The sequence below is a fragment of the Amblyomma maculatum genome, chromosome 3 (genome assembly GCF_055883805.1).
Source record: "Amblyomma maculatum isolate TAMU_Amacu chromosome 3, ASM5588380v1, whole genome shotgun sequence".
In the NCBI taxonomy this organism is placed as follows: domain Eukaryota; kingdom Metazoa; phylum Arthropoda; class Arachnida; order Ixodida; family Ixodidae; genus Amblyomma; species Amblyomma maculatum.
Window position 1 is genome coordinate 107330942 of NC_139346.1, and position 60948 is coordinate 107391889.

The window sequence follows — 60948 nt, forward strand, 5'->3', positions numbered from 1 at the left end:
TGTTAGTGCGCGTTGAAGAACCTCAGGTGGTCGAAATTTCCAGAGCCCTCTACTACTGCGATCCTCACAGCATGCGTCTCTCTAGGATGTTAAACTGCACGAACAAGTAAACGTATATTTGTCTTTTACTAACATTCATAATTTAATTATTGGTCACAGCACTTCAGCGCACGTCACTTATATTCAAGAGAACTACCAAATGCGTGCCGAGATATATACTTGGCGCTGTTGCCCCTGCGATCGACCCTCTCGCTCTACCGACTACCACCTGCGGCAGCACATCCCAATCAATGAGGTTATATACGACACCTGCATATAACCTCTTTTATCCGAAGTAGGCCATCATGTGGTGGGTTTTCTTTTCTCTTCTTTGCAACCAACCAGCAATGGAACCGAGTAGCTGGTATATATTTCATTTGAATAATATTTCAGATCATTAATTTACTTTACCTGGAAGGTAGCTGTAGGCCGCCGGAATTGGTGGCAAATCGCTCTCACCACCGCCAACCAACAACCTTGTCTGATATCGATTCTTTGCTGGCTCTGATTGGCTAAGTTGATTCGCTGGGCACTCCCGTGTGGCCTCATGAGGATAATTCAAATTCCGTCCGGTATTTAGTTCACCAGCGAAAAGTTAAAGTGATGGACCCGATAACTGAACAATGAGCGACCGTGACATCCTATAGTGTTTTGCACTACAAACAAAAACCCCGAACAGCTGATTGAAACCTGTCGCGTTCGAGCCAATGTTTCCGGGTTCAGTAACCGAATGTCTTAATACCTTAGCCACAGGTACAGGTGGTCTGGTTAGTTATCACCAGTATTAAGTATTCGGCATTTTGCGGGATGGCTCGCAGACGATGCTACTAGCAGGTACAAACTCGTGACTTCCGAGATCAAGCGCACCATTACAACGCAACTAACTGCAATGATTAAACCCCGCCATTTGACGCAGCTGCTCCTAGATAGCACCACATGTACAACTGAAAGCGAAGCTCTACAGGCCCATATTCAAAGAAAGTTTGTATGTGGTTAAGTAGTCGGTGAAACAACAGTAATTAAACAGAATTAAAAAAAAGGAGGAAATTGCCGTGCTTTCGCACTATAATTTGTTTACAGCGTCCCAGCCACTTTCTATGAAAGACGTCAAATGAACGAAATGGCATTTATGCAAGCGACACAGTGAGAGCCCTCTGAAAGCCTCCCGGGATGGGTCTCTTCTTGTAAAGAATGACTTCAGGCATTGCTTGCGCGCATATCGACTGCTGTATTATGCAAACCCAATACTGCATTGCAAACGTATTTATTATTCGTATGTCAGGAACATTATATAATCTTGAAACTGTCTCTGTGTTACGATATTGTCTTTTGTACATCTCATGGTTCCCGTCTAATTGCCGAAAGCCATTCGGTGTCAACAGAACAGCTGTGAATCCACTGCGCCCATGCTCAATTTCTCGTACAGCGAGCCCGATGTGTCGTCAAGCATTGTGAAATAGAATTTTCAACACAAAAAAAACTGAAGAGCGATTCGTCTTTGCCAGGCCTCTAGCCGTCTTGTCACGATTCTTTATTATGCAGTCTATTAAATGAAGTGAAACTTGTGCAGCACATAAACCGCCGATGCACACACAAGCGTCACTGTTGCACACATCCAGAGGACTCAGACAAACGCACGAACGTCCCATGGTCGAACAGAGCTTTCTAGTTATAACGTGCAAAAATTGTACCCGCAATACGGGAATCTGCTTTTGTACATGCTTTTTGATGGAATGAATTCTTCCTCCGGGCATAATTCTGCTCAAATGTAGGGACAATGAGACTATGCTACCAGTTTTCATTGAAAATTTAGACATGACGCAAGGCTTACAAGAAGACAAAAAGTTTCCCCAGCAGCATCCGATGGCTGGAAAAATATGCACTCCGTGTTCATACTTACTTGGGGCCTTATGCAAAACAAAAAGAAAGAAGCAGCTATTAGCAACGCGATCTCAGATCTGATCATTAGCTAGTGTTTGCACTTTTAAATGCACTGTTACGGTGAATCATATGTGGTGATATGTGTACTAAGAGGGAAAAGCAGGTCCGTTTTTCTGAAGGCAGATAGCCAAGCGATATAAACTATGCGACACCAAGTAAGAATGCTAGAGAATTCGAGTTTTCAGCTGCACTTCCTTTCTTCACCTCTATCCGTTTTGTGCTGCATTCGTCAGGACATCACCCGACACTCACTGGAGGTTAAGGTTGGAGTACAAATGTTCAGGTTGGACAAGGATACCTTTTTTTGGAATTTCAATCATATGCATGGGGATCTGTCATTAAGCCTTCATGGTAACATATCCAGTATGATATAACCACAGCCTCCATCACTTAAGGAACTTCAGCAGCGATAGCGGTGGGCTTCCCGTGAGAAGAAAATCTAAAGTCGGGGCAATAAAGAGTAAATTTAAAATTATGCATCCGCGGCATACAATCTTAAGCTTCCGCCTGCGCTGGATGAAGACCTTTCAACAAGCAGTTCGATGAATGTGAGCCTGATAATTCATTCTACAGTGAAAAGTAAGACAACGCAGCAGAAAAGCATATTCAGCTTCAGGTCCTCTATTTATACACTGCCGAACAAACGAAGAAAGGCAGCAGCCTACAGTTGAACTACGCAGAAAGGTACATCTTCTAGAGGTGTCTTAGCTGTGAGGCAGGTATCAAACACGTATTAGGTTGCGATAGCACTTTCTTTTTGCTCGCGTTGATTTCTTTTATAGTTATCACAGAACATAACTAGAGTTGTGTGCGCATAGCTCAAGCTTTATGCCTAAACATCTGTAATCTGTAGACATGCAAGGCGATTAGTTTAAAGGAACCTCAACACGACGTTTACGTCATTCGAGAGAGCTAACAGGTCAGTCTGGCTTGGTTAGTCACACCTTGCATGCAAAGCAGGATAAAAATGTGAGAGAGAAAGGCGTAGATATTCTCGCCTGTAGGCTAGATATTACGCATAATAAACTGTAACACAGTGGAGCCCTCTTCGCACTCACTTTTTTTTAATCCACCGTTCAAACCACAATGCTTAGAGTGGTATTTCCCTGAAGAGCGTTAGTAAATTTCTACTTACACATGACCAGCTCAAAAGACGTCTATCGCTAAAGTAAGTTCATATAGGCGACAAACCTCTCTCACGGTGAAACCCTGTCAAGACGAACACCCTGATCCCTATATAAAAAAAGTCAATTGTATATAGTGCGACTTTAGGATTCCCAAAGACAAGTGTATTATGAGGGCGAATAATGGAGGCTTGCACAATTATTCCAATCATGTCGAGGAATTCAACGTGCGCTTACATTGCACAGATAACGGGAGCCATTTTTGCCCACTTTAATCGAAAGACGGCCGCCACGAACGAGATTGCCATCGTCGTAGTCTGGCTTGGTAGCTGAGCACGCCACCGGTATACAGTCGCAGGTTGTGATAGAATGTATTTTGGCATCACAAATAATTGTTTCAATTTTGCCTCCTGGTAAAACGACGCCGTTGTGCATGCCTTATCTGATACCGCGAAGTGAATTCATGCAGTTAGCTTTGCTAAAGTTAACCCCGTGAAGCGGAAACGAATTGCTGAATAAAAATAAAACGTAATTCGTTTTCAAAATGGAGGTACCATAGAATGTTTGCCCTCGAGGCAGGACAAAAAGAAGGGAGGATATCCACCTGACAGGGCCCTAAGAGGAAGCGGCGGTGGCTACAAAGCACTTTCATAATCAAAGACTACAACAATTGTATAACATTAAATTTGAACTAATTGTTTAAAAGGAAAATACAGTTCTGAGTTCACACGTACAATTTGGAGAGATGTCTCTAGTTAGGCTAAGCAACTGGCAAAAAATACCTTGTGAACCCCTTGAAAAGTGGCGCTTTGTTTTAAAAAGAAAAAAAATATGAAATATGAGTAATTCAGTTAGAAAAAACTAGTAACCATAAATTTAGTTTTGAGGTTGATTATGCAAATATGATAAAGGTTTTGGGGCTACTACTCACATTCCGTGCGGACACAACGGAGGATAGTCGCATTATGTATGTGAGTGACCCTCAGGGTAAGTCAAATATCATACTCTGTGTACGTACTCGATTGGGAAAACATGTCCCAAAGCAATATTAAAGTGTACGATTAGCAAGGCTAGGTAGGAAGCTGAAAAGAAACAATTATCAACCCATTGAAATGGGTTTTGAAAAGCCGATGTAAAGACATTTTTGTTTTCTGAATACATTATACTCGTCTACAAATATTTAGGATATGCGCATAACCTACTATTAATATTAACCTCTTTTGAATTCTAAAGTTTCGTCTCCTTCGCATACTGAAGATTCTGTATCGGCAATGTTCACCGTGAATACTGTTACCGAAATATTCGTGATTTTAATGGTTTTTAATGGTTATAATCTCAGGAAAATGAAAAAGAAGGACCATCAGTTTGACTTCGATTGGCAAAATTATACAATGAGCGTGTAAGGTACCACTAAAGATATTCTCAAATCTCCAGTTGTGCGACGTCCCACTACGCTATAAGCCAGGCCAGAAGCTGCAGAAGGGGAACGTGACGCAATGCACTTGTAGCTATGTGCGCTGAGTGTGATAGGTTTAGTTTTAGGCAAGCTTGTGTTTTGTAGCGAGCAGAGAAGAAGAGTGCGTGCATTCTAAGAATTCTCAAAAATAATGTTAGCTCAGAACGACAACTACTGAGCGGCACAAAGGGTGAGCAAACACGGAAAGAGAAAATGTTCTTCATTGTCTCCATTTAAAAACAGAATTAGTCATTTTTCAAGCTTTAGTCCAAGATCATTCTTCTAAATGCCTTTATACAAATTCATTGCTGCTTAGCTGATGCCTTGCTGTGCGGAATTTAGTTTCTTTATGAAGTATTGTGCGTCACGCAGATAAATGCTTACTTTGTGTTGTAGATTGATCCTTTTGTTTGCCGCCGGCTGCAAAGTGGAGAACACTTCTTGAAGTTTTCATTCTATGTTTGCATTAAACAGCTTGGTTTGTGAACAGATAGTATTAACCATTTCCACACATCCTTATAAATCGTGCACGAGCACGTTTGTCCAGGGTAGAATGTTTTTGTTTTTTGTTTTTTTGTTTTTTGCAATTATAATGACTGCACAATCAGAGCCACTAACGCAGATCACACCTTCGAACGCTTCTAGTTTTTTCTATTCATTGTAAAAAAACGCACCCGACCTAATCGCTATATCAAGTTAAGTACACAATGAGAGCACAGAGAAATTTCGAAAGCAAAACTTTGTTAGCACTGCAACATTAGATAACTTCCATCAACGTGCATATAACACAACCTTACAGCACTGAATACCTAGCTCACAAAAATATTGCCAAGGACTCACTGGTTGGTTCATTGTGGTAATCGTAACCACTCAGTGCTACCGCAGGCCAAATATTAAAAGGAGGTTTCGAAGCCCTTTTGAACACTAGATCATTCGCATCAATAAGCTCATAACAGCGGCTCGCAAAGTTCTGTAGTTGCCTCATGAAGGGTTTGTGCGCACAATCTCGAGTGAGCAAACATCGATTATGGGCTGAATTCAAGCTTTGTGGAAAAATTGGCCGTTCTTCAGTATTCAGCCTCGTTTCTTCGGAAGATGTTGTGAAGTGCGAGCATCTGCAGTCGTTGCTCGCCATGAATGAGTGTCGATAGTGCTGTAGGTGATCTATATCGCTCGGCGGGCTACGAATGTCGCATTTCTTGCTGCGAGAGCAATGCCGTTCACACAGTTCGCTGTGTACGTCTAGGTTTGAAAAATGACGGGCTTTTGCCGTCGTTATAATTTTGCTGTTTTTTGGTTCTCTTCTCAAGCCTAATTCTAATGTTGTACTTCATGTCTTATGATCCATGCATTAGACGCTAGCGGAAGACAAAGGTATTTCATAGCAGGGTGTATTCCTAAAATTGGATTTCAGGCGCTTCAGTTCCCTACAGATACGTCTAGAAATATGTCTGAAACTTTGGCAATATTTAATCTAGCACATTTTTGCAATCTGCTCACATCTTTTCGTAAACTCTCCAGAGAATAAATGTTCCTCGTGTAGTTTAGGATGCAAAGTGACCTCCCAAAATCACCTTTTTTTGCGTTCTGCCATACTTTCAACCTCAAAGCAATGCGTCACACCTGACTCGCATAATAAACAAAAATTAAACGATGTCCTCAAATTCAACGAAATAATCCCTCAAGACATGTCTAAATATACTGCACGCTCTGGTTAAAAAAGATAATTAACTAAATATTTCATTACCAGATTCAAGGCATGCGGTGGTCCAGATACAGCTCCACGGCTAGGAGGGTCTCCCTCTTTACCAACGGGTAAATATTCGCTTAATAGGCAGAACGCGAGAAATAGGCCTCCGTATATGCTTGTACGTCTACAAACATACGGAACTTGTGTTGTCTCCGTGTGTTACGTAGCGGCTACATCAGGCAAGCGAGAATGTTATAAAGCCGAAAACTTAGTTTTCGGGCGAACTCATGGCGCCTTTGAGAACGCAGTTTAACGGAAGCAACAGCCACGGCCGCTCGATGGAAGCGCACTAGGTGCGGCCTGCTACGTCGCCCGAAACCGGCGGGAGGCGCCTACTTCCAGTCGCCACCGCCGCGGCGCCACCGTTCGGGGACAGCCGCACGCGGAGAGCAGCGCCTGGCTGCGCTTTGAGGGAGGCGTCGGCGTGGTAGAAGCCTTTTATTTTAAGTATATAAGAGCTCCGCTTCACACAATTTGGCAACAAGAATTAGTATATACTGTCATGTCTAGTGCGACCATGTCAGCACTTAGCGCTTGCTCGGCAAGGGTGTATACTGGAGTGTATCCCGAAAAACATATAGTGACCGTGGTTCAAGGTCACTCGATTGGAGAGCTCGTATTACCGTTATGTTGCATTCGGATCCAGTTGTTCGTCACATTAAAATGTGACCCGGCTGTGAACAATTCGAGGCTGTTCAGCTGCCACGGTAGCCTAATGCATAACCACCTAATTAACAATGTCGCGAATTCCGTGTGTGATTTTCATACCATTTACTCATTCCTGCATACAGCTTTTATACACAAATTGATGTCAACCTGTTCTAAGCTGCCAGCGCTACCCAATAAAAAAATATCCTACTATGAGCGACCTCTGTGAAAATGCGACATGTAACTAACCTTTCTATCTCATTGTGACAAATTTTACGGTGGAAATATGGAGACGTTTATGAGATTAAATCCAGATGATAACCTGGGATCTTCGACTCAGTTGGAGCCCTTAAACTTTGTACGACAGAACGCTATCCGTCATGGCTTCCCGCCTTTTGCATGACCGGACAAAGTAAGCGCGCTTGATAGAGCCGGTCTGCCTCAAGGTGCTACGTATATGCGCCGAAAGATTTTATTACTATTTTTATTGGCTGCTCACAAACCCACACAGTTTTGCTGGTTCGTAATTTTCAGTGGAAGAACGCGCATCGAGTGTTGCTGTTGTGAAACTCTTAGCTTTCATCACAAGAATGTTCACGCGTCAGAGTGCAACTGCAGCCGAGATTCAGCGAGCAGCCGAGTACGCTTATTTAATAGCCACACAAAAAAGGCAGAAAATTACCAATTGCAGACTGAAAACCTTTCTTGAGAGAAGTTTATCCCATAGCCATAAACATCGCTCCACTGTTGACATTTCCAGCCCAGCTCGCTATCAGTGGGGGCAGCAACTTCACGATATCTTGCATAGCGCCTCAGCATGGGCACAATCATTGTTTTTATAGATTAGCTGCAGGTACTGTGTACCGTGAGAAAAAAATGATGAAACCAAAAGTTTACACAGCTTGCTACTTCGCCGGACCTCTTCAGACTTCATCATCCTGTTAATGAAGGTGCTCGTAAGCTGACAAAGCTTGATTACTTCCTTTGCGGGGTACATCAAGCCTCCATTGTCCTTGATTTTCATTAACCAGTAACTGGTCCAGTTGTCTCATATTTCCTGCAACAGGCTCTTGCTCGACTGACATGTCGCCTCAAAACCATTACTAAATATCGCATAAATTAAGCAACAACCTGGTAGCGATAAACAAAACTTGGGGTTCTTAAGTCTCCTTGAGGACTTCGTTAGAGTGCCCGCACTTTGCTACCTGCTTATTCACCGTATCCCGTAATTACTGCCTCTGTCGCATATCATTAGAATGCAGCCTTAAGCCACCGCATTATATGAAATAGCACCCTACACATAGCTATATAAAGCCCCTGTTTACCGAAGCCGTACGAACGTGCCCTATAGGAGTATAGTGTGCCTGACTTAGGATCTAAGGGTCCTGCTTTCAATAATTCCCATTTCACCCTTACATCTTATTGACTCCCTCTGGTTTGGCAGCTCCTGCCACATTGAACATGTCATGTGTTCTTATTGCGCCAAAGGTGTCTGGCCATATAACCAAATAAAGTGCCTCCTACCAGACAGGTTTTTTTCTGACTTTCCACCAACAGAGCGGGCGCCGGATTTTCTTCAAACGTGGCTTTTCATTTTATCGCATCGGCTCAAACAGTCTCACCAGTATAAACAAATGTTGTATGCACAGGTTCCTTTGCTTGCAAGGCCACCCAGAATAGCGTTACAAAATTTAGAACAAATTGCATGCTTATATAGAAAAAATCCCCTCGTAGCTTTTTCATATGTTTTCACAACATAACCTGCGAAAAAAGCTTCTGGTGCTACCTCATCGCGTTCATTTGGTTCACAACATATCGTTAAATGTCCTAGTTCACTGGCCTACTCCCTGATAACAAAATAGGTTAAACAACGTGACGGGAACACAGGAAAAGAGGACGACACAACTAGCGCGGTTGAGCCGTCTTCTGTTGTGTTCCCGTCACGTTGTTTGCACGGTTAACATATAATTGATCACCAACAAGTCCAATCTGCTGTCCCTTGTAGCAAATTCAATGGCAGCTGATAGGGCATTATGCGTCAGCATCTGAACTTTTTAACCTCAGCGCCGCTTTCATTCCAGAGGAAGCGAGTGCATTTCCACTCCTCGCTGCTGTCTTTGCCTGAAGCGAGCTCAGCAGATAAAATTGCAGGGTCTCTTAGATGTCTCTTAAGCGGAGGACGGTGAAAGCCTACTCTTCTCCTATCATTTGCCTCTCATCGTTTGCAACAGTTGGTCATTTCAAGTCGTCGTTTGATATATTGGTCGTTTCTCAGTCATGATGAGTCTGCCTGCGTAGTCATTGTAGCCCTTATCACACATAACTAAGCAGGTTACTCATTTAGAAACAGCAGTGGTCATTACATGTCGTCGTTTCATATATTGATCATTTCATAGTCATTAACAGTAATAATGAGTCATGCCTAGCTATTATAGTCATTGCCACACATCGCTAAGCACTTTTACTTATTTCTAACCAATTGCGGTCATTACATGTCGTAGTTTGATATACTGGTCATTACAAATCATTTTAGTCATTATTAACCATTATTAGTCCAGCATTAGTCATTACCTCTATCAATGTCCATTTATAACTTTTATTGATTACCTACCACCATCAATCATTTTCATTCTTAATCTCCCTCCTTGCACGTCCGCTTTTGCGACTGGCACAGCAGTGCACAGATGCGACGCACAGATAACAGGCACAGCTTCTGCGCATAGATTTTCGCTCCATGAGCCTAGAACTGTTTTCGCCTTAAAAAAACAAACGCATCCAGTCTCAACGTTAACGTGCTTGCACACGCGCACACAAAAAAGTTTGCGTTTACCACGCAGACGCAAGACGAACGCGCCCAGAAAGGAAGCAAACCGCGCGCTCAGAGCCGGCGACCCCGGCGGCGACGTGTCCCCGAACGGTGGCGCCCTCAGCAGATATAGCGGGCGCAACTGTAAACTCCCCAAGGACGCGCTTGCCCATTGACGGCGGCGCGACGCAGCAGGCCGCACCCAGTGCGCTTCCATCGAGCGGCCGTGCAACAGCAGCAACTTCTCCGTTATGTCAACTAAAATCGCAATGGCGGGATATCTCAACGGCGCTCAATTCAAAACGTGCAACGCAATGCTGATCGGTAACAATAATCATCAAAGCAACAGATCTGCTCTTATACGGCATTTATATAGATATCTGGGGGCCTCTGGCGTGACAACCAAAGAATGGTAAACAGCGTATGGGTGGCTTGGAGCAAAGTACAGTACATTACACTTGTTCCCGACAACTGACAGTACATTCGTCGTTACTGTTAACTTGAGATATCAATACAGGCCTCTTGGTGAGGAACTATGGTATCTTTTGTCGGCGATAAAAGTCTTCAAGAGGCTCGAAAACCATATTCGTTCAAGTATACTGTACCTTAATTATGGTATACTACATATCAATCTACGTGAGTCGAACTTCCGGCTCTGCAGATTTACACCAACAGCTAATAAAGACACTCTCAGTTTAACCATACACGCCTCTTGGAGATTCATTTCCGTGGAATGGGTACTTTGTGGACTAGAGCAGGAAATGGAGTTCGTTGTCTCACTCCTTCCGCCTCTAGTTAAGTTTTCCATTGCATACGATTCATGCTACATATTCAAAATGTTATCAAAGTACGACTCACTGAGTTTAAAAGCACAAATCTTCGCCATAGTTGTGAGGAACTGGTGAGTTCTTCCTTTCTGTTGGGAGCATTTCCGCTGCGCTCAATACATGCATGGTGAACCATCTGCGTTTCGATTTATCTCGTTTCGGTGCTGCGCTTACCACGAACAAGCAGGCGACCGCGCGAGACCAGGCGATTGCCCCCACCGCAGCAAAGCTAGGAAGGGAGCAAGAGGTTGCGCCTTTCGTGGGAGCAGATTACATAACAGGTGGGTAAAAGGTTTCGTGCGAAGGCTGTAGGAAAGAGCGCCCTCTCTACATGAGTACGGTTGGGATTCTGAACAGCACTCTAGAAGGCAGCTAAAGCTTACAGACGGTGCCGCAACATCATTTCAAAAGAAAAATATTGCAAACTATTTGTCCTGCCCCGCCGGGGTGGTGCAGTGGTAAGACGCCCGACTACTGTGCCGGAGTTCCCGGGATCGAATCCCGGCCTCGGCGGCTGGGTTTCGATGGAGGCGAAACGAAGTGGCGTCCGTGTGCTGTGCGATGTCAGCGCACGTTAAAGATCCCCAGGTGGTCGAAATTACTCCGTAGCCCTCCACTATGGCCCCCTTTTCTCTCTATCCACTTTCACTCCCATCTTCATCCCTTCCCTTACGGCGCGGTTCAGGTGTCCACAGAGCAAGTGTGACAGATACTGCGCCTTTCCCTTCCTATGAACCAACCAACCAACCAACTATTTGTCCATAAACCTCAGAAGTCCGACGGAAATTTTATGCCGCGTAGTAATAGGGCTTGAAGTGAGCAATGGCTTCTAAAGCGAAGTCCCTGTTTCAGCAGAGAAACCTGCTGTATTGTGAACGTATTAAGGCGAAAGCCTTTAATGGCTCATACTTGCAGCGCCCGTCGGTCCGTCCCTTGGAACGGTGCCAGCTGCAGCCTCTGGCGCACTCCTCCTCTCTCCCTAGCAACCACCTGCGCCGGTGGAAGGCGCAGCTGTGCATAGCAACCGCGTCGTCACGTGTCGGTGGGCGGGACGCGGGCGGGTGGAAGTCGCCGCCGGAAGCAGGTGCGGCGACGCTCCTTCGACAGACGTCTGAGTACAGTCGAGTGATTGAGACGCACGGCGCCGAAGCGGCCTAGTGACTGTGCGGCAAGGGGCGCGGAGAAGTGGGGACCGACGCCTGATTCCCCAAACACAGTTTGGCTGCCACTGTTTCCGGTTCAGACGTTTTGTCCAATCAGAAGTCTCGAGGCCAGGCAGGCAACATTTTTGGTATCGACGCAAACTCGGAATACGGGCCAGAGGCAGCCGCAGTAAAGCAGGAATAAGTGGCGTTTCAAACAAACGCTTTCGCCTCCATCACACTTCTGCTCTCCAAAGTGGCAAAAAAAAAAAATTTAATAGGTACTACAGCTCAGCAGCACTCACCGACAATGTAGATCATCAGGAGGAAGGTCAGCAGGAGCGTCGCGACCACAGCTATCACAGTGTTCTTGTTGAACCCAGGTGCCTTGGGGGTCTCTTTCACCTGGAGCCGCTTTCTGTATGGAAACAGTGCCAAGCATTTTAAGCATTCGCGGCTGCGCGCCGAGGTCAAACGAACCGTGACCAATACACCGGCGGCAACGCAGTGATATTACGAGGTCAACAAGCTCTGGCGTCATTCCCAACGTTCCCAGCGTAACAGCTAACGTTCCAGTCTGCGTCAAGCGCAATCTAGACCGTTATAGTTGGCGTAAGCTAAATCACCGCACACTTCGCTGCCGCTGATTCGTCAAGGAGAACAGTCATAATGCAAGAATCATTGGTGTAAATAGTCACAGCCATCAGTCTCTGTCCCCATGACTGCTACTCATGGCGTCAACATTACTTCGACCATGGCAGCAAGAACCGGCTGTTAAAGGGAAGAAAATATGGCCGTCAACGAGCCAGCGTTAAGAGCTCCGTTCTACAGAGACTCCAGCGTAGGCGTCCTCTGCATTGTGAATGAAAAATCAGGACTTTCCCTCTGGTAGATACTAATTGATAGGTGACCTGGTTGTTGACTATTTGATGTCACAAGTTTACATGACACCATGCTCGCAAGAGCTGCTGATTTGTGTAGCTAGTTTGAGTTGAGATAGAGACATGGCAGTCGAATCCCCCGTGATTATTGGTTTTCCGAGCAAGACTCGCTATCCGTAAATACCATGCAGGCTAGTGGCACCCCTTCTTTAGAGTGGGGCTACATATTCATGTTGACTGCTGCTTTTTCAGATATTTTTGCGGCTTAGGATGGTACTCCTATGAGTATGTGTGCGGTAGTAAACGTACAAATTATGGAGTTAATGATTTGGCGAGTATCGATGCGTCTGTACGCCAACGACGGTTCACAAGGGGAGTCGCATAGAGGAGGTGATGACGCTGTCGCTTCATACCCCTCAATCTAGAGCTGAAGCATACCTCCCGTTTTTTTTGCTGAAAGGACGACAGTAGTACGTTGCTTTGAAGACCTACGCAGGAAAAGAAAGAAGTCCATCTCCGAGCGGCTTTGGAATCATCGCCTCAAAAAATAGCAGTATTTCGTTATTCGAGCTCTCCGACAATTAGGCTATTTGTTCTTGGCATACGAAATACAAGATAACTGTCCAAAGGTTGAGGAGAAAAGTAGGAGTGAATGTTAGCATGTATTATGGTGATTAACATCCCGCAGGGTTCAGGGTCTGATACATGCTGTAGCTTGGAATGATACGGAAGTTTTGACCGCAACCGCATCAGGTGGTTTAGCCTTGGCATCGCACATTACATGGAAGCTTTGCATTTGCCGCTTGCATAGAAAAATGACCATCGCTGACTGGTGTGGGCTCTGGTCTCCTGGTTTAGTGATCGAGTATTAAGCAGCCACGTTAGAGTGTAAAAGGAAGCATTTGAAGGTCTAACGGCAAATATGCATGCTCATTTTTGCAAAACTATTGTGCTTGTTTTAAAACTAAAATTTAAAAAACGCTTAAACATTGCTTTTAGGAGTGTCGTGCGGCAGCGCGAAAGTATACCCTCTAGGTATACGGCTCCAGCCAACTCGGCCTTTTCATATTGTCGCAAACCATCCAAATCTTAATTTGTTGTTTTTTCGACGCGGATCAATTCTATATTCTTTGCTCATGCCCCTTGTCAAGAAACGCATCTTCATCAGTTTCTTTGTCGCGCAAGATGCGCCGAGATGTGTATCGAAGATTCCAGCCACTCGCATATGTTTCTGCAATGTTCCAGGTTGTGTTTCTTCACCGCCTTTAAATTGATGGTTGACGGGTGCGGGGGGCATTCTTAGTTCGACCCGCACGTTTGTTATTTTCGCCGCCACCGATTCTCTTAGGTCTTTTGCGGGCACGTCAGCCCAGTAGAGTTTCATTCAAGTGAAAAGCTAGTGTCTTCATTCGTGGCTACTCGGCTTATCACCAGTACATGGACAATGTATACCACAAACCACGCCACGAATCAGTGCCAGCCCATTTCACCAGTGAAAGGCCACATGTCATTGTCAGCCAGACTATACCCACTGCAGGGCAAAGGTGTCTCCAATATTTCTCCAGTTAATCCGCTTCTGAGCTAGCTGCATCCACTGGACCCCTGCGAACTTCCTAACCTCATAATTCCATCTGACTTTCTGGTGCCCCCTGCTATCTTTTTTCCCATTAGAATTCAATTTGTTACCTCTAGCGACCATCTCTTGTCCTCTCGTCGCAATTCATGTCCTCCTCATGCTCATTCCTTCTTTTGATTTCCACTATCATTAACTTTGTTGTTAGGAAGATAGTGAGAGACCGGAAAGCGTGGCGTGACATGGTCAATAGGGTCGCGAAGAGCCGGACACGACTGAACGAGTGAACTGAACTGATCATTAACATTCAATATCATTAACTCGAGTTATTTCTCTGACCAACTCTGCACATCTCTCAACGTTAATACTACCATTTTCCGTTACATAGCACCCTGCGTTGTACTCAAATTAAGTTGTCCTCAATCTAAATCAAGTTACGTTGTCCACAACCCTTTTCTTTGGCCTCTGCGTTTCAGCCCCGTAGATGACTACGGGCAAGATGCAACTGTTATATACTTTTGCTTTTGAGCGATTCCGTACGTTAAGTGTCGTATTCTACGAGTTCTTACCAAATTTGCTCCATGCGAAATTTATTCTCCCACTTATTTCTCTTTCATGATCCAGATCTGCGGTTACTACCTCCCCTAAGTAGATATAATCGCCGAACCACTTCCAATACTTCACTACCTATTGTAAACGGATATTCCTTGCCGAGGCTGTTGAGCATTACTTAGTCTTCTGCAAATAAATTCAGACCATTTTTTCTTGTTTGCTTGACTTTAGATATATTCGAATATTTTCACATACCGCTCATCATCACTCTGATTTCACAATGCCTGCATGACTGCCGAGGTTTAGACTGAGCAAATGCTTCATCGCAGTCAATCATTGAAATGTACCGGGGCTTGTTAAATTGCGAGACTTTTTCTATCCCCTAGCTGATGGTATGGATCTGATCATTAGTAGTGTACCCATTCAGAAACCCTGCTTGATCGTTTGGTTGATGAAGTGTAAAGTTGTCATGATTCTATTCACGATTAGCTTAGTAAATACCTTGTACGTTCCGGATGATAAGATAAAGTATGCTTGTTATTTCGTTCAGAACTCCTATGTAGGTCATTCTCCCGAGCGGTAGACATTAGGCTGTCGTATTTAAATAGAGACCGCTACTTTTCGGAAACAAATGTTTGTAAACATCACTTCTCTGCTTACCGGATGAAGAAAATTAGCGGACACCGAATCTAGCCGGAATTTTCAATCCCCTTCCCAGGAGATTATGGGCGAGTTGCGGAAAATCCTAGACCAGCGTCAAGGTTGGCGTGAACATGAAAGGCTTCTTGGCAAAACCGAGAACAATGTTTCTTTTGGGTCGAAATTCGTCCTGTCAGTCTAAGAACTAAACAATCGTCGCTATCTGGCCTCACAGTTGTTCGCGCAATAATGGGCAAGGCTATTAATTCTACTGCGTTCCTCCCTATTTGTGCGAAATATAAAGAGCTGGTAGTTTCACCGTTGTTCCCTACCCAGCATTATGTAGATGTTTCAGCAAATAAGCGAATGTAATCAGCAATGAAAACGTTTGATCTGCCTACGGAAATTTCATATTAGTACTTATAAATGCCTACATGTATAACATATATGTCTCATGTGAGAGGTATTAGCATCCGTAACGATTAAACAGTAGAGCTAGGCAGCCAGTAGTCAATCATTCTTATGCTTGCTGCAAATTGCTACGATTCGAGTGTGGGCTAGACGCGGAGGCATTACAAGTGAGTCCGAGAGCTTAGTCAAGTTTCTGACTTATCGATAAACGCAAGATTGTCGGCTTGGCCGAAGTAGCCAGATGCAACTTTAACCCAAACTTGTAGGTGCTGCAAATATTTTAGTTTTTGTGCAAAAAGTCCCTTCATCATTAAGCCTCATAAAATTTCGTCGTATTCCAAATGTTCACATCTCTTAATTTCCAGGAACAACCACCCCACAAAACTTTACTTGTACCAAGGGTGCGGATGTGGAGCCAGCCTTGTGAGCCTGCTTACCGCAAGACAAGCAGCGAATCCTTCTTTCCAAGCCTTCCGCCACCCTCCGCAGTTTTACCCGCCTGGTGCAAAAAGTGAGAAAATTGCGTACTATTTTTAGAACGGCATCGTTCTCCTCAACACACATTCTGTAATTAGAATCATTCGTTAATGACTGCGACATTGCAATTAGAATCATTGTACCGATTGGCAGCAAAGAACATACAGTAGGCAGGTTTTCATGGGACCCTCAAACGACAAAGATAGCATTGCATCTATGCAAAATTTGTTACAATGTCTACTCTGGTAACATTGCCATTGCGCCCGAAATCACTTCCTGATGAAAGGTTTCGGAAAGGCAGCATTTCCCTTCGAAGCCACAAACTGGGAGACTAGGTAATCAAAAGGTGATGATGTAGTTGCAACAGCGCCTTATCAAACGCTACTTCAGATGAAGGATGAAATATGCGTTCTCTGTGTCATTGGATTTTTCAACGACTTCATGACCAGTGTCACCTCCCCAGGTGCTAGACAATTCTTCAAACACCACGCTGTAAGCATGTTAGGCTCAAAATCTTCATCAGCGCACGAATTGCATTAGAAACCCAAAAGCGTCTATATGCACAAGAAGTTTTCTGATTCCCGCGGTTTTCATCCTTTTGATTCGTTCCTACAGTCATTAATGGCCGCAGTTTTGTCATATTTAAATTTGTAGCATCAGCAACATCAGCCAACTTATATCAAACAACGGGAGGACTCCCTTTACAGGTAGAATATCAGGGCATCATTCAATAGTAGGCTGCTTCTATTAATATTTGCGATCAACAGTTGCAAGGCATGATTTTGTTTTAATGTTTTGTGGCTTCCAGGCACAACAGTAAAAAGCTGCTCGTGCCGATTGATTGCTCACGCACTCTTGTTCGGTACCAGTGCATCTAGTTCCATTATTTCCGCCTCGGCGACAGTCAGCGTAGTAAATTGTTGTAATTATTTAGAGAACTCCTGTTGTGTTTATTGATCGTGATGTCCAGTTTCGCTACGTACCATCATAACTGCTCGAAATCCGCGTATGAGATATTATAAAATGCAAGACAAATGATTTCAATATATTCTGTATGCTCAGTACGAACGCCTAATAGTTAATAAAAATTAGCTGTGGTTTAGCTTGTGGTTAAACCTGGAGTTACGCGAGTTACCCGCATGGCTACGCTTAGGTTCGGCTTGAAAGTAAAGACATGGCTTTTTCATATACCAGTTTACTCTGTAGTTTCAGCTTTATTTATGTCATATGGGACGCTTTTCAAACCTAAAGTGCAATTAGGCGAACGCGTCTGTTTCGCGGTTGTCTGAAGCACTCCACGGCGCCAACTCTTTCCCTTTGTTTTCATTTTCACTTTATGTGATGACGCGATAGCGTAAGCTACAAGCCAAAATATAAGCCCCCACTTTAACCGAGCCGTATGAACGTGCCTGAGTGGCCTATGGATAACGTGAATATAAAGGTTCTGGCAGGCTAAATAGGATATCCCTCTCCCATATGAAAGGAGAGACCCTAATTGGCAGCTCCTGCCAAAAGTCCTGCCTATGTCCTGTTGGGGCTGGGCACCGAGCAGTTTCTTCCTCCGTTGTGCTGGGCCATGTCAGCTGCCAGCTACCTCCTCCCATGACCTCTTCTTCTTCATCTTCTTCTAGTGGTTGCTAGGCAACGGCTCAAGGTCAACGCGACTATGGCGAAGGTGCGACCACGACGAAAGTGCAATCACGACGAAGAGGCAAAGTGGCTGGTGTAGTGTAGCTCTTGCTAAAAAAACCTATATACATAATGTACTCTTCAAAACGATAAACAAACGATTATATTGCTCTTCATTGTTCATCAGTTGCAGAAATATCTTTCCTAATAAAACGGGCATCTGTTGCTCCGACTAAGACGCAGCATCATTTTGAAGGTACATAAGAAGGCGTAGTGAAAGTAGTGTAAAGGTGCAGTTTCCAACCAAGTAATAGCTATTAACTGCGACTCTTGCATTTGTTCATATACGATAGATAGCAACAAAAGCCATCAAATAAGATAAATGGTAACAAACGCCAACTTCTTCCTGAATATCGCTGCGGCTAAATAAACGATCCGCTGATATTGGACCACGGGCATCACCTTTATGCACCAGGCCAGTTACTTTACGGTATCTTGCGCAGCCATATACAGGTCACACTGTCGGCCCCTTGTCATTAACGGAACCATCACGAACAAGCTCGCGTGCATAAGTGTTCACTGCTACGACATCGATGATGACAACACATATAGAGCTGATTTCTTGCTCCTTTTTTGGCTTGTCTTTCATGCTGTAGCAGCAACGGTCGTTGAATTGCATACAGCATCTTGTATTTTGTCCGTAAAACCAACTGCGTGCTCATAAGTCATATATATTCATATTGTGGCTTACACTACAGTCAAAGGAGGCGACATGCGCTAAAATAAACAACCAAAACTCTTTTATACACAAACGTTCTTATCTACGCCTACCCCATTGAGTAGCTGTCTTTCGGGGATAGAAAGAAGCCATCAAGCCGTTTCGGGCTAGTAGAAAATGCACAGAAGATGACATGACTCTCTTGGAAAACTTGTGCACATGCACCCCCTCTCTCTGATTTGGCACTACGCCTCGAACGGTAAGCCGGCAGATCGACGCTAGTGCGACATCGTTATAGGATTGAGTGGATTCACAGCCTCAACATCAATGATCTTTTTAGTGCAATAAATGTCCTGTGAATGCAATATTTTATTTAATTTCGAAATAAAATTCGGAAGAGATTTGAGCTGTGCCTTTACGCGTGTAGAGTGGCTGCCCCTGGCCAGGCGGCAAGTGGCAGCCTAACCTAGAGGTAACTTGTCTGCCTCGGCATTGAAGTGTCGCGGAATTGATTCTAGTCTAAACTTTCCGATTACCTAAACTTCTCTTTCCATGGAATTCATATCTGCTCATAAACACTTGTATATATGAGACATGTCATGTAGTGTATAAACGCGTACACGTCCTAATGAACTCTATCACGGTGCGACCTCGTAATCAAGTGATGTTATAATCTAGTGATGTTATAATCCAATTTGTGCTTCCACTGCTTCACGCTTGACGTCGAACATTTTGGCCCAGTATGGGTATTTCCGCTAGGCTCATGGCGGTGGCGCCGCCTGGTTGTCCGCAGAACAGGTGGCTTCACTGTGTCGCGCCAATATTGAGGTAGGAGTCCACCTTGTTATCGGGCAATAAAATATCACAAGGCATGCATATGATAGTGTGGAGAAGAATTGCCGCAGACGCACTCACTGTCGGGTCTCCACATATATATTTTACAGGACCCGTTGAGCCAGGCGTGAACGGAACAGTGAACCACCAACATTTAGTCCTGCAGCCATGAAGAACGAACTGCGCGCGCTTGGCAGGCATGCTGAGACTGTCGTCTGATTTTTCGGCGGGACCAGCCCCCCTCCTCTCTAGCGATGAAGCCGTGAGCGAAAGGGAATGGTGAAAAGTGGACACTGTGTGCGAATCGTACGCGGCAAGAACTGGCCCGATCGGGAGTGGTTGCAGTGGCACACTTGGCGATTACGTCTGTATCAAGGTAGGCAGGTTTGAGATGAACGGATATCGTGTCCTACCTGCCGTTGATGCGCAGTAGAAAGTGCTTAGGATCACGCAAGAGCACTTGAAACGGACCATCATATGATGGCCGTAAGGGTAGACGTACGGCGCATTGGCAACCAAAGACGTGAGTGCACCGCTGAAGGTCGGTGGGGGGGGGGGGGGAGGGGACATGGATGCGACGAGATTACTGGCGCTGCCGTAGTGGCACGACAGTGCTCATAGCGCTACGTAGAGGGCAGGCGTAGACTGTGACGTCAGCAGGCGTGGGTTGCGAAGGCTTGAAGAACTCGCCATGGACACGAAGAGCAGTGCCAAATGTCAGCTCTGCCGCACATGTAGAAGAGTCACAGTGAAGTGCGGTACGGAGACCAAGCAGAACGAAGGGTAGGCGCTCAATACATATTGCAGGGAAAGCGGACGCCATAAGTAAAGCTTTCAACTGCCGGTGAAAACGTTCAATGATACCATTGCAGATCGGATGGTAAGAGGTCGTAATGTGATTGACGCCGAAGAGCCGAGATAGGTTGGCAAATAATGTTGAGTCAAATTTGCGACCGCAGTCACTCGCAGGGTTGGAAGGGACACCGTAGCACTTATACAGTGTGTGTGAGCGCTCGATCGAATCCGCAGTTATGTCCAGAAGGGGCATCGCTTCAGGCCATCTCGTGAGCCTGTCAATGCTGGCTAACAGGTAGTCGTGGTTCCCACAGGGAGGAAGGGGACCGACAATGTCGACGCGCAGGTGGCTGAAGCGGGTGTACGGAGACGGCAAGGATCCAAGATGTGTCACAGTGTGCCGGTGCACTTCGCTTACAGCTGAGGCACGTGCTCGACCAGCGGCGCACGTCGACGTTGATGAGAGGCCAGACAACGAGCCCTGACGAGGCGCTGAGTTGCGTGGATGCCAGGACTTCGACGTATCACAAACGCGTGGAACGGCGCAGTCAGAGAGTAAGACGTCCTCCAACACCAGAGAGGTGCCGCGCGTGCGAAGCCGTTGTAGCTCGGCATCGGCTCATTGAGCAGCAGCTATAGCCGTGAAGTCGATGATTGGCCGTCCATTGCCCATCTCATTTACTTCAGCACGAGAAAAAGCATTGGCAGCTATATTCTACTTGCCGCTGGCGTGACGAATGTCGCAAGTAGACTCGGAAATGTAGGCGAGCTGCCTGATCTCGCGAGGAGCGTGGGATGAACTACTGAATGCCAGCGCAGACGTCAGAGGTTTGTGGTCAGTCAGGATATGAAACGTGCGTCCTTCGAGAAAATAGCGGAAGTGCTTCACGGCTGAAAATATTACTAGCAGCTCTCGGATGAAGTTTTAGCAGCGCCCAAGATCGCAAGCTTTCTAGAAAAGGAGGCGATTGGCAGCCAAACACCAATGACGAACTGTTGCAAGACCGCGCCGAGAGCAGAGTCCGAAGCGTCAACCATGACGGACGTGGGTGCCTCACATTTGGAACGAACTAGGAGCCTGGCACCGGCAATGGCAGCTTTGATGCCGTTGAATGCGCGGTCGGTGGTATTGCTCCAAGCGACAAGAGCTGTCGACTTGCTGTGGCCCGAGAAAAGGTTGTAAAGAGCGCAGCGAGTAATAAAGCGCTGATAATAGTTGGCGAGGGCAAAAACTTCACGCAGTACGTGGCTGGAAGACGGTAGGCCGAGGAAACCGAGTGATGGTGGTGGCAGGGCAAGGTAACTGGCGGATGCCATGGGCGCTCACGCGATGGCCGAGAAAGTCCAACTCTGCAATGCCCAACTCGTTTTTCGGTCCATTGACCACAAGTCTAAAGCGGCTAAGCCTTGCGAAGACTTGACGCAGGGGGAGCTTGTGGGCCTCTGCCGTACGGCTGAAGACGAGAGGGTCATCAAGATAGGCAAAGAAGCACGTCAAACAGCGTAGGACGTGGTCAACAATGCGCTGGAAAGTCTGGGCCTATTACGAAGACTGAAAGACATCCTCAGATATTTGAACAAGCAAAAAGCCGTAATTATGGCGGTCTTCTGGATATCCGAGGGCTCCACAGGAATCCAGAGACACGCATTCACGAAATCAACCTTGCTGAAGATTGTGCAGCCATGAAGGGCCGATATAAAATCCTGGATACGTAGAACCGGGTAGCGGCCAGGAACGGTCGCCTTGTTGAGAGCCTGGTAATCGCCGCACGGGCACCAGTCGCAGTTCTGTTTGGGCACCGTGTGGAGGGCGATAGCCAATGCCTGGAGAAGGGATGGATGAAGCCAAGCTCCAGCATACGCTCGAATTCTTGTTTGGCGACAGCGAGGCGACGAGTGCGAGCAAACACGGGAGGCGCAGTGGACACAGATTGATGAGTCACGCTGTGCGCGGCTGGTGCTTGAAGGAATGGGGGTCGAAGACATCCGGAAACTGCAAGTACGCTGGACTAAGGGTTGGGAACTGTGTGTGCGCCTAGAGGAGCCGGAGTGGTGGATCGCGGCAAGAGATGCCTTGGACGACTAGGCTCGTTTCAGAATCCAGTACACGGTTTTGCCGCATGTCAACTAGGCGCCTATAGTGCTATAGGAAGTCCGCACCAATATTTGACGAGCGCACGTCCGCGATGACAAATAAGCAGCTATGTCAAGAGACACCGACTTCTGGCCGTATGTGCGTATGATCGATCTGCTGACTGCGATCAGAGATGGAAAGTCTGAAGGAGGGCGTCGCTCAGTCAACGTAGGTGAAAGAACACAGACCTCAGCACCAGCATCCATAAGGTGACGGACTTGCGTTATATGGCCAGTGACATGGAAGAGACAACTGGATCGGGACTGATAAAACCGGTCGCCTTCAATGTTTGGCCAGACCGTTTCCCTCGAAGGTGCGGGCTGGCGGAATTGGCGCGCGTAGCAGCATCTTCTGCCAGTTGGACGAGTAGGAGAGAGGACGGTTGCCAGGGGTATTGAGGCTGGTGAAGTATAGATGAGGAATGCGGCCAGCGAGTTTGAAGGGCTGCAACCTCAGCTGTAAGCCATGCTACTTGCCGTATGAGCTCCCAGTTAGCATCGCTAAGGGTACCATAGCAATCATCAGCAGCTGCGTTGGGTAAGTGAGAGGCAAGAGGGCGATGATTTGTTTCCACGGAGGAAAACCCGCCCGGTGTCCATGACCTTATTGCCAGCGCAGGGAGGAAATCCATTGTGTGAGATGAAGACACGGTCAGGATCATGCGTATCTGCGGTGGTAGGGGCTGCAGGAAGAGTTCCCGCAGGAGTTCGCTGTCGTGTGAAGCCGCGCATTCTCCAGCCAGGGCAGTCTCGGTAGGCTTGCGATCTCTCAGCTCTTCCGAGGTAAGGAGCTGCTGCAGACGACACGGCTCCGTTTCAGAAGTTCGCTTGATGAGCGTCGCCCGAAGATGATCCTAAGTGCGATCAGCAGGCGGAGTACGCAGGACGTTGCGAACACTGGCAGTAGTAGCAGGCGTGAGCGCGCCAATGACGGGTGCGAACATGGTCACCTATGAAGGGACGCAGTGCCGGCGGAACAAGGCCTCCGATGACCAGAAGTGAGGGAGCTTGAGCGCGGAGACCACGGACTCATGATGAGGCGCCGTGTGGGACGACCGAGACGGTATATGAGTGGTAGGATCCGTTGTCATGGCATACACGAGGGAAGGCAGGCAGGGTCTCGATCTCCGGGCGCTGGTAGGCCTAGCGAAGCGGCTGATGCAAGCGCAGAGCAGGAGCAGAGAGCGAAGACGAGATGACCGGAGCCACCAAATTTGTGGAGATGAGTCGCAGATACATTCATTGTCGGGTCTCCACAAATATATTTTGCAGGACCCGCTGAGAAAGGGCATGCTAAAACTAGCTTATTTTTTGGTGGAACCACGATGGCATGCTACAATCGCAAGCTATTCCCTAGTATTAAGTATTGTAGTATTCTCTAGTAGAATAAGACAGCAACAAGTTGGCCCAAATTTTATCTGTACATCTTTCAGACAGACCAAGAGCGCCACAGCATGGATTCTCGACCGTACTAACAATCAGTTAAGTTCAGTCGTTCAGTCGTGTCCGACTCTTCGTGACCCTACATATCACGCCACGCTTTCCGGTCTCTCACTATTTTCCTAACATCACATAGCTTCATCTGCAGTGCCTCCAGGATGCCATCTAACCATCGAGTTCGCTGCCTACCCCTTCTCCGGCGACCCTCAACCTTTCCCAACATCAACTCTTTCTTCAGCGACTCCTCTCTTCTCATTAGATGACCAAAGTAGCTGAGCTTTAACTTTAGAATTTAACCCTCCAATGAGCAGTCATGGTTAATGGTCGACAGTATCGACTGATTTGATCTTCTGGCTGTCCAAGGAACTCTCATGAGTCTCCGTCAGTACCACAATTCAAACGCGTCAATTCTTCGGCGTTCAGCCTTCTTCACAGTCCAACTCTCGCATCCATACATCACAACTGGAAAGACCATAGCACGAGTTATACGGATCTTGGTTGGCAGTGTAATGTCTCTGCCCTTTACTAAGCGGTCACAGCTAGACATGGCTCTCTTTCCCAGAAACAGGAATCTCCTAATTTCATGGCTGCAGTCTCCTTCCGGGGCAGTCTTGGAGCTCAAGAAGAGAAATTCTGTCACAGCTTTCACTTCTTGTCCCTTGATGCTCCAGACCTTGACAGGGCAAGACGCCATCATCTTTTTCTTTTTATGTTCAGTTTAAGCCCAAAAATCTCACTCTTTTTTGTACGCGCATCAGAACTCTTTAGTTTCACTTCACTTTCTGCCAATAAAGTGGTATAGTCCGTATATCTGAGGTGAATGATACGTTTTCCAGCAATCTTCACTCCATCTGAAGACTCGTCCAGACCGACCTTCTTCTTGATGCACTAAGCATATAGGTTAAATAGGCAGGGCGACAATATGCTGCCTTCTCTCACTCCTTTCTCAGTCGGAAACCAATCAGTAAGACCATGCCCAGTTCTAACTGTGTCTTCTTACCCTTCATACAGGTTCCTGAGAGACAGATGAGGTGAATTGGAACGCCCAGCTCTTGGAGAGCTTGCCACAATCTGTTGTGATCTACGCAGTCAAACGCTTTCGCATAATCAATAAAGCAGAAGTAGAGAGGTTTTTGGAACTCTCTTGCTTTTTCCATGATCCAGCGAATGTTGCCAATCTGGTCTCTAGTTCATCTGCGCTTACGAAACCAAACTTGCACGCCCGGAAGCTCCCGATCCACATACTGCTGCAGCCTACTTTGGAGGATTTTCAATGTCACCTTGCTGGAATGCGAAGTAAGCGCGATCGTGCGGTAGTTGGAACAATCTTTGGCACTGCCTCTATTTGGAATGGGGATGTAAACTGACCTCCTCCAATCCTGTTGCCACAGCAGGGTTGTCCAAATTTGCTGACATAATGTATACATAACGTTAACAGTGTCGTCAGAGTTGAGGTTTTGAAGCAACTCAGCTGGAATGTCATTAATTCCGCTAGCTTTGTTCTTAGCAAAGCTGGCTAAGGCCTATTACACTTCACTCTTCAGGATGCCCGGCTCTAGATCAGAACTCAAAACCATCTTATGTTAGGCTTGCACATCCGGATCCTTCTTGTACAGTTGTTGTGTGTATGCCTGCCACCTCTTCTTTATCTCTGAGGTTCCAGCGAGGTTCGTGCCTCGTTTGTCCTTTATCACGCCCATCTTAGCACAGAAGCTTCTTTTGATATCTTTGTCTTATACAGAGCTCTTGTGTTCCTTAATTGGCTGTTGTCCTCAACTGTTTGGCACTGTATGTTCAGGAAGGCATTCTTATCTCTTCTTGCTATTTTCTGAAAATCCGCATTGAGAACCTTGTATCTTTCTCTTTCCCTCATAACTTTTGCCATCCTCCTTTCCTCAGCTATTTGCCTCCTCAGACAACCAGTTTGCTTTCATGCATTTCTTTTGCTGTGGAACTACCTTAGTAGCAACTACTTATATTATATCACGAGTATCAGTCCACATCTCTTCAGGCTCTCTGTCTTCTAGATCTAATTCTTGAAATCGATTCCTCACTTCCAGAGCATATTCTGATGGAATTTGATCCAGATCATACCTGAAAGCCCTTCTATTTTTCTGCGTTTTCCTCAATCGAAGCTTACATTTGGCAACAAGAAGCTGATGATCGGTGCCACAATCAGCCCCAGACCTTGTTTTTACTGCTTGTATAGCGCTTCTTCATTTCTGCCGGCAAAGAATATAATCAATCTGATTCCTCTATAGACAGTCCGGTGAAGTCCATGTGTAAAGGCGCCTCTTGTGCTGTTGAAAATGAGTATTCGCTATGGTCAGATTCCGCCTTAGCATTCCAGTCTCCTATGAACAAAAGGACGGCTGATGATGGAGTGCGGTCTAAAAGGCATTGCAGGTCAGCATAAAATCTCTCAACGTCAGCTTCTTCAGCAGTAGTGTTTGGTGCATAGACTTGGATAACTGTTATGTTGAAAGGGTGACCTTGGATCCAAAGTGAAATCATTCGGTCCTTTTTAGGGTTGTACCCTAGCATTACTTTGCCCATTCTTCTGTGTACTATGAGAGCGACCCCGTTCCTTCTCCTGGATTCGTGCCCACAATAAAAGACATCATGATCGCCGGGATTAAACTCTCCCATTCCGGTCCACTTGAGCTCGCTGATACCCTAGATATTAATGTTCAATCTGTTCATTTCTCGCTTGACGGCATCCAGTTTACCTTGCGTCATAGATCTTACATTCCATGTTGCTGTGCGATATATCTTCTTGCAACATTGGACTTTCCGGTCGCTTCCCGACACATCCACAACTGAGCGTCCTTTTGGCTTTAGCCCAGCCGCTTCATTCGTTCTGGAGCTACTAAGAATCGCCCTTTGTTCATCCCCAGTAATATGTGGGACGCCTTCCAACCTGGGGGGCTCATCTTTCGGCGCCATGTCAATAATGCTATTGTGACAGGTCATAGGATTTTCTTGGCAGGAAATGCTGGAGTGGGTTGACATTACCTTCTCCTGTGAATCACATTTTGTCAGAACTCTCTGCCGTGACCTGTCTATCTTGGGTGGCCCTACACAGCAGAGCTCACGACTTCATCGAGTTTCGCAAGCCCCTCCGCCAGGACAAGGCGGAGGGGCTTGCGGGGCTTATATAATACTTATGTATCCTTGACTAAGCAAAAAGTAGCAAGTGCCCTAAAGCAAGCTCTACTGCTCACAGTAAACAGCTGTCATGCCAGTATCATTAGGGCACTACTATTTATCACGACAGCATTAAAGGCTATCCTCAAGTAACCCTGGTTGCGGCATTTCGAGGAAAATATGGCCAACACCTGGCCAATGGTCTGGGAGGACTTGTCTTCAGATAATGTGAGGTCAGGAGAGCTCGTGACATCCAAACATTTGTAAGAGCACCCGGTTCGGGCATTTCTTTTGAGATGCAAGGGGGTAGAAAGCCAACTTCCAGACGGTTGAACCATTTTTAACACACGTTGCCCTAGGCCAAGCAGACACGTTCATAAGGTCTGCACAAAGAGGGGATTTACATCTATGTACAAACCATACATAAATGTATTTTACGAGTGTATGCTTTTAGTAAGTCTGCAATAATTAAAGAAGAAGTACAGCATTACTAGTTATGGGAGCAGAAAGACGAATGGATGCGATGAGGGACCCGCAAGCGGAATCAGCAAATGGCATGCATTACTAACACTTTCGCTTCGTTTCGTACCATTATATGTGGAGAGTAATAGTCCCCCCCCCCAAATCATGGATTAGCTTAAGCAGACAGATTTATGGCAGATTAGGTTAGTAGCACATTTCCACTCACCGCCGCAAGTTTCTCCTGCACCATTTCGACGAGGTACGACAGAAGCAGCTGTGCTGACAACGCACTCTTCTTTCTCGTTCTCTTCACTCGGGTGGAATGGTGGCACGTTGCGTAAGTTGAAGGGTGGTTTTTAAGAAACGCCGCTTTTTGCCAGCGTGTAAATATTAGTGCAAAGCAATATTACCGTTTTCAGTCCTTCGCGTACCCACGGTCGGTAAGCACGTTTGACCTTTAATGACCCCAGATGGCAGTGACGTCATACCAGCGCGAGAAATGGGCTACCAAGTCAAGTCGTCGAGTGGTGGCGGTCGGTAGACACGGCGCGCCGCGGATGAGATGATGACGTCACTGTGACGTCGCACCAGCTGAGAGAGTTGGGCTACCAAGTCGAGTCGTCGGCTGGCGGCGGTTCGTAGGCACGGCGCGCTGCAGCTGGAGCCGCGCTGCTAAAGTGTGCAGGCGCTGGTGTCACCTCTTCTCTCGCATTTACGAGGAGAAGGAAAACGATGGATATATAAATGCTCGCGCTTGCTCTTCTTTTTTCTTCTCTATATTTTCTCTTCTGTCTGCACGAGGCAGCGGAGGTGGCTCAGCTACAGAGCCACTAGCAGGCCCGTGCATTTTCTTTTCCTTCTTCCAACAGCCACAACAACAACAACAACAGCTGAGACACTCTCTATGCATCCTGATTAACAGAAAGAAAAGTCACGCCGTCTCGATGAAGCCAGGAAACGACAATGGTCTACAGAGACAGATAAAAAACGGGAACAGCATCTCGCTCGACGGCGCGCTCAAGATGCAGCTAGACGAGCGCATCGCGCTTCTCTTGAATCGTCCTCAACCAATGAGGACTCCGAATGGAATGTAATGGACGCAGAATGTAGGAATGCAACTAGGCGGCAACGACGCCTTCAGGAAACAAAAGAATGGCAACGGAACTATAACCGAGCCATGTTATTATTGCTTTCGCAACCTACCGGACTTAACTAAGCTAAGCCCCAGCAAATTTTTTGTCGCAGTTACGCTAAACGAAAATTCAAAGCAATTGGCTTCAGACTAATTGAAGGACACTACGACCTCACTCTAAAGATAGCACAGATTCAATGAAAGAAAACAATGATGATTTCCAATATCCTCTTTCGGCCTTTTATTCTGCGCGATATTTCTCTCTATATTATATATTATTCGCCGTCACGTCGTTATTCTCTAGGGTGGGTTCCGCATAATACATAATACATACGATGAGGGTTCCGCATCAAGAAATGCTGTTGGACTTCGTCATAGCAGTACGAGTATCTTGATCGTACCTCTGTGGCATGATCGCAGGCAGGTGGATTAGAGCATAATATATAACGGTATGTAAGTCAATCGTCTACTTCTCCTTGCGTTGTAGTTAAGCGCGCGATGACCAAAATTACCCAAAAGACATCCTAAAAGCTATCGCCACTAAGTCGCGTGCAACGAAACGGCTTCCACAGTGCGCACGAGCAGAAAAACAATTTACAACCAAAAAGAAATTTCCACTTCAGGCTATTCACCTTAGGTTAGGTTTGGTAAAACTTTATTTACCATTATAGGGGTTTACTTGAGGTTTACTGTTCACTTTGTAATTTCCACACTAAGAGTCAGGTTTCACATCTGCTATTGCTATGATATAGACATCACACTTCGCCGGCAATCTCCATATGCGGCAACGCCCATCAATGTTGGGATCAAACTTCTTGAGTACGGAGGCCCAAAGAAGTGTTCCTCCTTACAGGCGCCGCAGAATTCGCTCCTCCTCCTCATTCAGCCTTTTTGGCAGAGGCTGTGTAGAGCCGTTGTTTGCCGCAGTAATGCCTTACGATTACTCGCAATCACAGAACCGGTTGATGAGCGGCTAAGCCAGTAGATCTAGGATGATGGACCCGGTGTGTAAGCGCTTTGGCGGCCACATCAGCTGAGGTCCTACTGACATCACAAAGCGCACGGAAATTTTGTTGTTCGCATCAATTGAAAAGCTTTCAAACAGTCGGGATTCGATCCCGCGTCATTGAGCTCGGCAGCCTAGTGCCCTATCCCCTGTGCAATGTCGACCAGGCTACGGTCGAACACTTCACCGTTCGGCCTTTTTTGAACCCGAGTACACAGGTGCAGTAGTCGAGCTTCTTCACCGCTGAGCTACCATGGTGGGCCTATGTCTGTGTGTCTGTAATTTGGATTTTGTTAGTTGGATTCAGGGGAAGACGTAACTGTCTCAATTCTCGGCGCACACCACTTACAAAAAGAATTCTAGGGGGCACTTTGGATCACTGAAGTGTGATCAGGCGAAAGTCTCTACCGCGCAATGGTCCGAGCCCTCCACTGCAGCAGCTCTTTTTCTCTGTTTTCACTCCCATCTTTCCGATGACGCGATAGCGTATGCTTCCAGCCAACCCCATTTAACTAAGCCGTATGGATGTGCTTGCGTGGCCTGGGGATAACGTGAATTCAAGGATCTTGGCCGGCTGACTGTGATATCACCCTCCCATATCAAAGGACAGCCCCGAGTTGGCAGCTTCTGCCTAACATAATGCCAAGAAGCCCTAAGTCTTATTAGTGGTCGGCCATGTCAGCTGCCAGCTACCGCCTCCCACAACTTCATCTTCTTCCACCCTTTGGATTAAATGTACGAATGGTCACCGGAGGTATGAGCGCTTAAATGCTTCCGCATTTTAACGGCACAAAATAGGAGGCTGTCATGTCGTCTGTTCGAATTCGTATTCCAAACTAGTAATAGGCTAGCAGATGAATGCTAAACGCGAATCGAAATAGTATGGCATCACCCTAAATGCAGCATTAAGCATGGTTGTGTAACCATTTTGATATGTATTCACGAGCATAACCGAGTTGGATTAAGTGGATAAGTGGTTCTCGTAGACTCGTCTGTGTTTCATGCTGATTTTCGCATAATGGCTACAATGCCGACACAGGCTTTTCTGCACCACGGGACCCTTGTGGGCTGGCGTCACAGTAATTGTGAGAAACATTATCTATGCTCATAACCTGGGGGTCGTCACAGCAGTATATCCTACATATCCATTTACACCCCTAACAGACATATCACTCATATTACTCGTAATGCAACAACGGCAGTTAGTAAACCACACGGAAAAATTTTTAAACCCATGGTCACGTCGGAAATGACTACAAAATGGTGGCCGACGTATACACTCCTAAACATTGTGAGAAGTATACACAATTGTGTATACGTCTCAAAATTTTAGGAGTGTATACGTCTAGCTTTCTTAAAAGCTAGACGTATAAGCTCTTTCTTTCTTAGAAGCTTAAGATTTCTTTTAAGCTTCTTTAAAAGCCTAAAAAATTCTTAAAAGCTGATATGGGTGCCTGCGCACTCCGGGAATACCGGTAACGAGGCCGCCAATGCGTTAGCCCAAGGTTCTTTGGCGGCCCCGTTGCCGGTAACCCCGGAGTGCAGGCACCCATAACCGCTCGACATAGAGGGGGGCGTTGGCGACAGTCGAGCTCAGTATGCTGAACGCAAAAATGTGAACTCTACCACGCGCCAGATTTAGCATCGCAGTTTTAGTCAGAAAGTAGGTAGCGTGCTTCCGTGTGTGCAAGCGCGTTGGCGATGGCTGCTTCCTCGGCAGCCTCCGAGGAGGTGACCGAGGGGAGGCGGACAGTAGCAAGAGGTTGCAGGCAGAAATTGGTGATGGCCAATACTGCTCCCTCATACGTTCATGAGACGTCCACCACACGTTGTCCGTTTCTGAGCCGTAGTATTTGTGGAGCACCTTTGCTCGGGCTCGGCGGCATTGACGCAGGTTCTTTCATGCAGCAGGGTACTCCCCTGATGGGGCTGGAACAGGTAGGTCACCGCCGCTTGCGGCGGCGGCTAGCCTGCTACAGACTTTTTTTTTCTGTTGTGGGCCGTCATTGCACCCGACGGTGTTTCGGTGGTGTATGACAGCTGTCGTTGCAGGCGTGCGTCTTTCTCTCCCTCTTCCTTTTCTTTCTTCTCTATTTTTCTTCTGTCTGTACGAGGCAGCGGAGGTGGCTCAGCTACAGAGCCAGTTGAAAGCCCATGCATTCTCTTTTCCTTCTTCCTACAGCCACAATTTCTTTAAACTGCGCGCCGGCGGCCTATAATATTGAAGGGAAAGGCGCAGTATCTGTCACACGTGCTCTGTGGACACCTGAACCGCGCCGTAAGGGAAGCGATTAAGATGGGAGTGAAAGTGGAAAGAGAGAAAGGGTAGCCGTAGTGGAGGGTTACGGAGTAATTTCGACCACCTGGGGATCTTTAACGTGAACTGACGCCGCACAGCACACGGACGCCACTTCGTTTCGCCTCCATCGAAACGCAGCCGCCGTGATTGGGTTCGAGCCCGGGAACTCCGGCACAGTAGTCGGGCGTGTTACCACTGCACCACCCCGGTGGGGCCACCGGCGACCTCCGATCCGGTATTCACGCGTGATCGCACGCACTCCTTCAGTGAGCTAACGAAGGCCTATCGGGCCGATCAACTTCTCTGCCCCCCCCCCTCACTCATCTCTAGATACCTACCACCAGACGTTCTGGTGACGGCTCCAGACGCGCACCCTCCCGTCCCCATATAGTGCGTCTCGCTACCACCACATCCTCACCAATCCCTCGTGCACCCTTTGCAACAACCCCACCGCCACTCTCGCCCACATCCGGTTCCGATGCCCGGCGGATCCTCCCCCAACGAGGTCTAGAGCACCTTACCACCAGGGAGGATTGGGAGACCCTGCTGCACTCCGAGGACCCGGTTTGGCAGAAGATCGCCACGAACTGGGCTGCCGACATCAAGAACCATAGGAACATGAACGTATGAGTGTAGTGGGGCCGTGCGGAGGTTCAGAGGCATGCATGCCTCAAAATCCTCTGTTTTAATAAAGTTATCACTACTACTACCCGTTAGCCATCAACTAAGGCTCCTCTTTGTCTCTTTCCACGCTCACACCCACCTTCCTCCCTTCCCTTACGGAGCGGTTCAGGTATACACAGAAACAAGCATGAAAAATACTGTGCCTTTCTCTTCCAAAGAGTCTATTGTATATATATATATAAAGCTTGTCGCCAACGAAGCTTGCACCTGGCGACGTGTAGCGAAGTTGGGCACCTTGCAGACTAGGTGTGGTGGTGGTGGTGAACACTTTTATTGTTCCCAAAAACAGAGGACCAGCCAAAAAAACGGTTGCTCTAGCTTAGAGGAGGTCGGCGGGGATCCCTTGGGATGTCGCGGCCTCTTCGCGCTGGATAAGCCAGCGTTGGTCTGCTGGCTCGCAAGTACGCAGGAGAGACTCCCACGTCTCTGGGCTGTTTGAGTTGTCTGTGTAGCGTGTACAAGTCCACGTCATGTATATGAGAGTGGCCGGAGTTGAGCAGTGTTTACACATGGGGGCTATCTTTTCCGGAAAGCTCCTGTTGTATAAGGGGGTGTGGGAAGCTGCCAGGTTGTAGTTTGCGCCATTGGACGGCCTCGCGTCTTGTTGGACTGCGGTGTGCGGGAGGATATGTGCATCTTTCGAGTCGGTAGTGCTGAAGTATGTCCATGTAAGTGGTTAGTAGAGAAGCTCATGAGATAGTATCAGTGGAAGCAAGGTGGCTGATCATACTCTCGGCTCGGCAGCTGAGATCTCGAGCGAGAGAGTGCTCCTGGGCGTTTCCGCTGTGCGACTCGTGGGCTGGAGCCCAAAAATGTAAGCGAGATGTGGAAAAGGGTGCTGTAGACCATAGAATGCGCAATTCCTGACAAGAGATACGGTCAGCATCGTAGTTGCGGATAGCTTGTTTAGAATCACTGATTACGACTTTGGTATTAGGGTCGGCTAGCGCTACCGCAATGGCAACCTCCTCAGCGGCGGTGACTGTTTCTGCATTGCGAATGCTGCAGCTTGTGTACCAGCTATTGTGAGGGGCGAGAGCTACCGCCACCATCACTGGCCTCGATGGATGGTAAGAGGCGTCCGTAAACGTGACGTCCGGACGTCCACTGAAGCGCTTCTCGAATTGACGAGCCCGGTCGGCCCGTCTCTCGGCGTGGTCTTCCGGGTGCGTTAATTTGGGAATGGGAGGAATGCGGAGATATAGGCAATATTCCGGTGTCAGTTCTGCGTAACTTGGGACTGATTTCGGCGGGGAAATCCCAACTTGCTGCAGTACCGCTCGGCCAGTGTGTATGAATGAGAGCAGCTCATACTGGGAGGTGAGGGCTGCTTCGATCAGTTGGCTCACGGTATTGGAGATTTCGAGAGCCATGAGCTTATGGGTAGCTGTGGACATGGGAAGACCTAGGGCCGTCTTGTATGCTTTTCGAAGTGACGCCTCTAGCCTTTCGCTTTCGGCACGAGTGAGACGTAAGTGGGGTCCAGAGTAGGTGATGCTGGAGCAGATGAAAGCTTGAACGAGGCGCAGGAGGATATACTCTCGCGTGCCATGCATGCAGCGGAGGTGGCTCAGCTACAGAGCCAGTAGCAGGCCCGTACATTTTCTTTTCCTTCTTCCTACAGCCACAACAACAGCTTTTCGATAGATTGAGGCAAAGAATTCGAGCAAGACATGTACAATTACAGAAAACTGGTTACGATGGACAACGGCGACGGCGACAACGACGCGAAACCCAAGAACGGGCGCCAAAGAGCTTAATGCTGGATCGATGTCATTTGAGACATTTTTTGAAAAGCGGTTTTTTTTACAGTTGTTATCCAGTTTTATATACTTTCAAAACTGAGGAAAAAGCCCTGGCGCAAACGCTTCACACACACAAAAGAAAGACTAAGGGACAACGAGCGGGCGCCAACTTATATCTTGAGGAAACTTGCCTTTCAGAAGGCAAAAGGCACAGCATCTTGCTTGGCACGTAGCATTCACAATGTGGCTCACCAAACGCTGGATGTAAGGATGTAAGTTGGTAAGTTGGCGCCTGTCCATTGTTCCTTCGTCTCTCTCTTTTGTGTGTGTGTGTGTGAAGTTTTAAGATATTGCACCAAGTAGCCCGGCAACATGCTTTAGTTGTATATACGCAAGCTACATCAAAACATGATACTTTTCTCTGTGAGTGTGCGAATTCTTGGTTTTTGCACATGTTACCCTGAAGTTCGGTGTGGGCACTCGCATTATAGGGCTTATTCACGTTACGTCATTGCAGCTTTACTGGCAACCATGGCACGCAAAACGCAGCATCGGAGAGGGGGAAAGAAAGAGAGGGCCTACGGCGAACCATCAAACGGCGCCGGTGAAATCCGAGGTCTGGTTGGACGGCATTTCAGACGGCGTCTGTGTCCGACAAATGAACGGCTCGCAGTAGTATTTACGCCGGTGAACCGGCGTCGACGCTTCGGAAAGATTTTTTGTGTGCTTTTATTTCGAACCGCCCAACGTTATGGCGTCTCCACAATACAGGGCTGCCCAAACGGCCGCCAGCTAAACCTGATGGTGAATAGTGTCTATTGATGAATTATCTGTGCAGTGTGTACCATGTGCGGTCACCACTTCCACTTGAGCTCCGAAGCGTGCCTTTCATAATTGGTTCGCAGGAACATAAAGGCGCAGTATTTGTGACACTTGTTTCTGTGGACACCTGAATCACACCATAATGGAATGAAGAAAGGTGGGAGTGAAAGTGAAGCTGGCTACTAGGGAGAACGTCGACGAGCTGAGGAGGGTGAGGTGGAGTAGGGTGGCTGGCTAGGAAGGCAGGTCAACGTCGCTTGCGGCCAGGGCTAGCCAGCCATCGAATGTTTATCTGTTGTAGGCCGTCACTGCACCCGCCGCCACTTAGGTGGTGGACGATGGCTGTTGCGGCGCGCGTCTTTCTCTCCCTCTTCTTTTTCTTTCTTTTCTTCTTTCTCTCTCCTGTCCGCACAAGGCTCTTTATTTTTCTTTCCTTTTCATGCCTCAACATATGTCCGCACAAGACAGCGGATGGCAGGGGATGTGCCCCGCCGCGGTGGGGCAGTGGTAAGATGCCCGACTACTGTACCGGAGTACCCGGGTTCGATTGCGACCGCGGCGCCTGCGTATCGATGGAGGCGAAACGAAGAGGCGTCCGTGGTCTGTACGATGTCAGCGCAAGTTAAAGATCCCCAGGTGGTCGAAATTACTCAGTAGCCCTCCACTATGGCTTCTCTTTCTCTCTTCACTTTCACTCCCATCCCTGACGGCGAGGTTCAGGTGTCCCCAGAAACAAGTGTGACAGGTACTGTGCTTTCCTTTCCTGTGAACGAATTTAAAAAAATAAAATGTCTGGGGGTGCAGGTGGGTTAATTAGGTAAATAATTAGAGCTAGACGTCGAAATAGGCGAGCGCGGTAATGCCTACGTCCAAGGGCGTCACATGACACTCAACTTTCGGCGGCGTAGATAACTTCCGGTGGAGGGAAATTTGAAATTTTGAACATGAACGAGCGAAAAAGGGCGTGATTAGCGTGCACAAATGGGTGGAAAACGTTAAGAAAGTGTGTGAAGAGAGGTAATCTACCAACTACAGCCTGAACACTTTCGAGAGTACAGCAAATTCTGCAATGGAGAAATGCTAAAGCCTGAGCGGTTCTGCTGCACACGGTACATCGCGCGTCTCTTCTGAAACAAAAAGCATTCTGTGGAAGGCATCGGAGTTCCCCAACGTTGTATTATTTATTTAAAGGAAAGAAAAGGCTCAGTATCTCACTCGCGGAATCCCTCGAACACATCTCGCGGACAGCCCAGCAGCGCTCATGTTTTCGCTTTTCTACAGTGCAGATTCTGCAGTGAACTCGGAAACTTTTTAAATAGCTCTTTACTTTCTATTGTTGCTGTATTCAAAACAAAAGCCAAGCTTCGGCCCCGCCGGAGTGGTACAGTGGTAAGACGCCCGACTACTGTCCGGAATACCCGGGTTCGAACCCGACCTCGGCGGCTGCGTTTCGATGGAGGCGAAACAAGAGGCGTCCGTGTGCTGTGCGATGTCAGCGCACGTTAAAGATCCCCAGGTGGTCGAAATTACTCTGTAGCCCTCCACTACGGCTCTTCTTTCTCTCTTTCCACTTTAACTCCCACCTTCCTCCCTTCCCTTACGGCGCGGTTCAGGTGTCCACAGACTCAAGTGTGACAGATACTGCGCCTTTCCCTTCCTGCGAACCAATTATTATTAATATTTCAAAGCCAAGCTTGGTGTGCGAAAAGAAATGTTGGCATTATGCGACCTTCATTGTCTAAACTTTCAATGAAGTATCGTGCTGACAAAGGTAGGTCCCCAGGTGCTACATCTACGTGAGTTTGCCAGCGTAGCTTCTCTCCAATCTTCATTGGAGAGACTAGACACGGTAATTATAGAACCTTATAATGCCAAATATCGAGCCTGGATCCACAGCCCTGTGCTTTATCAACTGCGCCACGCACTGGGTCGTGAAACGGTGTTCATAATTTCCCTTGTCTACCGTGAGGATGATAGCGGGATTCTGCGAGTGATACTGCGCCTTCCCTTTCCTATAAACGAATTATACAACGCCGGTGAACTTTGATGCCTTCAATTAAATGCTGGTTGTGTTCGATAAGGGGTTCCCGATGTACCTTCATGACATGTCGTGACTTCACCAGGCGCTTCATGCATAAACAAAGCAGACCCTACTGGTCGTCCGATCCAGGCATCCACGCGGCGTCTTTCATTTGCCGCTTCCTCGAACGCCGCACCACACACCAAACAGAAGCATGTTAGTACGGCAGGAATCAGAGGCGTTTAATAATAAATTGGTTCACAGGAAGGGAAAGGCGCAGTATCTGTCACACTTGCGCTGTGGACACACGCACCGCACCGCGCCGTAAGGGAAGGGATTAAGGTGTGAGAAGAGTGAAAGGGGAGTTATAATGGAGAGCTTTGGCGTAATTTAGACCACCTGGGTATCTCTAACGCGGGAGGGTGGCAGTTCCTGGCCCTACGGAGCTGGAACGGTAGGTCAACCCCGCTTGCGGCGGGGGCCAGCAAGCCACCGAATTTTTATCTGTTGCAGGCCGTCATTGCAGGCGCCACCACTTAGGGGGTGGACGACGGCTGTTGTTGCGGCGTGAGTCTTTTTCTCCCTCTTCTTTTTCTTTCTTTATTTTCTCCTGAACGCACGAGGCAGCGGAGGTTCTATTTCTACTTCACTCCCACCTTCCTCCCTTCCTTTACGGCGCGGTTGAGGTGTCCACAGAAAACAAATGAGACAGTTACCGCGCCTTTCCCTTCCTATAAATCAATCAGGCAGCGGTGGCGGCTCAGCTACAGAGTCAATAGCAGGCCCATGCATTTTTTTCCTTGTTCCTACAGCTACAACAACAACAACGCGCGCTGACATCGTACAGCACACGGACGCTACTTCGTTTGGCCTCCATCGAAACGCAACCGCCGTGGTCAGGATCGCACCAGCGCCGTTTGAAATTGATTTGTAGAGCTTATTCACATAACTTCACTGTAGCTTCACTGGCAACCATGGCGCGCACAACTGATTTATTTGTAGGAAGGGAAAGGCGCAGTAACTGACTCACCTGTTTTCTGTGGACACCGCAACTGCGCTGTAAGGGAAGGGAGGAAGGTGGGAGAGAAAGTGGAAAGAGAGAAAGAGGAGCCGTAGTGGAGGGCTACGGTGTAATTTCGACCACCTGGGGATCTTTAACGTGCGCTGGCATCGCACAGCACACGACGCCTCTTCGTTTCGCCTCCATCGAAACGCAGCCGCCGAGGTCGGGTTCGAACCCGGGCACTCCGGCACAGTAGTCGGGCGTCTTACCACTGCACCACCACGGCGGGGCAGGCCCGCACAACGCAACGTCGGAGAGGTGGAAAGAAAGGGCGAGCGAGAGAGGGCCTACGGCGAATCATGACACGGCGAAAATCTGAGCTCTGGTTGGACGGCGTTGCAACCGCCGTCTCAAGTGTCCGACAAATGAACGGCTTGCAGCAGAAAAGACGTCGGTAGAACGGTGGGACGCGTCGGAAACATTTTTTCGTTTGCTTTTAGCTTCGAACCGCCCAACGTTATGGCGTCTCCGCGCACATGGTTGCCACAACTGCTGCCAGCTAAACCTAATAGTGAATGCGGTCTATATGATAGAAAAGGCGCAGTATCTGTCATATTCACAAAACAAATCTGGTTGATTTATAGAAAGAGAAAGGCGCGGTAACTTTCTCACTTGTTTTCTGTAGACACATCAACCGCGCCGTAAGGGAAGGAAGGAAAGTGATAGTGAAAGTGGAGAGAAAGAGGAGCCGTAGTGGAGGGCTACGGAGTAATTTCGACCACCTGGGGATATATAACGGGTGGTAACAACTTTTATTGCCACGAAATGAAAGGAATTATTTCGGGCTGGGGCGAGTCTAGGGTGGCCTCCAGTCGGGAGCGACCTCTTTAGCTCGCGTGACGAGGGCCAGTTGCGTAGTTTTCCTTGGGCTGGCCAACAGCTTGTCCCATTCCTCCGCTGAGGGAGCTGGCAAGAGTGTCTTTGGAGGGGGATTGCTGGCGCATTCCCACAGTATATGGTCTTGAGTGGCCTGCGTCCCGTCACCGCAGTGCCGGCATGCAGGGTTGAATTCTCCGTTTGTAATTAACGATAGTCGGTAGGGGCTAAGAATGGCCTTTGTTTGTAGGCGTCTGAGTGTCGTGGCTTGCGCCCGGTCGAGGTCGGGGTGAGGGGCGGGGTACGTGCATCTTAGCTCGCGATAAAAGTTTGTTACCTCCGCGTATGTGCGCGGTGCCTCCACAGGCGCGTCCGTTCCCGATAGATCTCCCGTCTCCCGGTTGGTTAAGCCTCGGGCTAGACGGTCGACCCCTTCGTTTCCAAAGTTACCCGCGTGAGCCGGAACCCATACGAGATTGATGTTGTGATTGAGAGATCGGTTGCGCAGAATTCGCGCCGCGAGTGCGCTTACAGAATTTTTGGCGAAATTTTGAACGGCGCTTTTTGAGTCGCTTAGAATAGTTTTGGTGTGGGGATCCGCGATGGCCAGTGCGATAGCTACTTCCTCTGCCTCGCATATGGGGCTAGCATGAAATGTTATAGCGTTAATGAAGGTTGACTTTGGAGTGGCCATACATGCCACGTATGCTCCGTTTTTGATGTGCTGAGCTGCATCCACGTACACTGCTTGTGGATCGTCCTCGTACTGTTTCTCAAGGGTCTGTGCCCTTGTCTTCCTGCGGGCATCATGTCTACCTGGTAGCATGTTTTTGGCTATTGGTTTAACAACTAGTCTACTAGTTATGTCAGCCGATAAATGGGATGTTGCGCACACCTCCTCAGTGGGGTGGATGTGGAGCTTGTCGAGAATTACGCGTCCCGCAAGGCTGCGTGACAGGCGGGTCACTTGTGCTGTCTTATGGGCTTCAATTAGTTCAGATAGTGTGTTAAAAATTCCTAACTGCAGTAGTCGATCTGAGTTAGCGTATACTGGTAAGCTAAGGGCCGCTTTGTATGCTGTTCTAATTATGCTATTAAGTGCATGTTCGTCCCTACGACGCAGATGATAGTACGGGCAAGCGTACATGATTCTGCTTATCATAAAGGCTTGGATAATCGTGCACAGGTCGGCTTCTCTCATACCCCTGCGACGTGTGGCAATGCGTCTCACCAGCCCACCTATCTGGTGCGCCGTGACGCGTAGCCGGCGTATAGCTTCTGTGTTCTGCGTATTATTCTGAATCAACATTCCGAGAACTCTGATCGTGGCTACCGGGGGTATCGGATGGTTGTCAATGTGTAACTGGATAGGTTCTCGAGAATCTGGCTTTACCTGTGAAGCTTGTTTGTTCCTTATAACTAATAGTTCTGATTTAGCCGGTGAACAGGTAAGGCCGTTTTCCTGCACATAAGACTGTACCGTGTCGATAGCTCGTTGTAATGAATCTGTAATATCTCCATCGGAGCCAGAATTGGTCCATATGGTGATGTCGTCGGCGTATATGGAATGATGTATGTGTGGGATATCATCTAACAGACGCGGGAGGCCGCTCATAACGATGTTGAAGAGAAAAGGTGAAAGTACGGCGCCTTGCGGTGTTCCTCTCGTCCCTAGTGTAATTTTGTCGCTAACTTTGTCAACGAAATGGAGCGTAGCCGTACGCGCATTCAGAAAGGCAGCGATGTAGTCGTATGTCCGTTTGCCTACGTGTAACTGTGAGAGGTGATTGAGGATGGAAGCGTGTGACACATTGTCGAAGGCCTTACTCACATCGAGTCCCAGGATGGTTCGCGTGGCTCTTATGCGATTTGTATCTAGAATGTCCTGTTGAATTTGCCACATAATGTCCTGAGTCGAAAGACCTGCTCGAAACCCAATCATGGACGGGGGAAACGTGCCTTCCGCATCGGTGTGCATAAGGAGCCTGTTTAAGACAACGTGTTCCATTACCTTCCCGAGACATGACGTTAGCGAGATTGGGCGGAGGTTCCCCATCTCGAGTCTTTTGCCCGGTTTAGGTATGAAAATAATTTTAGCGTGCTTCCATTCCTCAGGGACGCTGCCCTCTGTCCAGTACCTGTTGAAGAGGTCCGTAAGAGCCTCTACTGACTGGTCTTCTAAATTGCGCAACATCTTATTGGTGATGCAATCTTCCCCCGGTGCCGAGGTGGTGTTAATTTTGTTAAGAGCAGCCCTAATCTCTGCTACGGTAAAGACGCTATCCATGCGAGGATTATCCAATCCTGAGTACCCATCTGGCGTGGGTATATCCTGGGAGGTGTTAATGTATTTATCTTTTAAAGTGGTCATGAGCTCTTCGTCGGTGCCTTGGAAAGATTGCGAGATCCTATGTAGGTTCTTGTGGGAATCTGCCTTAGTTCTCGTAGGGTCCAGTAAATGTCTAAGTAAAAACCACGTGTTCTTGTTGCCCAGTTGCCCATTAAGGCGGTCGCAAGTCTGATGCCACTGTTCTCGGCTAAGTTCCCACGAGTAAGCCTCGATTTCCTTTTCAAGCCGGGTTAGCCGAATTTTTAAACGTCGGTTATGCTTATTTTTACGCCATCGAGCATGGATACTTCCTTGTGCTTCAATCATGTGCACTAGCTTAGCGTCCGGACTGGGGCTGCTGTCCTCAAGGGCAACAGTTTTTGAAGTGTTTGCGGCGTCTTGCAACAGACGCTCCGTCCATTGTCTTAAATCTACTATACTTTCCGCTGGCCTTTGCGAGCGGACATATCTAAAGGCGTCCCAGTTCGTGTGCTTCACTTCCTGGCGACGCATTTTGCAATGCGTAGCTCGGAAAGTGGTACATAGTACATAGTGGTCGCTTCCTATGTTTGTATTTAGGTTTTCCCATCTCGCATCGGGGATATTTCTGGCAAAGGTAAGGTCAGGGCACGTATCCCTGGTTACACTGTTACCAATGCGCGTAGGTTTATCAGGGTCGACGAGTAAGGTATGCCCTAGCGCCTGGGCTGTCTCCCATAATTTAGTTCCCTTTCTACTGTTAACTGAGTAGCCCCATTCTGCATGGGGTGCGTTAAAGTCTCCAACAGTCAGCAACATTCCATTATGAGCGGCTACATGCGCCTTACGGAAGAGTGTGGCTATTTTCGTGCTGTTGTCTTTAGGTGGACTATATACGTTTAGAATGTAAAGGGGAGATTCTGTTCGTTTGTTCGGCAGGATTTGTATAAATGTATGAGAGACCTCCGGTATTTCCAAATCTAATTGGTTTGCAGTTAGATTACGGTGTACAAGTGTAGCTGTGATCGGCCGGCACTCAGCCGACACTTTCTCATTGTATGCTGTATACCCTGCAAGCTTTACTTCTGTATTCGTCTCTTGAAGTGCTATGACTACCGGCCTGTTTGTTTGTGCCAAAACTGCATATTCCAGAGCCTTGCGCTTGGCTCGGAATCCCCTGCAGTTCCATTGCCACACTATAACAGGTGTACTAGCCATCGCGTATCGGGTAAGGTTCCGCTCGCGCGGGTTGCAATACGCTGGGTCGGAGAATGCTGCTGGGGGACGGACGCGCCGAAGCACCGTCAGCTGGGCGTGAGAATGCTGTGTTGGCGGGAGGCAAAGAGCCTGCATTTGGCGTTGGAGATATCAGATTGCTAGGGGATGCTAGTGCGTTAACCCTGGTTGTAAGCGTGTCGAGTTTAGCTAGGACAGTTTCGAAAGTAGTCGGAAACTTTTCCATTGTGTCAGTTACTTTGTTAAGCTGTGGTATTAATTTCTGGATAGTTTCCTCCACCTTGGCTAGTCTTTGGTCTATTTTTGCAAATCTCTCTTCATAATTACTCTCTAAGTCATCTGTATCTGGCCGAGGTACCGAAGGTGCCTTTCGTTTGTTACGGCGGTTTTGATCTACTTCCATGTCCTCATTGCGGCTGACTTCAAGGCGAGCGCAAGCCACAGACGACTGTTCATTTTTTGATTGCGCATTTGCAGTTTCTAGCTGTTTGATTTTTGCGTTAGACTGAGCTAACTGTTGTTGCAGTTGTCGGACTAACTCTGCCAGCTCCCTTACCTGTGGGTCGGGTGCTCGGCGTTGCTTGTCTGTAAGTGGAGTCTTCCATGCCAAATGTTTGGCAGGTCTTCCTTCTTCTCCGGAGTTGGAGTTGATCCGCGAGCTGCGTCTCTGGGACGATGACCTGCTCCTATCTCTGCTCCCACTGCGTCCACGTAGAGGGGGAAAAGAGTCATCTCTTGGTTCCTGCAGCTGAAGTGGTGGACTTGTGGCGAGGTCAGTTGGGGGACTGCTGCTTTGCAGTGGCGGGAAGGATTCATCCCTTGGAGGTGGTTGTTGGTGGCCGCGTTCTCGGGGACGGGACTGGCGGCCGCTTGGCGAACTGTCTGGGTCAGTGGCAGTGTCCGTGGGGGACTGTGAAGATTTGCGCCTGTGGCTAGACACGAAGCGGTATTTGCAGCTTCTGCTGCCTGTTGGATGTGAGCCTTTGCATACGATGCACATGGCTTGGCAGGTAGGTGGTTGGCCGGCTGGTGGGGAGTCGTGAGCGACGCCGCAGCGGCGGCATGTAGGTATTCGTGGTTGGGGGCACACGTCCGCTCGGTGACCCAGCTTGCGACAGTTGAAGCACGCCTCCGGACGAGGCTTCAAAGGGAAGACTTCGAAAGTAAACCCCAAGTACCGCACGTATCGGGGCAGCTCGGTGTTGGCGAACGTAACGACGAAGTGCTGCGTCTTGCCCATACGACGCGCAGCAACGATGGGGAGATCGGGATTTCGAGCGCGGAGCTCAGCCAGGATCTCGACATCGTTTTCGTAACTGTAGGCTCGGTACAAAATCCCCCGTACGGAATTGTCCGGGGCTGGGGCGTAGGCGGCAACCGGGACTACTGTCTTGTCGATGGTGATGGTGCCGATCTTGGCGTAAGACACTGCACGGGCATTGTCAGGCGTGCTCACTGTGATGGTGTTGTTAGTGGGGTGTATGCGGACTTGGTCGGCAGTAACCGCTAGGCGGTGGTCGACGTTGGCGGCTGCGTAGATAGCAAGTGCAAGTCGTGCGGGGCCTACGGTGTGAAGGTTCAGCGTGCCCTGTGGACGGAGGACAATCTTGAGGTGTTCCGAGGGCAGGCGGGGCAGAGGACGCTTTTTGGTCAAAGGTGGAGGGCGTCCGCGTGTCCGCGGATTCGGTACAGTCGATGTCGTGGCTGGCGTCTGGGCCTCGGCAGGTTGTTTCTTGGGCGGAGATGGTCTTCGGTACCGGCGTTGCATCTCGAATGCCGTCCATGAGCCATCGGATAACTCCGCGGCGGTAATGTCGATGCCTTCCACAGTGTAAGGCATAGTCAAGGCGGTGTTGGGCTTGGCGGGACGCGACGTCGCCACCGCCGCTGCGCGCGAACGCGCCGATGTCGTGAGGCAGCGATAGGCTTAGCTGTCGCAGCTGTTGCGGCCAAAAATATTTGGTCGAAAAATCATCAAACTGCTTGCCTTGGTCTGGAAATCAGCACACCGGGTCCGGAGCGATAGACGAACGTCCAGGGCAAAGTTGGTGAACGCAAGTGGCAAGAAATGCGAAATTTTGCTGTGAAATCACGGAGCTCATGTGAGATGCGTCCGCTCGCTCCACGATCCTGTAGATTTCTCGGGATATATAACGTGCGCTGACATCGCACAGCACATGGGCGCCTCTTCATTTCGCCTCCATCGAAACGCAGCCGCCGAGGTCGGGTTCGAACCCGGGAACTCTGGCCCAGTAGTCGGGCGTCTTACCACTGCACCACCCCGGCGGGGCAGGCGCGCACAACGCAACGTCGGAGAGGTGGAAAGAAAGGGCGAGCGAGAGAGGGCCTACGGCGAATCATGACACGGCGAAAATCTGAGCTCTGGTTGGACGGCGTTGCAACCGCCGTCTCAAGTGTCCGACAAATGAACGGCTTGCAGCAGAAAAGACGTCGGTAGAACGGTGGGACGCGTCGGAAACATTTTTTCGTTTGCTTTTAGCTTCGAACCGCCCAACGTTATGGCGTCTCCGCGCACAAGGTTGCCACAACTGCTGCCAGCTAAACCTAATAGTGAATGCGGTCTATATGATAGAAAAGGCGCAGTATCTGTCATATTCACAAAACAAATCTGGTTGATTTATAGAAAGAGAAAGGCGCGGTAATTGTCTCACTTGTTTTCTGTAGACACATCAACCGCGCCGTAAGGGAAGGAAGGAAAGTGGGAGTGAAAGTGGAGAGAAAGAGGAGCCGTAGTGGAGGGCTACGGAGTAATTTCGACCACCTGGGGATATATAACGTGCGCTGACATCGCACAGCACATGGGCGCCTCTTCGTTTCGCCTCCATCGAAACGCAGCCACCGAGGTCCGGTTCGAACCCCGGTACTCCGGCACAGTAGTCGGGCTTCTTATTGCTGCACCAACCCGGCGGGGCTCACATTCTCTACTGACACATGCACCGCGCCGTGAAGGAAGGGAGGAAGGTGAGGGTGAAATAAGTGAGGGATATAGAGGTGCCGTAGTGGAGGGCTGCTATCCTCCGCGCTATCTGCCAAGCAACCACTTTCAAGATCTGGAGTTAAGCTTTTCGGCTCTCCTACGCCGTTCAGCAGCCGCTTTACTATTCTCCTCCATGGCTGACTGCTTACTGGCTGTTGTTGTTGTGGCTGTACGAAGAAGGAAAAGAAAATGCACGGGCCTGCTACTCGCTCTGCAGCTGAGCCACCTCCGCTGCCTCGTGCAGATAGAAGAGAAAATTGAGAAGAAAGAAAAGGAAGAGGGAGAGAAAGACGCGTGCCGCAACAACAGCCGTCGTCCACCACCGAAGCGGTGGCGGGTGCCATGACGGCCTACAGCAGATAAAAATTCGGTGGCAGGCCAGCCCCCGCCGCAAGCGGCGGTGACCCACCTGTCCCAGTCCCATCAGGGGAGTGGCTTACTGGCTGCTGTTGTTGTTGTTGTGGCTGTAGGAAGAAGGAAAAGAATATACACGGGCCTGCTACTGGCTCTGTAGCTGAGCCACCTCCGCTGCCTTGTGCATACAGACACGGCCGCTCGATGGAAGCACACCTAGTGCGCTTCCATCGAGCGGCCGTGATACAGAAGAGAATTCATTATTTATTTATTTATAGGAAGGGAAAGGTGCGGTAACTGTCTCACTTGTTTTCTGTGGACACCTCGACCACACCGTAAGGAAAGGGAGGCAGGTGGCAGTGAAAGTGGAAAGAGAGAAAGAGGAGCCATAGTGGATGACTACGGAGTAATTTCGACCACCTGGGGATCTTTAACGTGCGCTGACATCGCACAGCAGACAGACGCCTCTTCGTTTCTCCTCGATCGAAACGCAGCCGCTGAGGTAGGGATCGAACCTGGGTACTCCGGCATGGCAGTCGGGCGTCTTACCACTGCACCACACCGGCGGGGCAGACAGAAGAGGAGAAAACAGAGAAGAAAAGGAAGAGGGAAAGAACGCGCCATATGACCCCTCAGGTTGTACTCACGAACCGATCAGACAGATAATTAGAAAGCATCGCGGTGCTCTCTGAAATTCATAATCCGCCACAACATCCGCCGTCCACCACCAAAGTGGTGGCGGGTGCAATGACGGCCCACAACAGAAAAATTCGGTGGCAGGCTAGCCCCCGCCGCATGCCGCGGTGACCTACCAGCCCCAGCCCCATCAGGGAATGCTTCGCCGCTCAGCTAGCTATATATATATAGACCACAAATGACACAGATGGCGATGTGCAATCGCCATCAGAGAGGTAGAAAGAGGGAGATTGGCACGTAGGCGATGGAGAGCGCGCGGCGACGGTCCCTGCGATATAGAGAACTAGAATACTAATCTAGTGGCGCGAACGGAGGCGCGCGCCAGCGGAACGATTGAAGCAAAAAGACCCGCCCCCCGCAATGGGCGCTGCAGCGCTTTTTACTAGCCCCGCACCGCTGTTTTCGTGCTGCTGAGGGCAGTCGGAACGGCTCTCGGACCACGTCCACCGGATGGTCACTCTGCGTTTCGGTGTGGCTTGACGCGGACTGCTTGCGGACGCGGTCTGAGGACAGAAATCAGTGATCATAGCGAAGTAATGTTTTCATATTAATAAATCGTCTCTTGTGTGCTGTTGATCTGATTGTAGTGCTATGTAGTCCGTACTGAGTGACACGATGTGGAAGTGGAAGACGGAATCTCATTGCTGTGCGCCGGGCTGTCGGAGCGATTACCCGGGCGCTCCTGAGGCGTCTTTTTTCGTCGCTCAAGAGGCGATGACCTCAGGAAAAGGTGGGAGCGCAGTCTTCATAGGGAGGACAAACCGCTGACAGAATCTTCAGCGGTCTGCGAGTGCCACTGTGAGCCTGAATGCATATTGCGGGACTACGTGCACGTGATAAACGGCTCTGAAGTGCGACTTCCTCGTGGAAAACCGTCTCTGGCACCTGGTGCGGTGCCTTCCCTCCTGCCTGTCTGCCCCTCTAACGTTTCTGTGCGAAGCGTTAAACAGAGACCGGGAAGAAAAAGGCCAGCAAAAGGAAGCTTGTCGGCAACCATCAAAAAGCCACAACAAGGTGCACATATCGAAACAGATCAGGTTTGTCTGCCTCGAAAGCAATATTTCTGTTTCTGAGCTGAATGCTTTAAACGAATCTGAAGTTGCAGGCCCCACCGAGGGCAAGCCCTTCACAGATAATGTGCTTCAACAAGTGACGCTTCCTTCAAAGCTCTGGTGTCGGCTGAATTGCAACAGTGGCGCCAGCATGCTCTTCGCAAGAACTATACAGAGAGACACGGGACTTGAAATTGTCTATGAGAAATGCGTGCTCTTGTGTGTGAATGAAGAAAAAACATCCAGCAACAAATCAAGCATTTCGCACCGCCCCTTCATGGTAGCAGAAAACACAGAATGACGCAATTTTTCACCCCTGCGGAACTGCTCAGAAAGCCAAGATACGAAAACAAAATGCTTAGATAATTACACTGAACCTAGTTAAAGTAACGGCATGCAGGAATATCTACTAAACAAGTATAAATGCACCACAATGGGGCAACGACACAGAGAAACACGCACAAGTGTCTGAAGCGGCAGCAATGCCGCCACTAGAAGACGTTGCAGTGGCGACATCTCGTGGTTTCTACGCCAAGGAGCACGCCTGCGCCTCTCCGTTCGCGCAACTAGGATAATATTCTAGTTCAGCGCGCCAGCTGTGCGCCGTGTGACGTTGCCCGCTCCTCGCGCATGCGCAGCTTGGCCTTTCCGGAGCTCCGCGAAATGGCTTAGTGACAGCCTAGAGCCTAGTGTTGCTTTCGCAACAAAATGGATTTTAAATTGGTTCACAGGAAGGGAAAGGCGCAGTAACTGTCACACTTGCTCTGTGGACACCCGAACCGCGCCGTAAGGGAAGGGAGGAAGGAGGGAATGAAAGTGGAAAGAGAGAAAGAGGAGCCGTAGTGGAGGGCTACGGAGTAATTTCGACCACCTGGGGATCTTTAACGTGCGCTGACATCGCACAGCACACGACGCCTCTTCGTTTCGCCTCCATCGAAACGCAGCCGCCGAGGTCGGGTTCGAACCCGGGAACTCCGGCACAGTAGTCGGGCGTCTTACCACTGCACCACCCCGGCGGGGCGCAACAAAACGGATGGTTTCAGTTTCCCAGACTGAAATTATGTGACACTACCAGCCGCTTGGGACACCATCGCGGATTTGGCATACCGTGGCAAAGAACTTGCTGAGTATCGGATGAGAACACCTCGCCGTCTGTTTGGATTGGCGGCGTGCAAGGGCCTGGCGGCTGCAAGACCACCAGTGTTGCACACCTACATTTTTAAATCGCTGAATCTACTCCAGAACATATTACCAAACTGCGAGATGTGAATTCATAGCAATTGAAAGTCTGGAAGACGATCAGTCCTGGAAAGCTTATAGAAGAAAGCAGAGGCTGATGATTAATGCTTCCCTCCCAGCTGGTGTTCGCGATTTCATTTGGTTAAGAAAGTGGGAGGAGGAGGAAAAAACTTTATTTGCAGAAGAATTCGAGGCACGCAGGCCTCCTGGGTCTCCGCACGACCCCACTCACGATCTAAACGTTCATATTATGTTTATCCATGACGTATGCGGCCCGGCTGACGACGATCTTCTGCCTGGTCGGGTCCGCTGATCGCAGTGAGGTCTGCCAGTCCTCCCAGGTTCAGAGAGACAGGCGCTACCAACAGCCGACCGTCTTGAAGCGTGGCGAGTGGCGCCCTCCGCCTAATGCCCGCAGTGCGGTCAAACCTAAATCAAGTCTTTCACGACTGTTGTGGGGCGCGCACGTTATGGTGCCTAATGACGAATATGTTTCATGACAGAATGCAATGGCAGAGTCACCAGAGAGACATTTTCATATAGCTGGTTATGTGCATAAGCACGCATGTACTTTGGAAGCGGAGGGGCCTGGCTGCTCTTTTGCTGGGAGGCTCGCAATAATACAATTGGTTCACAGAAAGGGAAAGGCGCAGTATCTTTCACACTTAAATCCATGTTTCCAATACTGTACACTTTCACTTCCACCTTCCTCCCTTCCCTTACACCGCGGTTCAGGTGTCCACAGAGCAAGTGTGACAGATACTGCGCCTTTCCCTTCCTGTGACCCAACCAACCAATACTGTACAAACTAAGAACATTTATGTGTACACACACTAAATGAGACATTAACCACACTGGGGGAGAAAGAATTGCTCCAACGATTGAGGGTGGTTGATCCTGGCCCTAACGGGGCTGGGATTGTTAGGTCACTGCCGCTTGCGGCGGGGGCTAGCCTGCCACCAAAAACCTGTTGTAGACTGTCATTGCACCCGCTACTGTTTCGGTGGTGGACGACGGCTGTTGCGACGCGCGCTTTTTTCCCCTTTTTTGTTTTGGTCGGACCGATTAGTGCTCTTAGGAGAGTTCAGGTTCTGGCCGTACCTAAGGTTCCCTTAAGCAAGTCACTGAATTATTCCCAATTTTGTCTCGCGAGTTGCGCTGCGTATATTCTTCAGCTTTTGCCGTAACTTCTGCTATCTTTAGTTTTAGTTTCCTGATGTGTTTTTGCTTCCGCCATCTTTTAGTGAGACTGCGTCTGGCTTCCCATAGTCGTAGGTGCCCGTCTACGTCGGGCGCTGTTGTCGTTCGTCTTACACTTTTTGTGCATTTGTCTCGCGTTTCTGTCAACATGCCACTCCATTCTTCTAGTGATTGGATGCCACTTTCAGATTTTTTGCAAGCCCTGCGGAACGCGTTTCAGTCCGTGAGTTTTGCTTGTCCGACCCGGCATCTTACCCTTTCCGATGCTTTTCGCGTCCGGAGGATAAAGTGATCGCTGCCTAGGTTTTCCATCATGTTTCCCACTGTAACTCCCTGCTCTTCCTTACGAACATGAGGTCCGGGCAAGTGTCCGCGCTCACATTATTACCGATTCTCGTGGGGGTCGCGGGATCTGTGATTAGCCTGAAGCCCAAATATTCGGCTACCTCCGCTAATGTTCTTCCCTTGATATCTCGTTTCCGGTATCCCCAACTCGTGCCCTTAGCGTTGAAATCTCCTACAATAATGAGCGCATTTTCTTTGGCCAGCTTGTGCGCTCCGTGGAAGAGTTAGAAGAATTTGGCTTTTCTTTGTCTTGGCGGGCTGTACACCTTCAGTATGAATGTGCTTCTTCCCTTTCGCTTTTTCGGAAGGATTTCGGAATGCTCGATGTCTGTCGGCGATGGTATCGTGCCTGATTGCGGTGATGGCTTTGATGACTAGAACGGCTGCTTTACCTCTGTTTTGGCTCTCATAAACACCGTACCCCTGTAAAAAGAGCCTGGTTCCAGTCTATTGGAGCGCAATCACATCGGGGGGTGTAAGCTGTGTGTTTATATACTGTTTTAGTAGGGCCTGTTTTTTGCGGTAGCCTCTGCAGTTCCATTGCCAAATGTCTAAATTTTCTTGGTCTTGCTCACGCGTCTTGGTCATGTTTACTTGTTAGTGCTGTTGCCTTGTTCGACAGCGAACGCCGTTAACGCTGGACGGTTTTACGCTCTTTCCCTAATGTTTTCGTTATGTCTTTGTTTTCAAAAAGCACTTTTGATTTCTGAGATCTGCCCTAAAATTGTGCTTGCATCTGTTGCATTTGAGATTAATTTCGCCGCATCATATCCTGCATCATCTGTTGCATCATCTGTTGCATTCGTGTTTCAAGTTCTCCATTGTTGGATGCTTGTGGCTGTTTTGAAAGGGCTCTAGTGATTTAAAGCTCCCGATGTTGTGCCTTTAGTGTTTTGTTAGTTCCTCGACCTTGCGTTCGAGCTCATTTTGTTTGGGTCGAGCGAGTTCAAGCTCGCGTCTGAATGAATCGCTGCTCGCGTCTTTAGCTTCTTTGACAGGAATATTTTTGTTGTTTGTATTGTTTGTGTTGCTACTATTTTCTACCGAGTGCGGATCAATGGTAGATGCCCAGCTTACCTTGCTGCCGCCTTTCTGGGAAAGCTTCTTTTTCTGCTTTTCTTGTTTTTCCCCTCCTGTGAACCGGCCAGCGGCAGAGGTGGGAAGAAATTGGACCTTGATCGGCTCCTCGAGGTCTCTCCTTCTGACCTGAACCATCGCTTGCGTGGTCGCCCGCGTTATTCCCTGCGCCCTCATTTCCCGCTGGGCTTTGGTCTTGCTTTTTTCAGTCTCTCGGCGCACTCTTTGGATCCGGTGCGATGTGCCTCACCGCATATTAAGCACTTGAGCTCGCTACATGGTCTTTCGTCGGATTTTGATCTCCGCACAGTCCGCATATAATAATGTCCGGTGTGGGGCACACGTCGGAGCGGTGTCCTTGCTGGAAACAGACGTAGCACACTTGCCTCGTGGGGCGGTACTGGTAACACTGTATTTCCCCTCCGTAGTATATTACGAATTTCGGCAAGATCGGGCCGTCGAACGTGATCCCTGCGGTCTTGGATTTTCCAAGCATCCTTGCCTGGAGAATGGTTACTCCTTGAGTTCTGACTCGTAGGTGTGCTTTGAGCCCTTCGGGGGACGTACCTGGGTTAACACCGTGTCTTACGCCGCGAAAGGCGTCCTCAGGAGCTGCCACGTAAGCGTTTACCTCGCACTACTTTCCGGCGAATTTAAGGCGGGTACAGCGCCGCACCAGGTGAGCTGTTTCTTCATGTGGGGTGCTAACGATAATGATGTTGGATCCTGTACGAAGCCTTACAAGTATGTCCTCGTCCTTGCATTGTTGGCCGCACGCCGTGATAACGGCGCGCACTACTTGGTGTGTGGTGAGTGATTTCACCATGAGTCCTCTCTTGGGTCGAAAAATTAATTTGGTGTCATTTTTGGGGAGGGACGGCAGTCTTCGCCTAGGCCTTGTCTGCTCCCCCTGCCCAGTCATGTTGCAGCCGGTCGCATTACCCAGTGATTTTCCCTCGTGAGGTTGGGCGTCCGGGCCGGTTCCCGTGCCTTTCTGTTGTCCTTCTCTCTGAAGTTTTTTTTTCTGGAGCTTGAATTGAACAAGCTCCCAACTGGCATAGTTGTTGTACCCGATGCGCTCCGATGAGGAATCTGACGGGATTCCGTCTTCGCTTCCTGACTCGGCGTCTCCAAAGTGTTCTCATCCATCCCTTGGAATTCGTCAAGGAGGGCATTTGGTGGTTGTGGCGACGCACTTGGGGCTTGGCTGGGCCCTGCCATATGGTCTCTTTTTGAAGAAGCGTTGGTGCTAGGCGCCGCCGTCGTCAATAACCCTAGCGTCCCATGCTCTCCGCATGTCGTGCTGGGCGTCCCGTCAGAGTTAGCGGGCTAGCGCCCGCTTTGGAACTTTCAAGTCCGGTAAAGATCCGAAAATGGTCCTACCGCTTGAAATATGGCATCCAGGGGATCCAGCACTTGATGTCTTCCAGTTCCGAATGAAAGCCGGTGGCGAAAAAGCGTTTGTCCGGTGAAATCGGTCAAAATTTTGTGGAGCCGAAGTGACGCGTGTCCGCCTACTTGAACCGCCATGAAGATAATCCTAATCGATCCGACCAAAAAAATCAGAAAACAATAAAAGCATCCACAGATCCACTCCTTCGAGGGTTCGGACACCGACCTTTAAGAGAAGGCACGAAAAAAATGTTTCGATGATCACAACCCCTTACGATAGCAAGAACCCTATCGCGGAGCCGAAAACGAGATACTCGACCGCCCAGTAACTGTGGAAGACGTTTACGTGGCCATAAGGAATACGACCAAAACCACGGCAGCAGGAGCCGGCAGAATCTACAACGCCCTTATCCGAAACCTGAGCGACGACCTCATACAAGAGCTCGCAATCTTTCTAAACAAACACTGGGAGGTGGAGACGGTTCCCGAAGACTGGAAACACGCCGAAGTAATTATGGTTCCTAAACCTGGAAAACAGCTCCAAATTAAAAATATCAGACCCATCTCGATCACGTCGTGCCTTGGCAAGCTTTACGAGCGGGTGGTGATGCTCAGACTGCAAAATTGTATGGAAGATAATGACTATGTACCCCATACCACGTTCGGATTCAGAGCAAAACTCTCAACGCGGGACGTGCTGCTTCAAATACAAGATGTGCTCCGTAACGTACCCCGAACGGGTGAAAATGTCATAATGGCCCTCGACATCAAGGGAGCATTTGATAACGTCAGTCACGAAACGATTCTTAGAGGTCTAAACGACCTGGACTGCGGACTCAGAATCCACGGATACGTCAAAGCCTTCCTGTCAGACCTGCCACCATCGGCATGGGAGACCTTCGATCGAACAAAATTCACACGCCAAACAAAGGAACACCCCAAGGATCAGTCATCTTACCTATCCTGTTCAATATAACTATGATAGGTCTGGCATGAAAACTAAAGATCGAAGGCATCAGGCACGCCATGTATGCAGACGACATAACAGTCTGGACGAACACCGGTTCCCTTGGGGAGAAGGAATAAAAACTACAGAAAGCGGCCTCCTGTGTACAGAAATATCTCGGAGAAAGAGGACTCGCATGCTCTACCGAGAAATCGGAAATGCTTCGAGTGTGGAGAGGCAACCAAAACCAGACCGTCCCAACCAGCGAGGACCTGAATCTCATTATCTACCTGGAAGGAATGCCCATCCCGGAAAGGACAATAATAAGAATATTTGGTATGTGGGTTCAATCGCACCAACGCAGTGGTCACACTTTTACCATGCTCAAAACAACAACGCTACAAGTGACACGCATGATCACCAGCATCACCAACAGGCGGCATGGCATGCGCGAAGAGGACACATTAAAACTAGTTAGAAACCTGGTAGTGAGCCGAATTATGTACAGCCTGCCCTACCAGTGCCTCAACAAGAGTGAAATACAACAAGCGGATGCCCTGCTACGCAAAGCGTATAAGACGGCGCTCCGATTACGCGCAACGCGTCTACAGAAAAGCTCATGGCGCTTGGATTGCAAAACACATTCGAAGAACTACGCGAGGCGCAGCTTGAGTCGCGAAAACTCAGGCTGCTGCAGACAACGACTGGAAGAGCGCTCTTACAGAGACTCGGATACTATGAGCAGATGCGAGAAATAGCGAGGACGGAAACGATCCCTGACGAACTTCGCAAGTCCCTCAAGGTAGCTCCAATCCCGAGAAACATGGACCCTAACCTCCTCCAACGTAGAAGAGAAGCAAGGGCCGATTTTATTCAAAACACATACGCTCCTCAAGACACGGCCGTGTATGCAGACGTGACCTCGAGAGGAGGACACAACAAAATTGCAGTGGCCACGGTGGTCGATTCGTCTCTACGCAAAGTAACCAGCGCCTCTATCCGACACTGCATGGTATCAGAGGCCGAGGAAGTAGCCGTTGCTCTAGCGGTGGCGGAGGGCTATAGAACTGAGCGGTCGCTAACGATACTCAGGGACTCTCAAATAGCCTGTCGAAATTTCATGAATGGTAGGATTGGTCGTTACGCGCTCCGCATACTCCTCGAAGCGAGCGAAAGAATTGAAAACCGCGAAGAAAACAAGACGAGACAAAACATTATGTGGGTACCAGGGCACATGCGGGTGGCAGGGAACCAGGGGGTCGACAGGATAGCTCGAGCATACACTACTTTCCGGGCATCCTACGGGTCCGCGGAACTTTTGCCAGCACCCAAGGCATACTCGGCCATACTAGAAAACTATAGAGGAAGAAGAATGCGATATCCCCCACCGCACAGTTCTCTCACCAGAGAGGAAGCTGTCATATGGAGACAATTACAGACGGGGTCATACCCAAATCTACATATGCTAAACAAAATGCACCCTACCATATACGCGGACAGATGTCCGTGGTGCGATGAAAAACCAACACTATATCACATAACATGGGCCTGTCAAAACATAGATGTGGTCCCCAAAATTCGAAACCCGAGTGCGGAGCAATGGGAGACTCTGCTATCCAGCGACCGCTGCGAAGACCGGCAAGGTCTGGTACAGCGAGCCCAACGGGCGGCAATAGCCAGCGGAGCCCTGGACTGAGGGCAACCGACCATTGTGCAGAAGTGGACGAGGTCGACGGAGAAGACTTGTGGATCCAAGAAGCAGACATCTCTGAAGATGTCCCAAAAACCACCAAGTAATATAGGGCTAAATAAAGTTTTTCCTCCTCCTCCCCTTTTTGTCTTTATTTTCTCTTCTATCCACATGAGGCAGCGCAGGTAGCTCAACTACAGAGCCAGTAGCAGACCCGTGCATTTTAAGGTGAAAGCCTTTAATGGCTCATGCTGTCGTGAACAAAGTGTTGCGGCGTTCTCATTGGCCGAGGCGGGAGTCGTTCCTGCATCTGCAATGCCACACTTGAACACGTGCCAAGGAACGCCACGGGAAAAAAGATATGGTTGATTGATTTACAGGAAGGGAAAGACATGGCAACTGTCTCACTTGTTTTCTGTGGACACCTCAACCGCGTCGTAAGGGAAGGGAGGAAGGTGGGAGTGAAAGTAGAACGAAAGAAAAAGAGGAGCCGTAGTGGAGGGCTATGGAGTAATTTCGACCACCTAATAATTTCGAACAGACGGCGAGAGCAGAAACCGCTCTCGCCGTCTGTTTCTAACTGTCCAAGACAGATACTTCCAGCTGATGAGGCGCACCCTCTGCAAGGCTGGGAACAATGCTCAGGCGGGAGTGCGGCGCGCCTCGGTGGGGCACCTGCGACGCCAAAACACAAACAGAACCACAGTGAGCGCAAGGTGTTCAAAGGGGTTGGGCCGGCGCCTGACGCCACGGTTCATGCGGACGTTAAATATCCTGTATGCGAGCCGCCACATTGTTCTCGCAACTACACATTCGAAAATAACATGCGCGAAGCTATCGGAAGCAACACATTTGGCACACTGGTCATTGGGTACAATACCCCATCAGGCAAGGCGCTGACTTGTGGGGAGGACGCCCCAGCGCCTAAGCCAGTAACCTCGCGGTAAAAAGAGAGAGGTCTGTCCGCATGTGCACCGAGGTATTCGGGTGTAAGCACTCAACGCGCCGAGCTAATCGGAAACTGAGAACAGCAACTGCCTATGAAACCAAAGAGACGCCATCAGATGCGATATATGAAGCTGCAAAACACGCAGAAGAATAAATAAAAGTATGTGCATCACCTGAGTCTCTTCGCAGAAATAGGCCATTCTTGTTCATGCTTAGCTCTTTTGCATTTCTTTGTTATTGCAATCAGGCCTGCTATTCGAAAATGGTTGCGTAGTTAGCGCATTAATAGTACCGGAAGGATACTACTATGCAGCACACTGACAGAAGCCAGGTGAGGTCATAGATGGAAGTGAAGTGATCCCCGCCGCGGTGGCGCAGTGGTTACGGCGCTCGACTACTGTTCCCAAGGGCGCGGGATCGAATTCCGGCCTCGGCGGCCGCTTTTCCGTGGAGGCGCCCGTGTGCTGTGCGATGTCAGTGCACGTTAAAGAACCCCAGGTGGTCGAAATTTCTGGAGTCCTCCACTACGGCGTCTCTCATAACCTGAGTCGCTTTCGGATGTTAACCCCACCAACCAACCAACCAACCAACCAAGTGAAGTGATATTCTGTAACTGGATAATTGATGGGACTGTAGGAAGAAAATACATTCGAGAGGGCACATTGCACAAGATAAGTGCGATGAGGCGATAGCGTATGTAAACGTATGAGGGATTTTAGTATAGTGCTGTAGATTCAAGAGCACTATACTGTGTGACAGAATAAGTGTGACACATACTGCGCCTTTCATTTCCTGTGAACCAATTAGGCAGCGGAGGTGGCTCAGCTACAGAGCCAGTAGCAGGCCCGTGCATTTTCTTTTCCTTCTTCCTAAAGCCACAACAACAACAGAAGATAAAATAGAGAAGAAAGAAAAAGAAGAGGGCGAGAAAGAGGCACGCCACAACAACAGCCGTCGGCCACCACAGAAGCAGTGGCGGGTGCAATGACGGCAGTGGGAAGACGCCCGACTGCTGTGCCAAAGTACCCAGGTTCGAACCCGACCGCGGCAGCTGCGTTTCGATGGAGGCGAAACAAAGAGGCGTCCGTGTGCTCGACAGGTGGTCGAAATTACTTCGTAGCCCTCCACTACTGTTCCTCTTTCTTTCCACTTTATCTCACACCTCCTCCCTTCCCTACCGCGAGGTTCAGGTGTCCACGGAAAAAAAGTGGGACAGATGCTGCTCCTTTCCTTTCCTGTGAACCAATAGACAGCGGAGGTGGCTCAGCTACAGAGTAGTAGTAGTAGTAAAAACATGTATTTTAGCAGAGGAGTTCGGGGCGCGCAGGCCCCTGGGCTCCCGCACAGCCCCACTACACTACAGAGCCAGTAGCAGGCCCGTGCATCTTCGTTTCCTTCTTCCTACAGCCGCAACAACAACAACAAGGCTCAAAGTTGCAGACGGTAGAGTGACTGCGCCTATCCTTCCGTACTAGGAAGGTAGGCAAGTGTTTTATTGCGAAAGCAATACTACTTTCACAGCCCTTCGCGTAGCAAGGCCGTATAGCTACCATTAACCTTTAGCGTGACCTTTGGCGCGCCGCCAAGCACAGCTGCGCAAAAACAGGGACCCCAACTCGCGCCATCAACTCGCGAGGCGGTAGCTACGGTGGCTAGATGGGTAGGTGTGCCGACCGGCAGGGCACAAAGTGTAGTTCCGCGTGCCTCCGCTTCATGACGACGAAACTGGCGCTGCTGTTCTCCGCCCGGTACTCACCGGCGGATCGTCTGCTACTTGTCGCAATCGCATCGCGCGTTTTGTTAACCTCATTTTTGTTTAAAAACATTACTTATTACTTGTCTTATCAGTCAAAATAGTAGCTGGAACTGAGCCTTTTGCGGTCTGGCATTGAAACAATAAACAGACGACACTAGCTACCTGTTTTCTCGTCTGTTTGCTGTCTGTCATCGTCCACATGCAAGCGCCGTAGCGGAGCAGGCGCTGCGCTTTTTGAGAGAAGTGATCGGAATGAAGACCAAAAAGGGCACAACTTGTTTCGCACCCTTCTGCAAATCCGGCTACAAGTCATCGAGAAAAGGACTGAAAGTCTCGCTGTTTTCGGCGCCGCGGGATCCCGAACTGTTCAAAAGGTGGGAGCTTGCTCTTCATCGTGCCGACAAGAGGTTGCAGCCACACTCCGTTGTGTGTGAGCGGCATTTTGACCAAGAGTGTATCGAACGGGATTACAAATATATGATAGAAGGCAACGTTGTTAGCCTCCTACGTTCTCACCCACGATTGACGAAAGCTGCCGTGCCTTCTGCCCTGCCCGATGCTTCTGCTTACTTGTCAAGAAAGGTGACCGCGAAACGAAAGACGAAGAATTCCACAGGCTGCCGCCAAACAAGGCTGCCAGAAATGACAGCCACGACCTTGAGACAGTACCGGACGATCCAGTACCTTCAAGCTCCAGTGAAGGTATCTCTGCGTCTGTAACCGAAGTGTCACCTTGTCCGGTTGACATTGACTTCACTACCTGCACGGTATCCCACAGCGGCTGGACACATCACTCTATTGAAGATTCTGGCGCCTCTGCGTTCTCGACTTGCAGAAAAAGCGGACAGAGCATCGTTCTGGCGAAAGTAATACTCCTGGAGCACTGTGCGTCAAAACTGCGAGCCACCGTGTCCGTGCAAGGCGCCGTCACAGAAGCTGGATTTGGAAACTCGTGAACAGGTTGGGGGCCTTTTGCCTGACGTGGATGCCATGATTCCATGTCAGGGCATAAAATTCAATGACCAACTTGACACCGTCCTCGCGAAATCCAAGAATATAAGAATCCACGGAAACACAACATTCAGCTTCAAATGCGTCGGCATCGCCACAAGTCAAGGAGACTCCTGTTTGCATTGACGATACGCAAAAAAGTTGCTCCTAAATCAGCTGTCGTACAAAAGAACAAAGGACCAGAGGTCGAGGGAGCGCGAAAAGAAGAGAAAGCTTGTAGCCGCAAAGTTCAAGAGACTGAAGCGAAATATGTTTACTCTTGAGACAAAACTGGAAGAGATGAGAAGGAAGAACTCAAAGCTAGAAAGCTGCGCGCTCATGTCAATAATAGAAAATTTGCCAGTAAGACAACAGTCACAAGTCATGGCCTGTTTAAATGCTTCAAAGCGGAAAAGCACGAAGGGTTTTAAGTACCAGCGCGAGTGGCTGCTCGAATGCTTGATAATGCGGATGAGGAGCAAACGGCTATATGAGCACCTGCGCAAGGAAAAGATCATGCTGCTGCCCGGCAGAACGTGTCTCCAACGGTACCTGCGCGGATTTCGAAGCGGATTCGGCTTCAACAAACGGGTGTTTGCTGCCTTGAAGGAAAAATGCATATGCATGACGGAGCAGCAACGTCATGGCGGCATTATGATGGATGAAATTAAACTTTCCGAGAACCTGACGGTCAGTCACTACGGGAAAGTGAACGGTTTGGTGGACCTCGAAAAATTTTCATCTAGCTCCAGCTCAGAATTGGCGGATCACGAACGTTGTTCTCTTCCAACCATTCACGGGAAAGTGGCACCAGGCGCTTGGCGTTTTCGCCTCGAAGGGGAACGTGAAAGCTGATGTGCTAGCAAAAATTACGGTGGAGGGTGTGATAATGGCAGAAAAACGCCTCACTTTTTGTGGATTTCATAACAGACGCTGCCAGCTGGAATCGTTCCATGTGGCGTATTTTTGGAATTTCTGGGAAAGCAGGACAAGTTGTCTGCAAGTCGCCGCACCCTGTGGACAAGAACCGCTCCTTGCACTTCGTCTCCGATTTTTCCCATTTGGTGAAGAATGTAAGAAACAGCTTGCTCCAGCACCCTTTAACAACTCCTCAGGGCGTGGCATCCATCAGTCACGTTGATGCCGCATGGCAGCTAGATCAACGTAGCCCTGTCGGCTTGAAGGCAATGCCCAGGGTGCACAAAGCTGTTGTAAGGCCCGACACATTCGAGAAGATGCGCGTAAATTATGCGTTTCGCTTGTTCTCTGATGATGTCCGGCGTGGTCTTTTCACGTATAGACAGCAGATTGAGCACAACCACGGTTCAGTTCACGCGACCGATGAACTTGTCAAATTGATGCAGGAGATCATTTGCATCATAAAAGTTAAATTGGTTCACAGGAAGGGAAAGGCGCAGTAACTGTCACACTTGCTCTTTGGACACCCGAACCGTGCCGTAAGGGAAGGGATGAAGGTGGGAATGAAAGTGGAAAGAGAGAAAGAGGAGCCGTAGTGGAGGGCTACGGAGTAATTTCGACCACCTGGGGATCTTTAACGTGCGCTGACATCGCACAGCACACGACGCCTCTTCGTTTCGCCTCCATCGAAACGCAGCCGCCGCGGTCGGGTTCGAACCCGGGAACTCCGGCACAGTAGTCGGGCGTCTTACCACTGCACCACCCCGGCGGGGCATTTTGCATCATGACTTC

General features: G+C 48.9%; 1 pseudogene; it reads right to left on the bottom strand.

Annotated features, from left to right (window-relative positions):
- Positions 1–32864: 32864 nt before the first annotated feature.
- Positions 32865–41205, bottom strand: LOC146195498 (uncharacterized; annotated as a pseudogene).
- Positions 41206–60948: the final 19743 nt, after the last annotated feature.